This window comes from Lemur catta, chromosome 1, assembly GCF_020740605.2.
Source record: "Lemur catta isolate mLemCat1 chromosome 1, mLemCat1.pri, whole genome shotgun sequence".
NCBI classification, from domain to species: Eukaryota; Metazoa; Chordata; class Mammalia; order Primates; family Lemuridae; genus Lemur; species Lemur catta.
In genome coordinates this window covers 170,469,932-170,539,262 of record NC_059128.1, presented here as the reverse complement: position 1 = coordinate 170,539,262, position 69,331 = coordinate 170,469,932, and the positions used below count along the sequence as shown (strand labels likewise).

At 45.6% G+C, this 69,331-nt stretch overlaps 2 protein-coding genes across 4 annotated transcripts in view; both read left to right on the top strand.

The window, feature by feature from the left end:
• Positions 1–2,128, top strand: part of A4GNT (alpha-1,4-N-acetylglucosaminyltransferase) — a 6,464-nt gene extending 4,336 nt beyond the window's left edge. The window contains exon 2 of the mRNA XM_045539138.1: positions 1,479–2,128. Coding sequence (XP_045395094.1) covers positions 1,479–2,093 — 615 coding nt within the window. The 3' untranslated portion in view covers positions 2,094–2,128. The remainder of the gene's footprint in view (positions 1–1,478) is intronic.
• Positions 2,129–8,958: 6,830 nt separating this feature from the next.
• DZIP1L (DAZ interacting zinc finger protein 1 like) lies at positions 8,959–49,702 on the top strand. 3 transcript variants are annotated; one of them, XM_045539137.1, is made up of 16 exons: positions 8,959–9,038; positions 18,431–19,012; positions 21,768–21,852; positions 24,016–24,137; positions 27,697–27,858; positions 30,688–30,816; positions 32,157–32,219; positions 33,428–33,568; positions 35,861–35,891; positions 37,012–37,065; positions 38,415–38,548; positions 39,814–40,006; positions 43,360–43,576; positions 44,043–44,233; positions 46,948–47,087; positions 48,705–49,702. In XM_045539137.1, the coding sequence occupies exons 2-16, from the start codon at positions 18,512–18,514 to the stop codon at positions 48,864–48,866; spliced, it is 2,325 nt and encodes a 774-aa protein (XP_045395093.1). In that variant the 5' UTR covers positions 8,959–9,038; positions 18,431–18,511; the 3' UTR covers positions 48,867–49,702. The 3 variants fall into 3 exon arrangements, with proteins under 3 accessions (XP_045395093.1, XP_045395092.1, XP_045395090.1); XM_045539136.1 differs by lacking the exon at positions 8,959–9,038 and adding an exon at positions 15,032–15,116 and having other exon boundaries at positions 44,046–44,233; XM_045539134.1 differs by lacking the exon at positions 8,959–9,038 and adding an exon at positions 15,032–15,116.
• The last annotated feature ends 19,629 nt before the right edge of the window (positions 49,703–69,331 follow it).

Here is a 69,331-nt window from a genome sequence, read left to right as displayed (position 1 = left end):
AGATTTCTGCAAAGTTTTAGTTAATTTGCTTTCATTTGACTTTATTGCAGAATTTTAAAGAAAGTTTGTTTTGTCAAGAGCCAATCATTGTTTAATCTTTTAACCAACATATTTAAAATCAAAAAAATATATTTTGCTTTCTGAATTCAAAATCTTAGCATTCCATATGGGAACACTGCCAGTTATACTGATTTATTTTTATTCTTTTTAAAGTCATTTTCTGTTTTGCTCACATTTTAGCCTTTGCAATCATCTGTGGCTCCTCCCCACTCCCCATCCAGTCCACCAGCAATCCCGACTAGCTCTGTCTTCAGCATGGACCCAGGATCTGACCAGTTCTCTCACCCCCACTGTTAGCACCTTCATCTCTCTCCTGGATTATTTTACCAGCCTCCTAACTTGCCTCTTGGCTTCTGCCTCTGCCACCTTCGAACCTCCCAGACTGTTTTCCACACAGCAGCCAGAGTGACCCTTTGAAGACTAATTCAGATCACATCACTCCTTTCTTCCAAACCTTCCAGCTAATTTCAAAGTCTTGGCACCAGCCTGCATGATCTGCCCTCCCTTCTCACCCAGACCCTCCTCTCTTCTCTGTTTTGTTTCAGCCACCCTGCCTCCTTCCTGTTCCCGCACATGGTGAGTGTGCTTCTGCCTCAGGACCCTTGCACTTGCCGTTCCCTTAGATCCCTCTTCTCCCAGATTTGGGCATGGTTCACCCACCCACTTCATTCAAGTTTCTGCTGGGACTAATATAATACAGTGTTCTACCCTGCCCCTTTCACAGCTCTCTCACCTGGCTTTTTATCTTCATAGTCTTCATGAATACCCAACACAGCATACATTTATTTGTTTATTGTCTGTCTCCTCCCAGGAGGGATTTGTGTCTGTTTGTTCACTGCTGTATCCTTAGTAGCTTTAACAGAGCTTGGCACACAGGAAGTAGGCCCTCAACAAATATTATTAAAGGAATTAATAAGTTACCAAAGGTATGCATTTTAAGATTCTTTTACCAACTTTTCAAATAGCAGACATATTGATTTTTTCTAGTTTCCCAGTTTATTTTTTTCTTTATCAGAGTTTAGCATTTTTAGGACTTTATTTGATTTTTCCTTCACAGTTTCAGATTTGTGGCTAATGTACACCCACATCGAAGAATGACTCATACTCATATTGTGAAATCTCTTCTGGATTTCCTTTTTATCTTTCCACTGCTTTAATTAAAAAAAAAAGATTTCATGAAACCTTTAAAAATTGCTAAAATCTTCCTGTTGATACTGATTTACTGTACACTTTATACTTAAAGGAAAAATTTTGAGGTGGAGGTAAGTTTGGTAAATTTGCAACTCTGGGCTTGTGGCAAATATGTTTTTGGGAAGCTGGCTTGCTTCACCCCTCCCGGCTGCTCTGGGCCTGGCCTTGGCTGTGGCGCCCCTCCCTCTTCCTGGCTGCTGGGGGCTGATTTGCACCTGCTCCTGCAGATCAACGCCAGCGCAGAGAGAAACTGGCTGCACATCAGCTCGGACGCCTCCCGCCTGGCCATCATCTGGAAATACGGTGGCGTCTACATGGACACCGATGTCATCTCCATCAGGCCCATCCCCGAAGAGAACTTTTTGGCTGCCCAGGCTTCTCAGTACTCTAGTAATGGGGTCTTCGGGTTCCTCCCCCACCACCCCTTTTTGTGGGAGTGCATGGAAAACTTTATTGAACACTACAATTCAGACATTTGGGGCAACCAAGGCCCCAGTTTGATGACAAGGATGTTGAGGGTGTGGTGCAAACTCGGAGACTTCCAGGAGCTGAGTGACCTGAGGTGTCTGAACGTGTCCTTCCTACACCCGCGAAGATTTTATCCTATCTCCTATCCAGAGTGGAGGCGCTACTACGAAGTCTGGGATACAGACCCGAGCTTCAATGACTCTTATGCCCTGCATTTGTGGAACTACATGAACCGGGAAGGGAGGACTGTGGTTAGAGGAAGCAACACATTGGTGGAAAATCTCTACCGCAAACACTGTCCCAGGACTTACAAGGTCCTGATTCAAGGCCCAGAGGAGCCAGTGACTGGGCAGCTGGGTCTAGGTAGCAAGTAGAGCCAACACTGGGTTGCTGCTGCTACAGCATGGAACTAGACATTTCCTGGAGTGTTACACTCTCACCTAATCTCTACTCTCTCCAGGGGGCTGGGAGCTTACACACATATCAGTTAGGATTAGCTTTCTTTGTCTACAATAGAACAGTTCCCAAAAAACAGTGGCTATAAAACATAAATGTTTATTTCTCTCTCATGTAAAAGAAGTCTGAAGGCAGGCAATTCAGAGTGGGTATGATAATGGCAGTCATCAGGGACTCAGGCATCTTGCATCTTTCTGCTTGTCATCCTTAGTGTGCATAGTCTATGGTCCATGTGGCTGCTTGACATCCAGCCACCATGTTTGCATTTCAGGCAGCACAATGAAGAAAGGAGGGACTGTGCACCTTGTTTTATGAAGATTTCCTGCAAGTACGACATAACACTTCCCATTACATCTCAGTGGCCAGAACGTCGCTGCAAGAGAGGCTGGGAAGTTTAAGGAGGAAGAGAAAATGGGTGTTGGGATAGGCAGTTAACCATTTTGCTGCATGTTATTTTTAATACTGTTTAATTCTGGAACCTATTAGAGCATTGTTTGGAGAAAAAGAGACTTGATTTCTAGTCCTGATCTGGCCATTCACTTATGCATTCAGTCAATAAATATTAATTGAGGCGAGCACTGATTTAGGTGCTGAAGATACAGGTGGATCAAGCAGACAAGGTCCCCAACATTTACATCCTAATTCCTGGCCTTCATGACCCTGGGACAGCCTCCTCCCCTCCCCAGGGTATCTGCTATTCCCTTCTCTACCCGTTTCCAATATACGTTTACCCTACCTCAATTGGCTCATAAAAGCAAATTACAAACTCAAACTATTTAAAACTGCTGCCCATTTTAGATTCACATAATAATTTACCTCTTCCATTTCAAAATCTCATGCTGTACACCATAAATACATACAATTTTAATCTGTCAATTATGAAAATTAAAAAAAATTACCTCCTCTTTTCAGGAAGTATGAGAATTAATATTTCTTCTGCAAATACTCATCAGCAAGATTTTTTAGAACTTTCCTTTTGGTAGTTTGCTTTATGGGAAAAATAAAGTTTACATTTTACTCCAAATAAAAAATCCTTTTCAAACTACACCCAGCCATCCTCTTTCAATTAAATATTCCCCCCTTTGAAAATCACTGCTTTGCCAGTCTTATTAAACAATACTCACAAGTCATGTCTCCTGCCCCAGCTTTATTTATTCCCGGCTACTTGCTCTGGACTCTTAGATATCTGACACCACAGTCCGGCTCTGAGGCCTGCTACCACCCACCCATGGCTGTCCTCTGGGTTGTGTCCCTGGACCCCCTGTTGGTTTTCAGCTCTCCTGGCTGTCACTAAGTGAGGATTCCTAGGGCTAGCTGTCTCAGGGACAAGTAGAGTCACACACATTGGCCCTTAGTTCCACATCCGGAGAATGCCTGATAAATAGTTCTTCATCTAATTCTTGACAACTATGGTTTTGAGGGGTTTGATTATAAATACTTTCGATATTTCAAAAATGAATTGCCTTGTGATGGGACCAAATAGGTCAACCTGAATGTCATGTTCCTTTCACAGGTGAGCTGTGATTGCACAAACTCACCGTGGCAATAGTGATAACTTGATGTTTATAGGGAGCTTTACCTGACAGTACCATGTGTTTTTTTGATCAATGAAATGTGGGAAATAAGTTAATAATGTATTACTTAATAAACCTAGTTTGTTTAGTAGAAAAAAATATTTCATATCATGGTAGTGGTGGTGGTCGGGAGGATTGGGCGAAGTAATAAGAGTAGTGAGTGGTAAGAAATGTGGGATTCCTAGAATCCCAGATGACCTTGGATTCCTTCTGGCCTTGTATGAGTCTATGCCATGAATTTATGTCATGCTACATTTTGTAAATAGGCTCATGCTAGTGTTTTCCCCTATATTTATTTATTTTTTTCAAGTCCCACATTCATTCTTTGAATTTCAAACAATAGGATTGTGTGGGGCAAAAAGTGAAAGTGCCTCTTCTACCACCGTCAAGTTTGGTATGTACGTCTCTCTTTTTCTTTACATAGATATTCATGCTTATTGCTAAGAAGTCTTGGCCACAGCCTTCCTGTACTACCACCTTGTCTGTTCTAGCTCTTTCCCCAGTACCCCCACAGTTTATCAACCAAAGACAGGCCACAGAAGGCTATCTAGTTTCTTGCTTCTAGGGCTAGGGCCAAGTGTCAGTGCTGAGTGGTTTAGTGCCTGTGTCAGACTAGTTGTTAAATATTTTGAATACCACCTCTAAATTTCTTAGATGTATAGTTTTAAAAAAATAAGTGGAATCATATGACATATATTATAATGTAAGTTGTTTTTCATTTTAACTATATATGCCTTGGGCACCTTTTTCATTAGCACAACTAGGATACTTAATTCTTTACATAATAATGGCTGTATAGTATTTCATTATAGGATACCTCATAATCTGTTTAATCAATACCCAATTGGAAGACATTTAAATTGATTTTAATTTTAATAGTATATGTAATGCTGTAGCAAAAATCTTAATTTCCACATTTTTGAGGACTTTAAATTTTGATATATGCTGCCAAATTGTTTTTTAAAAAGGTTATTTGAAACTGCCCATTTTCTCATTCCTCACCAATACAAAAAAATCTATTTAATTTTGACCAGTGTGATAGTTTAAAAAATATATCTAATTTTTATGCTCATTTTTGTGGGATTGAGTAATTGGCAATATATATTTTCTTATTCTATGAATTATTTAATATCTTTTGTCCAATTTTCCATTGGGTTGTTTCTCTATTTCTTATTGATTTGTAACCATTCTGTATATTAAGGACACAGACAATTTATTATTATGTTGCAATTTTTTTTCAGTCTGTTCTTTGTTTTATAACCTCATTTATTATGTTCTTACCATATATGTTCTAAAATTTTATGTAATCCAACCTGTCATCTTTTGGTCATGTCTTTTGTGTTTCATGCCATGCTTCTATATCCTCATACCACCCTGTTTACCATCAAGAAATAAAGGTTCAGCTCTCCCATCCAGTGGAATTGTCAGGACCCTGAGGTCTCAGATGTACCTTCTAAGCTAAGCAGCAAGGTTGGTGTGCTCTCCTTGGTGATATTCGGGCAGGGGTTCTTAACTTGGGGGTCTGGGAACTTACATCTTTATTTTTACTAAGTGCTAATTAAAATTTATCATTTCCTTCAATTATGAATGTAGGCCACAAACCACAGTAGAATTAGTAGAACCTGTGACTTTGTCATTAAACATGGCAGGTACTTTCATATCATATTACGGTTGTTGCAGATATCTTGAAACTTTGTTTACACTCATTACTTTTAGATCTGATGTTAGGTCTTGCTATTTAATGCATTAATAAACACAAATGTTATTGTATCACAAATTTATTTTCTAATTCTTTCATAGTTATATTTTCAATATATTGGTGTCCTCTGTAATTCTATATTTCACATTATGCATTTAAAAACATTCTGAGAAGGGGTTATAGGCTTCATCCAATGGCCAAAGTGTAATCCCACTCACAAAAGGCAAGAACCCCAGGCAGGAAGTCGCTGGGGCAGCTACTTCCAGATCCCACTCCCATCACTGCCAGCAAATGAGTGGCCAGATCACAGCCAGCCAGCCACACCCTAGGTTTGTTTTTAAACTCATCAAGCAGGTCCTGCTTAGGCTTACTCTGACCCTGGATTTTCATTATTCCTGAGAAAGGAGGTCTCTTTTGCAAGTGTTCAGACTTCCTTCAAAATGATCTTTTCAGAGAATGGGCTAGAGTGTAGACTCTGTCTAAGGAAGAATTTCCCCTCAGCTCCAGCCGATTCTAGACATGTGAGAGTATAGGCCTTTTCTTGACAGATTCTCACATTTGTCAAGAGAAATCACCAAACCAGATTTTGATGTAAAATCTTCCTCTGATTGTCTTATACATCAACACTGAAAACACAACAACACACTTTTGACCTAAAATCACTTCAGGGATCATTAGTGGCTGGCATCCCAACATTGGGAGACCTTCCGATATACCTCAGATGCCCTGAACTTCTCTTCAGGAGAAGGGGGACCTGGGGGTGGCTTCTGAGGTGTGATGCCAGCAGTTGTGGGCTGCCTTGGCTGGGTCCTAGTTTCCTGATGCATCCTGAGGTGTTGGAAGGAGACCACCTGTGACAGGGCCTGATCTGGGTCAGAGGGTGGGTGTCTAGCACTGGGCCAAGAAGAGGGTGAGGGGCTACAGCAAGGTGAAACTACCGATATTGAAAATCTACTCTCCTGCTCTTTCACTCAACAGCTATGGCCCAGCTTCTCAGAGTGACAGGAATGTCCCTGGAGTAGCCATCTGGGGCCAGTTTCCTTTGGCCTATATACCTGTCCCCAGTGGCGCTGCCAAATCTTGTGTGTGCTATGGCACAGGTGGGCAGCAGAGGGTGACAGTTGCCCAGTGCTAAGTGATCTAGTCCTCTACAGGCTCTTGGTAGCCTTGGGACAGAGAACAGAGCTTGGCACATAATAGGTAGTCAGTAACTCTTCCCTGTATTGAGTGTTGAACTCTAAGGCCCAGTAAGGGAAGGGTGTGAGGGCTCCATGTGTGGGAGGTCTTGGTCAGCTAAAGACGCAGGCTTTGGCTCTTGGCCAAGGTAGCCCTGGGTGTGTGTGGAGTCCATTTTCTCACAACAGCCCTGCAAAAAGGGCACCCTATTTACACATTGGGAAATTGAGGTTGGTAGAAATAATGCACACAAAAACACACACGTACCCTCAGATCTACTTTCTGCAAACTTCAGGGATACAGTGGAAAGCAGCCGAGAAGTAAAGGTACCAAGCAATTTCACAGTGTGAACTCAGGAGGGCACACAACTGACTGCCAGGCCCAGGCTGAGCCTAGAGATACTTTAGCTAATTCGGTTCTCATTAACAACCCTGCTGGGTAGAATTTATTTTTCCCACTTTATAGGTGAGAAAACTGAAGGTAGGAGAGGTTAAGTGACTTTGCCAGGGTTACATAGCTTGGGAAGGTGGAATGTAGATATGTTTTTGACTCCAAAGCCTATACTCTTCTCCCCACTCCTGTGGGCAGTGAAAGCCCTGGAGTGACAAAAGTGCCCTGACTAGAAGAGGGCAGAAGTAAGATTCCCCATCAGAGTAGATGGTTCACAGACATCTCTACTGGGTCCTGGTTCCTGCTCCATACATTTTTTTTTTTTACATTTTAAAAATCATGGTAAAGTATACATAACATAAAATTTGCTACTTAATAATTTTTAAGTGTATAAATTCAGTGGCATTAAGTACAGTCACATTGTTGTACAACCATCACCACTATCCATCTCTGGGAATTTTTCATCATTCCTAAACTGAAACTCTGTACCCATTACACAATAACTTCCCATTCTCCCTCCCCCAGCCCCTGATAAACACTATTCTGCTTTCTGTCTCTATAAATTTGACTATTCCAGTTACATTATATAAATGGAATCATACAATATTTATCCTTTTGTGTCTAGGTTATTTCACTTAGGATATGTTTTTGCTTTGGTTTAAATGTTTGTGTCCCCCCCAAATGGGGTTGAAATCTTCACTGCCCCCCAAGGTGAGGGTGTAGGGAGGTGGGGCCTCTGGGAGGTGATTAGGCCATGAGGTGGGGCCCTCATGATTGGGATTAGTGCTCTTATAAAAGAGACCTCCGAGAGCTTGCTAGTCCCTTCTACTACGTGAGGACGTAGCAAGAAGATGACAGTCTATCAAAACCAGGAAACATCTCCTCACCAGGCATGGAATCTGTTGGTGCCTTGATCTTGGCACCAGTGAACAGTCTCCAGAACTGTAAGAAAAAAAAATTTTTCTGTTGTTTATAAGCTGCTTAGTCTATGGTATTTTGTTATAGCAGCCTGAATGGACTAAGGCAGTTTTCAAGATTCATTCATGTTGTAGCATTCATCAGAATTTTCTTCCTTTTTAAGGCTAATATTCCATTTTGTATATACCATACTTTGTTTATCCATTCATCTGTCAACGGAAATTTGTTTTTTTCCCACTTTTTGGCTATTGTGAATAATGCTATTATGAACATGAATGTACAAATATCTGTTTGAGTCCTTGGTTTCAATACTTTTGAGTGTATACCCAGAGGTAGAATTGCTGGATCATGGCGATTTTATGCTTAATTTTTTGAGGAACCATTTTACATTCCCACCAGCAATGCACAGGGGTTCCAGTTTCTGTGCACGTCCTTGCCAATACTTGCTCCCATACACTTTGCCGTAGTGCTCCAACATGCAGAACTTGGCAGATTGAGGCTGTGGTGGGAAAAAGCCCTTAAAAATGGGAGGTGGGAAATCCCAAAAATCTGAGTCTCAGTGAAAACAACTACTGGCTATGGAAAGGGATTAGGGACTGGTATCAGGAGAAAAAAGTTTTTTAGTCCTGTTTCCCAGGCAGAACCTCCAGGGCAAGCCAGAAGTTTAGGGGGTGGGGGGGGGGGGAGGTGGTTGCCATCTGACCTGACCCAGAGGACTCTCCTAGAGTGGAGCTGAGTCAGGAAGAAATCAGGAAGGTCCCTTTAGTTTAGGGTGGGCAGGCAGGGCTCTCTGCCTGGAAGGCTGCAGCTGCTGCAGTCTGCAGCCGGCCAGCGATGGCACCAGAGGCCGTATGGAGGGAGACGGGAGAAAGGCCAGCTCCTCAGCATCCACTGGGATCCTGGATTTTACTCACGGATTAAACGTGGCATTCCCTCCTTCCCTCATCCGTCACAGATCTAAAAATAGCTGGTCCCAGGGGAGCTGGGAAGAGGCTCCGCCTCTTGTTGGCGAGGGGTGGGGCGGCTGTCCCGGGCGCTTGAGGCACGAGGACCCCTGGCCACGCGCTGCCGGCGCACGGAGGCGCCCTGGGCCCCGGTCCCCGCAGGTTGGCAGCGCTGGCGTGGGCAGGGCGGGCGCTGGCCCCAGCCGCAGAGAACGCGGGGGTTAACGGTGGCTGGGGCAGCATCCCGGGGCGGCAGCCGGCGAGGATTCCGGGAATTGCCTCGGCGCCACCCGGCGGAGCCAGCCGGGAGGCGGGACCCGGGCCGAGGAGGGGAGCCCGCTCCTCAAGACCTCTCCCGCTGCCTCCGGCTCCGGCGACCCCGCGGTGAGCCGGGCCGCGCGGGGAAACTATGCCAGGAATTCGTCCCGGGAGCGGAGCGGGCGGGTCGCGCCGTTGCAGTCCGAGCGACCCGGGCCACCGGCCGCAGGAGGTTAAACTTTAGCCACCCGGCGCCCTGCAGGGCTCCAGCTGGACGCCCAGGGCGAGCCGCTTGCGTGGGCTGCGGCTCCAGACGCGCCGCTCCCCGCCCGGCTCGGCCCTCCGCGCCGGCCCTCCGGCCTGCTCTGGACCGCGGGACCCGGGACGGGGGACTCGCGCGGGGCGGGGCGCGGGCCCGGTGGAGGCGGGAGCAGGGGTGACTGATGCCCCAGGACGCGGCTTCACTGGGAGGACGATCTTGGGTTTTTACGGTTTGAAAAAAATAAAGTGATTCGGGAGGGCTTGAGGATCTGAGGTCTGTAGGTAAAAGGGGGTGATTTAGTAATGAGATGATTCAGGCCGGGCGCGGTGGCTCACCCTGTAATCCTAGCACTCTGGGAGGAGGCGGAGGCGGGAAGATTGCTTGAGGCCAGGAGTTCGAGACAAGCCTGAGCAAGAGTGAGACTCCATCTGTACAAAAAAATAGAAAAAATTAGCCAGGCATGGTGGCACATGTCTGTAGTCCCAGCTACTCCTGAGGCTGAGGCAGGAGGGTCGCTTGAGCCCGGTTTGAGGTTGCAGTGAGCTATGATGACCCCACTGCACTCTAGCCCTGGAGACAGAACGAGACTCTGTCTTAAAAAAAAAAGAAGATGATTTGAAAACAAACATATTGGCATCTCTCATTCCACTCCTGGGCTGCAGTTTAGCAGGAAGCAACAATGGTATTTTCATTACGAGGTGGCTGTGGATAAAAGTCCACCGAAGATTGCTTAGTACAGGACAAGGGTCTAGGAGGCCGGGTAGATGAGGAGCTCTGAAAGAGCCTGCCCCTGGGGCTTGGGCAGGGACCAGTTCACCCAGCACTGGTTAGGGGCCCAGGCCTAGGCTGCCCCTGCCTGGTCTCCTGGAATTCGATTTCCAACAGGACTTAGAAGAGAGGTCCAGTGTGGGGTGTTCTGACTGTGGCCTCCCACCTCCCTCATCTGCAGAGCTGGAGGGTGGTCTCTATTCTCAGTCACACTCCCTAATACCTCTCCCACTCCTCGCGGAGGTGAGGATTGTCCAGTGAGAAGAACCGTACTTAGAGAAAGAAAGCTGCTCCTCCAGTCAAGTGGCTGATAAGAGGTCTTGCCTGTCTCTGTCAGCACCAAGGGTCTAGAGACATATCCCTCATGTGGAAATATTTTTGTTATAACCAACTTGATAAAATGGTCCCATGAAGTTGGATGCTTCAGTTTGGAAGCAGAAACCTGAATTCATTTGTGCAACGTAAGTGTGGGTGGTTCTGCCATGGAGCTGAAATTTGGTCAAAAGATTTGTTGCTCAACTCAAACTGACAGGAACAGGGAAGCAGACAACTTGGTGTCCTGCACCTCCTTGTGGACCTCTTCCACGGAGGGTCAGTCCTGATCAGCAGGGCTAACTAGCTGCAGGGCTGCCTGTCCCTAGGCCTGGCAACTCTAGTAGGGGTGCTGGCTCAGCCCCTGAAGATGAAGAAACTCTATCAAGAAGCAGTGACTCCTTCAGGGAAAAGAAAATACTAGTATATTCTAAGCCAGTTTTCTTTTGCAAATGAAAAGCAGTTTTTTGTTTGTTTTACAATTCTGTATTTGGGAAGATAGGTTGCATCAGTACTTATTCCTCTTCTCTAAAACACTCACAAGGAACATCAGTCAAATTTTTATGCCTATTTTTATTTTAAAGAAAATCCTTTTGTAGCAAAAACTTACCATAGGCTTTTGATAAAAAGGAGACACTTAAAGATATCTCCTTATGGTTGCTAGGAATAGGAGGCTGGCTGTGAGGGAGAGCTCTGTGTCTGGTGGAGTGGATCTCTCTCTTCCTGCGAGTGGGTGCAGACCCCATGAGGGTCAGGGAGGAACAAAAAGGGCATCTCTTTCTTTAGAAAACAACACAAGTCGAGAGCAAGTCTAAGGTCTGTGAGAATAGTGCTCTGGGAGAGCCCCCAGGTGCCTCTCATCGCCACTGAGCTCCCTTGTGTACTGTGTGTGCGTAGCCTGTTTGCAAACCGCCTGAAGGTTTCCTTGGCAGCCACAACAATTACCACTAATGACATGCCTGAGGTCCCTGGGCAGGCACCGCTGAAGTTAGCTTGGGAACCAGGGCAGGTTTGTAAATGATTGCCTGGCAGCCACCTTGGAAGCTTGGCTCCCTCCAAGTTCTCCTCTTGGCTGCATTCTTGAGGGAGTGGAAGAGACAGTAAGGTGGTGGTGGTGGTGTCTAGCTGTCAATTTATATTAAAAAATTAGGTGTTTGGCTGATTTTGTGGAAGTGATTTTTGACAGATTATAGGTGGGAAGATTTCAGAAGAACCGTAAATCTCCAGGAATTTTTCACAGTGGGATGGCCACCTTGTGAGGTAGTGAACACTGGGGGTGTGCAAAGCACGGGTGGTAGATAGGTTTTCCATATTGGGTGTGGGATTGCCCTAGGTAGACACCAACTCTTCAACAATGAAACAAGTTTAAAATGCTAGCACAGATATCACTCTTTTGTGTCAATAATTCATGATATTGGTCTAGGATTGGGAAGTTTCCTAAGACCCCATCAAAACATCTAGAGGTGGTTAACACAGCTTCAGATTTCCTAATGACAGTGAGTCACTTCTACCTTGTGTTTCTATTCCCAGATGTGGGAAAAGCAATCTGCTGACAATTCGGTCTGGAGAAAGCACAATGTCCTTGCCCCCAGGGTGTGTGGTTTCCAGGTAACCCGCAACACTCTCATTTGGCTTTGTGTTCTGCCTATCCTAACCAGGGTGCAAGCTGTGGAGCTGAGTCGAGTTCAGCAAGCCCTGCTGAGATACAGGAAGAATTTAGGGTCTCCAACTCTGACCCTGTCGTGATTTGCTCTAAACCCTGTCAGCCCTTGCACTTTGGTCGAGAAATCTCAGGTATTGTAATTTCCATAATGAGAAATAATTTGTATGTCATCATCATCATTATTATTTGGAGGTTGTTTGGCATAATTCAAAAGCTTTAGAGTCAGGCAGACCTTGATTTGAATCTTGGCTTCATTACTTAGTAGCTGAGTGACTTACAGCAGGTCCCTTAGCTTCTCTGAGCTTCAGTTTTCTACCTCTGTCAGATAAGGCAAATCATAGCTACTTATAAGGCTATATGAGGACTAGAATTAATACTTTTAAAGTCCAGCACAGTGCCCGGCACATAGATGCTTGATAAATGACAGCTGCTATCATCATATCATCATTATTATCTTCATCTTCAAATTCCCACAGTTTTGTTCCACCTTTTGATGCCAGAGCTCTAGGACATCTGAGAATTGGACCCTTGAAGGGGTTCTAGAAAAATACAGGAGGGATCCTTTTGGGGTATATTAAAACCTCATGAACTCAGACCCCAATTCTGTATCACTAGAAGTGGGGCTGCCACCCTCTGTGTATATGGAGAATGCGCTGAGGTTCGAGGGTTGCTCAGGAAGCAAGCTGTAGCACTGAGGCCACATCATGATGGTCATTGTGGGCACTGGGACTTCTCCCTGGTGTGCCTGGGCCCACCCACAAGGGCTGCTGCACTCTAAGCTTATTAGTAGCCCATGGGATTAATCTGTGGACACAGATGGTCAACAAATCAAGCGTTTTACTAAGTCTGAGTGGCATTTCCCTCAGATGAATCCAAGTGAATGACTGCTAACTCCAGCTTTACTCTTTATCCTAATTCTTGGTGGTCCATAGCCTCCTGTCTTCAAGATCCCAAGAATATGGAATTTTGAGGCAGATATTCTGAGATTTTGACAGTTTTTCTCAGTTCAACAGCAATGTAGGCTCTAGGTAATGGGCTGGGGCCTGGGATGTAACAGATGTGAATAAGGCATGGTCTCAGCCCTTGTAAAGTGCACAGCTGGAGGAGGAGGGGGAAGGAAGGAGAAAGAAATGTCCTGGTATAGGCTCCTCCTTGGTGTTCCCACAGCGCCCTTTCCTGGCTCCTGTCCTGGCACTTACCACCCTGTGGGGTAATTTCTGTGTATTTGTCTATTTCTCTGGAGAGCAAACTTTGGAGCTGGACACTATCACTTACCAGTTGTGTGATTGTGGGAAAGTCTTTTCCCCTCTTTGTTCACTCTCTCAGTTTCTTCATCTGTGTAATGGGTTGTGGTGATAATTAAATGGGATAATGCATGTAAAGCCTTAGCACTGTGTGTGGAGCACAGTAGGATTTTTGAAATGATAACTATTTTTATTAACAATGGCAGAGACTATTGTGTGGGTCACCATTGATCTTGAGTGCCAGTCACAGTGCCTGGCACTTAGTAGGGGCTCAGGAATCACTTGTTGATAGGATGGAGACATGAATGTTGCACAGCCACCCTAATGCAGACTGGAGTGTAGGCTCTGTGCTCTGGGAGCCCAGGGGAGGGGCAGGGAATTTTGACTGTGAGCCTAGAAGGGATTTATGGTGGTAATCATTTACGAGCAGGGTTTTGAAGCATGCACTGACTGTTAGTAGGAGCAGAAGGAGGTGGCGAAGGGCCATCTATACCAACAGGCAGTGTGGAATAGTGGCTAAGAGCCCAGACTGGAGCCAGGCTGCCTGGGTTTGAATCCTGCCTCTGGACCCTGGGCAAGCTTCTTTACTTCTCTGTGGCTTAGATAATAATAGTACCTCCTCAAGGGGCTGTTCTGAGGATTATATGAGTGATTCTTTGTAAAGCACTTAAAAACAGTGTCTATAAATAAATAGCCCAAAGGTATGGCAGTATGGAGGGCAAGTAATACGGTAAATGGGAGATGTAGATAGCAAGGTAGTTTGAAAATAGTTGATAGAATTCTTTGAATGTCATTCTTGATGAATTTGGAGTTAGCTCATGAGGAACACATAAAATCCATTCCAGTGTGGCCAAAGCTCTGTGGTGGCTGCCCATTTTAAACAGGGCCTGCACTCTGCAGTTTGCCACAGTCCCTAACACTCCCTAGCCCAACACTTCCTGCAGCGGTGATTCTGAATCAGTACGTCCGAGGGTCTGCATTCCTAACAGATTCCCAGGTGATGCTGATGCTGCTGGTCCAGGGACCACAATTAGAGAACCGCTGCCTTACTGTGTGTTGGGCACTAAGATAGGGAATCAGTTGCCAGTTATCATCAAGCTTGTACTGTGGTTTCTTTCATACCTGGCACATTTCATGCATTTAATGCTACTTTCCTGGCCCTGGTGGAACATGGGTTTGTAATTTCTGGCATAATCATTATGGAAGGGCTGGCTCTAAAGGTCACAAGGGATAGGCCAGAGAGAAAGAGATTCGGGAGTGGCTGAGGCTCAGCCTACAGCAGGCTGATGGCAGCTGAAGCTTTGGGTATGTGTGAGCTCATTCCCTGGGCTAGCATGCAGGGAGAAAGGGGCCGTGGATGGACAGCAGAATATCAAGGGGGCACTGGCGCACCCTGCCCTAAAGGAGAGGTGAAAGAATAGTCACTCTTCAAGGAAGAGGCTAGAAGGAGCATTCAAAGAGGTAGAGGAGAGCCAAGAGAGAGTTGCTGATGGGAGTTCTTGACCTTATTATTAGAGAGAGGACTGTTGGCAACCATCTGAGGCCAAAGCTTAAATAGTTAAACAGTGAAGTTCTCAGGTGAGGTCACCATCTGTGGAATGACAAGAAGCAGGTGTCTTGTTACCCTTGCCCACAGCATGCCTGGTAACCTGCTGTTGCTTTGAGGCACAGCTTGTTGTGAGCAATTGTCTCTGAGGCTCCGGCAGCACAGTTGCAGCTTGGAGCTAAGCATGGTGAGTATCATGTCACCCAACTCCTTTTTTTTTCATAACCTGGCATGTTAGGTAGAAATGTGCTGGTCTTCACATGGCCACGGTGGGAGTTTTGTTTTTAGAGTATGTGTTGGGGAACAGTTTCTGAGAAAGGGAAGGATGTAGCTGAAATCGGAAAAGTGGGTGAGTGGCATCCTGTAGGCAGTCTCAAGACCAGGCTAAAAGGTTTGCATTTGGTACCATGGCAGTGAGGAGCCATGCTGAGTGCCAGAGTAGGGAGCAGCTGTGTGGTTAATACAGCTCTGTAGCCCCAGTGCCTGGCACTGGGCTGGGCCCACGTAGGCATACTGTAAGTTAGTGGAGAGGGAGGGAATGGATGAATTGGAGATTTGGGGGATAAGGGGTGATAATCTGATCAAAGCCAAGTTTTAGGAGTAATAGCCCCAAGAATCAGTGTTGAGTAGTTCAAAGTCCAGAAGCTTTGGAGCCAGATGAACCTTCAAATCTTGTTTCCTGTTTTAGTTCATTTTGTGTTGCTACAACAGAATACCACAGACTGGGTAATTTATAAAGAGAAGAAATTTATTTCTCACAGTCCTAGAGGCTAGGAAGTCCAATATCAAGGTGCTGGCTTCTGGCAAGGGCCCTCTTGCTGTATCATTGCGTGATGGAACGTGGAAGGGCAAGAGAGCATGAGAGCAGGAGGGAAAGGGGCTGACCTCATTCTTTCACCAGGACCCCACTCCCACGACAACCAACCCACGCCTGCGATGGTGACATTCATCCATGACTTAACCACCTCTTAAAGGTCCCACCTCTCAACACTGCTGCATTGGGGATTATGTTTCAAAAACATGAATGTTGGGGACACATTCAAACCGTAGCATCTCCCTACGAAGGGCAAGCCACTGAACCTCTGCAGACACCAGTCTCCTTGTTTGTAAAATGGAATAATAGTGCCTGTTTGTAGGTTTGTATTTAGAGTTTGTGTCTAGCACAGAGGCTGGCACTCCGGCATGATTGCCACTGTCACTACCGAGTCCCTTCCCCTTGCATCTCTCCAGTTCTCACACTACCTCGTGAGGTTGGCAGGGCTGGCCTGTCACAGCCTTTCACACATGAAGACAGAGCCTCTGAGGGTCAGGGGCCTTTCCTGGAGACTCTTTCCCTCTTTGCCAACCCAGTTTCCTCAAGGCCTTCCTCCTCCATGGGGCCCAGGACCTTTCTTCTCTGACTTTCTATTGCACTTGAAAGTCTGAATCATGATAATCCAGAAAGAACTTGATTAAATAGGGTAACATGTACCTCTTGTTGCCTCAGATTCTCAGTTCCTTAAGAGCGGAAATGGTATTGTTTTCTTTTTAAAAATAATAAAATTAATAGATGATGGGAAGAACTTTGAATAGTATAGACAGGTGGAAAGTGAAAAATGAAAGTCCTCTAATTTCCAATCCCACTTCCCAGAGGTAGCCATTGCTAAGGCCTTCTTGTCTGTCTTTCCAGAAATAGTTTATGCTTATGAAATAATATATATAAATGAATCATATATAAATCATAAATGAATATATTTTATTACTTATGAAACAAATTATAACAAATAAAAATCATTCCTATATATGTGTGTATATATATGTATATACAGTTGGCCCCAATTCATGGGTTCTGCATTGGTTAAATCAACAAACCACAGACTGAAAATATTTGAAAAAAAAAAAGGATGGTTGTGCCTGTACAGAACATGTATAGAACTTTTTTCTTATTATTCCCTAAACAATGTAGTATAACAACTATTTACGTAGCATTTACATTGTGTTAGATATTAAAAGTAATCTAGAGATGATTTAAAGTATATGGGAGGCTGTGCACAGGTTATGTGCAAATACTACACCATTTTATAAAGGCACCTGAGCATCTGTGAATTTTGGTATCCATGATGAGGAGGTGTATATCCTGGAACCAACCCCCCATGGATACTGAGGGATGACTGTGTGTGTGTGTGTGTGTGTGTGTGTGTGTGTGTGTAATTATCATCATTGGTCTGTATAAAGCCTGTCTATCTATCTGACCATCTCCCACGCACACACCGTCCATCTATTCATTTGTTTGTCCTCATTTAACACTCCCATTTCCCTCCCTCTTCTCATAAATAACCATTCTAATGTGGTATATATATCTTTTATTTTTGTGAGTTATTATTAAATGTGATTATATTAATATCTCATTAAAACAGAAGTACAAGTATATATGTGTATTTTTGTTTGTGTATACATATATCTTGGAGATTATTATTTCATATTAGTACATGTAAAGCTGCCTTAAACTTGTCAATAGCTGCATAGTATTTCATTGTATAGAGATATCCTTTGTGTTCCTTATTGTATTTTGTACTTTGCTTTCTTATACTTTTTCTTTTGCTTTGCTTTTACAAATGATACTACAACAACAATTTTTTCACAAGCAGCTTTGCACCTATGAGTTTATCTATAAGGGTAAATTATAGTTCTTAGTAGTAGAATGTTCATTTTAAATTCCCATTGATACCATCAAATTACTCTTCAAAGAGAACAATTTCTATGCCTATGAAGAGTGTGGAGAGTAGAATCTGAGTCTTTAGGCAACAGACTGGAGCTCTTTTTACTAAACTGTAAGGTTTTTTAAAAAAGCTGATCATAGGTTGAGCAATGTATGCAGAGACACGGTGGCTCTCTTAAGCCCTCTGAGCAGACATGCACATCATTTCACTCCCATTCCTGGGGAGAGAACTTAGTCACATGAACACACCTTACTGCTGGGGAAGTTGGGAAACGTAGTCCATCCATGTTTCACTGGAATCCTTTAATTACAGAAGGAGAGGATGGGGTGGACATCCCATCCTCTCCTTAGGGCTTTATCCTGAGGTAAATTCAGTGTTGCAGAAGGACCCACTCCTAAACATGACAGCTCCCCACTGACAGAGACCTCTGCCAGACACTCCTGCAGTGGAGGTGGCATGGGGAGGGGTGTTCATTGAGGACCTGCTGTGTGCCAGGCACTAGGCAGGATGCTTCACCTGCCTCATTCCTAACTGCCTGCAAAGTGGGCCCCAGGACCCTCCATATATACAGGAAGCTGAACGGTATGAAGCGACTTGCCCTAGGCAGAGGGTTAGAACCCACATCTGCAGGATTGCAAAGCGCACTTCCTTTGCACAGCTCTGGCCATGTCAGCACATACCATGCATACTGCAGCACCTGTGCAGGCACCTGCCCTTGCCCCACCTAGGCTCTTGCTGGCAAGGTGTACAGTACATGTAGCCACACACCTTACCTAACGTGGACTCTCTTCTCATTTTCCAGGCCTTCTCTCAGCTCCTTGCCCTGCTGCCGTGGCCGTGGTGCCACCCTTCTCTGGTGGTCAGCTCAGGGCTCCCTCTGCCCATGCAGTCCTCGGCTGCCACTGCTGAGGGCCTCAGCAGCCCCCTCTTTGAGGCCTACACATTCCCCATCTTCAAGTTCCAGCCTCGCCGTGAAAGTGTGGACTGGAGGCGCATTAGTGCCCTGGACGTGGACCGTGTGGCTCGGGAGCTGGACGTGGCCACTCTGCAGGAGAATATCACTGGTGTCACCTTCTGCAACTTAGACCGTGAGGTGTGCAGCCACTGTGGGCAGCCTGTGGACCCAGCACTGCTCAAGGTGCTGCGCCTGGCACAGCTCACCATCGAGTACCTGCTGCACTGCCAGGATTGCCTGAGTGCCAGCGTCGCCCAGCTGGAGGCACGGCTGCAGGCCAGCCTGGGCCAGCAGCAGCGCGGTCAGCAGGAGCTGGGCCGCCAGGCTGACGAGCTCAAGGGCGTACGGGAGGAGAACCGCCGGCGTCGCAAGATGATCAGCACCCTGCAGCAGCTGCTGATGCAGACAGGCACCCACAGCTACCACGTGGTGAGGATTCTCCACCGGGCAGGCAGGGAGATTGGGAAGGCGCTGCCCTGGGCCGTGCTGCCGGGGGCCATTCTCACTGGTTAGGCGCAAATGGGCCAGAGAGCCTGAGGCTGTCTCATTAGTTTCTGCAGTGTGTGTGTGTGTGTGTGTGTGTGTGTGTGTGTGTGTGTGTGAGTGTGTGTATGGGGACTGTACATGTGTGGGAGGTGTGTGTAGGGAGTTTGTATGTGTTTATGGACAGGCTGTGTGTCTAGTGTGTGTATACTTGAATGTGTAGAGGGCGTGTATGTTTGTGGATGGTGTGACTATGTGTGTGTATATGAATGCTTGCAGGGTACCTCTGTGTATAGTATCTGTGTGTATGTAGAGTGTGTGGTATGTAATGTGTGCCTGTGTGTAATGTGTGCTTCTACTGATTTATTATAAAGTATACAACTCTGGAGTGTGTGTATAAAGATGTATTTATGGTGCATGTGTGTGCATGAATGAAGGGTATATCTGTGTGTGCAAGAGTGTGTGTACTTATGGAGGGTGTGAGTATGTATGTGTGTATGGATGGAGGGTTTGTGTATGTAGAGAGTGTGTTGTGTAAAGGTGTGTGGGGTGTGTGTGTGTGTGTGTGTATGTATTTCTATATTCAATGTGTGACAAGGGGTTGGTAGAATCAGGCCCATTCTGACTCCATTTTTGAACCAAGTGATGGTCCATTATCCAGAGCAGCATTTGGGCATTTGAATCTATCTCCGTGGAAAGTGTAGATTGGGGATATTTGCCCTTTAATAAATTTTCCTGGTGTCCAGGCCCTGTGCCAGGCTCTGAGGATATAGGCACAAGTTCTGGTTTTCAAGAAATTCATAGTTTGTGGGTGGACAGGTGGGTGACTTATTTCTACTCACAACACTTCTGACACCAGCCTATTCTCCAACACCAGCTGGGTGTCCTTCAGTTCAATTCAATTCTGACACTTACCTACCTGGAGTTAGCATCAGATCCCACAAGATAAGGGATCGGTCCCACAACACTGGACCTATTTCAGATGCCAATTGCAAGTCCTAGGCCTCTGATACTTCTGACTGACTGGCTATAAATTGGGAGGTTCCCTCCACCCTCTCCTCAGTTTCAAGGATTTGCTAGAATGGCCCACAGAACTCAGGAAGGTACTTTATTACTGGCTTATTATAAAGGATAAAACTCAGAATAGTCCAAAAGAAGAGATGCATACAGCAAGGTATGGGAGAAGGGGCTGGGAGCTCCCATGCCCTTTCTAGGTATGGCACCCTCTCCACACCTCAATGTGTTTATCGATCTGGAAGCTCTCTAAACCCCATCATTTAGGGTTTTTATGGAGGCCCTACCATGCAGACATGCATGATTAAATCCTTGGCCATGTGTTATTAAATCAATATCCAGCCTCTCCCCTCCTTGGAGATTGGAGGGTAGGGCTGAAAATTGCAACCCTCTAATCACGCCTTGGTCTTTCTGGTGACTAGGTCCCATCCTGAAGTCATCCAGGGCCCCCAGCCACCGGTCATCCCATTAGCACACAGAAGACATCACTCTGGAGATTCCAAGGATCTCAGAAGGTCTTTTGTCATGAAGTGGGGGGGCTAAGGCCAAATATTGTTACAAAAGATGCTTCTATCACCCCTATCACTCAGGAAATTATAAGTGTTTTAAGAGCTCTATGCCAGGATGAAGATCAAATATATATTCTTATTATATCACAATATCACAGTAGGGCAGGAATCATTATGATATGATTAATTGATAAAATGGTAATTGATACAATTGAGTTGATGTTTAGGATTAAAGGGTCAGAACCCTTTCCTTAGTAAGTCACATGGTCACAGTTGGTTGCAAGGAAGGCTAGACATACAGTGTTTATTCTCATTGGCCTCAGGACCAGCTAAAACTCAGAGTTTCTATTACCAAGGAAGAAAGGGAAAAAGGGGTATTGGAGACACCTGGCAATTTCTGTCACATTTGCCTATGTGCAAAGTTAGCAAATAATCTGCCCTATAACTCTGATTAACTAGCAGTGGCAGCCTCCAAAGCTACGTTGAGAAGAATTCTGAAGTTTTACAGTGAAAATATGTTCTGATAGATTGTCAGTGTCTGAAATGCCTTAGGAGAGGGATGTGGAATTACAGATGCTACTTATTTGCTAACCTCTGCCTCTGGTGGCTGTCAACCCTAGGATGGGACCTAGACACTGGTATATGTTTTTAAAGCTTTTTATTATGGAAAATTTAAAACATATCCAAAAGTAGAGAGACTATTATAATGATCCTTTATCTACATACAACCCAGCCCGACGGTAATCAGTGCATGGCCAGTGTTGGCGTGTCTGTTCCCCTGGCCACCTCCCCACAGTCCTGGATTGTTTTGAAGCATGTTACTCATGATTTTATTTGTAATATTTCAGTATGTATCTCTAAAAGGCAAGGACTCCCACTTCTAGACATAAACGCAACACCATCATCACACTCTGAAAAATCAATAGAAATTCCTTAGTCTCATCAAATATCCAGTCAGTGTTCACCATTCCCCAGGGTACTGGTAGTATTTTAAAGCCCCCTGGCTGGTTCTAATGGGCAGCTTGGGTTGATGTCACTGCTTTACTCAGTAAATCAAATTCTTCATTTCTGATGCAGACCCAGGGGTCCAAAGGGAATGGGAGTTTTGATATAGGGAGAATCCCAGGCTAACTTAAGTGATCTAATCCTGCACTCCCCATTGCTTCCCCTCTGTGTAGTGCCACCTGTGTGACAAGACGTTCATGAATGCCACCTTTCTCCGGGGCCACATCCAGCGTAGGCATGCAGGCATGGCAGAAGGTGGTGAGTCCAGACAGCAGCCCGGGGTCCTTCTGGGACTGTGGAAGGGCCTGGGGCTGGTGTTCAGTGGGTGAGGGGCACATATACCACCCAAACCTGCTGTCACACCCTCATCATCTAGTTGAGGATGGGGTGATCCCACCATCCACCCTCGGGGGATCCCACATGGGTTGGAAGGGTTTCTGACCATGTTTATGGGAGTCAGACAGGTAGATTGCAGTCTTAGCCTTGTCCCTATCCATTACGTGACCTTTGTCAATGCTTCCTCCTCTGTGTCTCAGTGGCCTTCACTGTGAATGGGGCAGTGAGATGGAGTGACTTTGAAGGGTTCTTACTTTCTAGCCTTCTGTGAATCTGCAGTTCTCTGATGCTAGCTAGGAATGGGCTTAAATGGGGCAAATGGGCAGTCAGACCAGTTCTTTGACTTTTCTTTGTACCCGAGCTTATCATGACTTAATCAAAATGAGTAGCAAGGCTGTATGTTTTCCTCATAAAGAGATTTGTGTACTTTATATCCATTTTTTGAGGTTTAACAAGAAACAGCTATTAACATTAAAACATAAAATAACTATAAACTTAAAAATCCTGTTAAATAAAACTTTCCCACTATTTTCCATCATTTTAATTCCCTTTACAAAGAACAGATTTAGAGTTTTAAAACAGCACCTTATACCTAGTTACTATGCATTTATGGCCTTTCTAATTCTTCTTGGTTCTGCATTGGAGGCTGTTAAGGAAAAAACAGATTTTCCATGCCTTAAATATATTTTTCTGATAAAAATATGTCTTTGATATGGAAAATTTAAATACAAGAAAGCAGAAAAAAGAAAATAAAAACCATGGACAATATCACCAGCAGTTAATATGTTGGTGTATTCTCTGTCATTTTTTTCTGTAGACATATATAATCATATAGTATACACTTTGACTATTGGTTATTTTCAGTTAAGATTATATCGTATTTGCCAATGTCATTACATTATCTTTGAAAACATGTTTTTTAATGGGTGAATAATACTCCACCAAGTGGCTATCATAATTTATTCCAAAATTTCCTCCTATTGAATATATGGGTGACAGTTTTTCCTGTTATAAACCACATGATGATTGATATTCTTGTGTGTAAATCTTTGTGCATGTCTTTTATTATTTTCTTAATGTAAAGTGCATAAGAAGAGAGAAAATGTCTTTTTAAGGTTGCTGTTGCTGCATTAATATTCATTACCTTTTTATTCTCTGGCAGCTGGCTTCCCAGATGCCCAGCTCTCCTATTTCACACTCACTCAAATAACTTTATTAAACCAAATTAATTCTACTGCATCTAAAAATTGCTTGTTTCCAAAATATCCAACCTGAGAAAAACCAGATCTCTTTTCAAAGAAAAGGCTTAGAGTTTTAATAACAGTAACCATCTATCTAATAATCACTAGATATACTTTAAAAAGTAACAAATGTTCAAGTACTATTGGTGTCTTTTTTCATTAATCCTTAACTCTTGTTCTATCAGTATGTGGTTTGGTTAGAATGTTCTTTTATAATTCATTCAGAATTTTTTTTAACTTAAAAATTTAAAGTATACACTTAAATTAACCTTGGTTAAAATATTCCTTCATAACGCATGCTACCCCGTTTTCCATTTGAAATTTAAAACCATATTTAAATAATATTATTGAAAAAAGTGAACTTAAAACTACAATTATTTTCATTATTTTAAACTCTTCTCTGATTACTGTCAGTATGCATAGATATGTTTTTTGTATTAATAATTGGTGTGTACACAGTATTTACTATCCTGCTTTTGTTACTTACTATAGTAGTTTTGCATTTTTATTTCCATGTGTCAGTACTGTCAAAATATTTATTTCAAGTGACAATACAATAATAATTCACATTTGCTGAGCTGCTGTGCCAGGCACTATGCTAAGCACTTTGCATTATCACATTTTATCCTCACAATAACCCTCTGAGTTAGGTGTTATTATTATATCCATTTTGCCATTTGGGGAAATAGAGGGTCAGGGAGCTTATGTCCTTTGGCCAAGGTCAATGTACCAAGTGGCAATGTAGGTCTCAGACCAAGGTGTGACTGATTGCAAAGGCAAGAAACTACACCCCCTTGATTTTTTGACTTAAACTGGTTACCTGTCTTTGCATGGACCCCCACAGGAAAACAGAAGAAGCAGGATCAGCCAGTGGAAGAAGTGTTAGAAGAGCTACGGGCCAAGCTAAAGTGGACCCAAGGGCAGCTGGAAGCCCAGAGGGAGGCCGAGAGGCAGCGGCAGCTCCAGGTGGGCATGGAGAGGAAACGTTAGGGAGACTCAGGTCACAAACTGCCCAGGAGACCCATGATGAACATCAATCCCATGGGGCCAGAATTCTAGCTGGTTTTCCAGAGCTAGGAGCCAGAGCTAAGGTAGTGCCTTCCTGGACATGGCAAATGATTTCAGGTAGTCTGGAAAGGAAAATCAAATTATTTTTGCTAGACCTATGTGCACAAAGGTAGAGCAGAGACATGCAGTTTCCTGCATTAGTCAGCACCCTCTGAGGACATTTGAACTTGAATTTTAACTGTTTCTGCTACGCTGTTAGTTAGCTTTTCGAGGACAAAGACTGGATCTGATTCTGAAGTTCCAGAACCCAGACCAGAGGAAGTGCTCAGTAAATATTTGTAGAATGAAAATTATAAACTTGCCCCGCTCATTCCTTCATTTATTCATTCCTCACTTATCCCCTCAGCGTGCATTTACTGAGCACCAGCTATGGCAGGCATTGCGAGGAATACAGGCATACCTTGTTTTATTGAGTTTTGCTTTATTGTGCTTTGCAAACACTGTGTTTATGAATGAAGATTTGTGGCGACCCCACATCTAGCAAGTTTAGTGGCACCATTTTTCCAACAGCATGTGCTCACTTTATGTCTCTGTGTCACATTTTGGTAATTCTCTCAATATTTCAAACTTTTCCATTATCATTATATCTGTTGTGGTGATCTGTGGTCAGTTATTTTAGATGTTACTACTGTAATTGTTTTGGGGCACCACAAGTCATGCCCATATAAGATGGCGAACTTAAAAGATAAATATTTTGTGTGTTCTGCCTGTTCTGCCATTTCTCTATCTCTCTCCCTCTCCTTGGGCCTCCCTCTTCCCTAAGACACAACACTATTGAAAAGCGGCCTAATATCTCCATATAATAGTCTCCAAGCGTTTAAGCGAAAGAAAGATTCATGCATCTCTTACTGTAAATCAAAAGGTAGAAGTGATTAAGTTTAATGAGGAAGGCATGCTGAAAGCTGAGATAGGCCGAAAGCTAGGCCTCTTGTGTCAAACAGTTAGGCAACTTGTGAACGCAAAGGAAAATTTCTTCTATTTTTTAGAGATGGGGTCTCGCTGTGTTCCCCAGGCTGGTCTCAAATTCCTGGGCTCAAGCAATCCTCCCACCGTGGCCTCCGAAAGTGCTGGCATTACAGGCATGAGCCACTGCACTTAGCCAGGAAAAGTTCTTGAAGGAAGGAATTTAAAAGTGCTACTCCAGTGAACACATGAATGATAAGAAAGTGAAACAGTCTTATTGCTGATATGGAGAAAGTTTAAGTGGTCTAGGTAGATCAGACTAGCTACAATATTCCCTTAAGCCAAAGCCCAATCCAGAGCAAGGCCATAACTCTCTTCACTACTATGAAGGCTGAGAGAGGTGAGGAAGCTGCAGAAGAAAAGTTGGAAGCTGGCAGATGTTGGTTCATGAGGTTTAAGGAAAGATGCCATCTCTGTAACATAAAAGTACAAGCTGAAGCAGCAAGTGCTGATGTAGAAGCTGAAGCAAGTTATCCAAAAGATATAGCTAGGATTATTGTTGAAGGTGGCTACACTAAATAGATTTTCAGTATAGATAAAACAGCTTTCTGTTGGAAGAAGATGCCATCTAGGACTTTCATAGAGATGAGAAGTTAATTCTTGGCTTCAAGGCTTCAAAGGACAGGCTGACTGTCTTGTTAAGGGCTGATGCAGCTGCTAAGTTGAAGCCAATGCTCACTTACCATTCTGACAATCTTATGGCCCTTAAGAATTATGCTAACTCCACTCTGCTTGTGCTCTATAAAGGGAACATCAAAGAGTGGATGACAGCACATCTGTTTACAGCATGATTTACTGAATATTTTAAGCCCACTGTTGAGACCTACTGCTCAAAAAAAATGATTCCTTTCAAATATTATTGCTCATTGGCAATATAACTAGTCACCCAAGAACTCTGATATACAAGGAGATCATATTGTTTTCATGCCTGCCAACATGATATCCATTCTATAGCCCATGAATCAAAGAGTAATTTTAACTTTCAAGTCTTATTATTTAAGAAGTACATTTTTAAGGCTATAGCTGCCATATATAGTGATTCCTCTGATGGATCTGGATAAAGTAAATTGAAAACCTTCTGAAAAAGATTCACTGTATAGGATGCCATTAAGAACGTTGGTGATTCATGGGAAGAGGTCCAAATATCAACATTAACAGGAGTTTGGAAGAAATTGATTCCAACCCTCATGGATGACTTCAAGACTTCAGTAGAGGAAGTAACTGCAGATATGGTGGAAATATTAATACCAAGAGACCTAGAATTAGAAATGGAGCCTGAAGATGTGACTGAATTGCTGCAATCTAATGGTCAGGCTGTAATAGTTGTGGAGCAACCAGTAAGTTTCTTTCGATGAGCAAAAAAAATGGTTACTTAGGATGGAATCTACTCCTAGTGTAGGCGCTGTGAACATTGCTGAAATGACAACAAAGGATTTAGAATATTCCATAAACTTAGTTGATAAAGCAGCAGCAGGGTTTGGGAGGATTGACTCCAATTTTTTTTTTTTTGTTTTTTTTTTGAGACAGGATCTCACTCTGTTGCCAGGCCGATAGAGTGCACTAGTGTCATCATAACTCCCTGCGACCTCAAACTTCTGGGCTCAAGGGCTCCTTCTGCCTCAGCCTCCTGAGTAGCTGGGACTATAGGTGTGTGCCACCCAGCTAATTTTTTGTAGAGATGAGGTCTTGCTATGTTGCCCAGACTGGCTTGAACTGCTAGCCTCAAGTGATCCTCCCGCCTTGGCCTCCCATAGTGCTTGGATTACAGGTGTGAGCCACCTTGCTCAGCCTGACACCACTTTTGAAAGACATTTTACTGTGGGTAAAATGCTATTAAACGGCATCACATGCTTCAGAGATATCTTTCACAAAAGGAAGAGTCAATTGATGTGGCAAACTTCATTGTTGTCTGATTTGAAGAAATTGCCACAGCCACCCAGCCTTCAGCAACCACCACCCCAATCAATCATCAGCACCCATCAGCATCAAGGCAAGATCTCCACCAGCAAAAAGATTATGACTTGTTGAGGTTCATATGATTGTTAACATTTTTTAGCAGTGAAGTATTTTAGACATGCAACTGCATGTTTTTTTAGACACGCTATTGCACATTTAATAGACTACAGTATAGTATAAACATAACTTTTATATGTACTGGGAAACAAAAAAAAATTCATGTGACTTGCTTAATTGTGATAACTGCTTTATTGTAATATTTGCTTTATTGGGGTGGTCTGGAACAGAGCTCACAATATCCCCGAGTTATGTCTGTATAAAGAAAGAGATGACAAGTTCCTATTCTCAAGGAACTTTACAATTCAGAGAAGACTGGCTTATACTGGTCCACTCCAAGTCCAAACAATGGGGACTGTGGGACAGATATTCTTTGGGTCTCCATAGTGACTTGCATGGAAAAGGAGCCCTAGCAGGTTCTTAGCAAATACTTGCTATGATATGGAATTAATGATTATATTGTTCTTGCTTTTCTTTGTAGGAAGCGGAGATCACTCATCAGAGGGAAATAGAAGCTAAGAAAGAATTTGATGAATGGAAAGAAAAAGAGCACATCAAGCTTTATGGGGAAATAGACAAACTAAAAAAGTTATTTTGGGATGAATTTAAAAGTGTTGCCAACCAGAACTCTACGCTAGAAGAGGTACCCAACATGAAAGGTTTTTCAAAGTTGTTTTGCTGAAAATCTGCTTATTTGTTTTCAGAATTAATTTGTTACTTTTTAGTAGTTTTATTTCATCTGCTGTGGGGCTAACGAGCTGTGAAGCCAGATATCAGAAGCAAGTGCCTCAGTTTGAGTCACTGCTCTGTCACATACTGGCTGTGTGACCTCAGGTGAGTTACTTAACCTCCCTGTGCCTCAGTTTCTTTTCTGTAAGATAGGTTGCTGAAAGGGTTAAATTGATACATATACAGTACTTAACATTATCTGGTATATAGTAAAATATCCATAATATTACTCTAGATATTATCCTTATTTTTGCAAAGGACTTTCATCACTGGACAAGAAATGAGGCAAAGTTTAAATGAATGCATTTTCTTCCCTACAGATATTCTCTGAGTGATGGCTACATGCCAGACACTCCGTTGGGGTCTGTGGAGGTTACGCACAATAGCTAACATTTACTGACCTGTATTTACTATTTTGTAGCCCTTGTATAATGCACTTAATATACATTAACTTTCAATCCTCATAACAATCAAACATCCGTAACATTCTCAAAGTAGATGCATCATTAATTTATTAATTTCTTTTTAAAAGTTCTTGTGAATAAAAAATGCTACTAGCATTTCTTCTTTGCAGGTGAAGAAATTGAGGTCATGTAACTTGCCCAAGATCACTCAGCTAGGAAGAGATGGAGCTGGGATTTGAACCTAGCTCTTCAAACTCCAAAGCCCCAGTTCTACTACTGGATATACAATCAAATGTATGCAGGAAAACCCTATTACAGTTATCCCTGGATCGTATCTTCCTATATAAACCTGTATGACTAAAACTTTCAAGGAAAAAGTTTTGAGGAAAAATATTTTTAAAATGTATTTATCTCTCATTGGTTCTTCTTAATCTTGTTTTTTTTTTTTGAGACAGAGTGTCGCTTTGTTGCCCTGGCTAGAGTGAGTGCCGTGGCGTCAGCCTAGCTCACAGCAACCTCAAACTCTTGGGCTTAAGCGATCCTACTGCCTCAGCCTCCTGAGTAGCTGGGACTACAGGCATGTGCCACCATGCCCGGCTAATTTTTTCTATATATATTTTAGTTGGCCAGATAATTTCTTTCTATTTTTAGTAGAGACGGGGGTCTCGCTGTTGCTCAGGCTGGTCTCGAACTCCTGACTTTGAGCAATCCTCCGCCTCGGCCTCCCAGAGTGCTAGGATTACAGGCGTGAGCCACCGCGCACGGCCTTTCCTTAATCGTGTTTTTGAAAATGAATTGACTCTCATGATCCCCCTGACATGGTGCTTAGTGGACTAGGTATTTCATACATAGTTATTAATTTGAAGTTGTTGTTCAGAAACAACCTCATCAAGGGTCAAAGGTTTCCTTTTGTTTAGGAAATTCTGAGTTTTGGTATCTGAGGACATAATCGTTACCATCCATGGTTTCCTTTTTAACTCAGATCATATTTTCCAAAACTGGAACAGCCTATTCTTTTATTTTATTTTTGCCTTTCCCCTATAGGATTACTTACGTTATGTTTTTGTGTTTATGTATCTCATCCCTGTTTCCTCTCAATATTTGTTTATTTTACTTTTATTAAAGTATAGGAACCAAACTGCATACAAAATTCTCAGTGTAGTTGGATAATTATTTTGGTAATTTATTTTTTAAAATTCTAGGGGGGAAAACAAGTAGGATTCCATTTAGAACGCTTGTGAAAAACACTGTAAGGCAGTCCATTTTTAAAACACAAGAAAAGATTCTCCTTGATGTTAGGAGGGCCAATGAGAGGTGAAAAAATTTTGAAAATATTTCTCCTCAAAACTTTCCCTCTGATACAGAAGCCTGAGAGCTTACTTTGGCTAAATGACCTAATTGAAGAGAGAACTTTAGATTAGTTATTGGCTCAATTGAGATGCCAAAGGAGTCTCTAATGGAAAGGAACATACCATGAAGGTTTGTAACGCCAAGAAAGCTAGCTCTGTGGTGTGTCATAGACGGCAGTGTGGAGGTCAGAAGTGAAACATCAGAAACCCAGAGTTGTGCAAGCATCTGATAAAGCATTCAACTGTACAAAAATATTCAACGAGTAGAAATGGTTAACATTTGGACCCAGTATTGCTTAAACAGTAATTGAGAAGAGTTAGCAAGAACCCATGTTAAACTTGTAGTACCTTAAAGCTTTTATAGGACTTATGAGTTTTATACAACAATACAAATGGAAATGTTACTTTTGACACCGTAATCATGATATATTTTACGAAATAACCATAGATGGGTGGAAGGCATCTCTCTTTGATTCAATTTTCCATGCCTTTTGCTTCAGGTTGCACACTTGCTAGCTGAGGAATCACCAGGTATTGGTGACCAGCTCTAAGCTGTGCAAAGCTAGCCCTTTCTGGTGACCGCCAGGAGTTTTTGTGGGGTGAGGGGCAGGAGTCCTCAGAAAGTGGCTTGGGGTGCCTGAGAGCCTCCTACAGGCTCTCAGAGTCTGGTTCTCTTCAGCTTATTCCAGACCGAGGAAGAGATGCAGCAGAAGTCTGGTGAGCTCTGGGTTTTGAGTACAGTAGAATTTAAGTGAAATTGAAATCGCACCGTTCTTCCATGGAACTTGCTTTTCTCCTGAGCCCTTGAAAGAGCCCTAGTCAAGGGGAATGCTGATTTGTGTGACTGTTTGCAGGTGTAGGTGTCTAGTGAAGATAACTGGGAGGTTAATGGTTGGGGTAAGGTGTGCCCTTCTGGTACTCTTCAAAGTATAAAAGACAACATCATGATTAGATCTTTATCTAACTAAAACTATGACCTTGCCTTTTCAGAAACTGCAGGCACTGCAGTCCCACAGTGTGATGGAGTCCAACCTGGGATCACTGCGGGATGATGAGTCCGAGGAGCGACTCCGGCAGACACAGGAGCTGCAGGTCCTGAGAGAGAAGATGGAAATTCAGGTGAGCTGAAGCCCTGTGCCTTTTTTCCCAGAGCAAGATAAGAACCATGTTATCTTCCAATGAGTCCTCTCACTTTTGCTATATGAATTTAGGGAGTTGAAAGACATGAAATTTCTGTATTTTCAGACCTTCTGCCGATACATGAAAACATAGCATAGGGTTCTCAGGTGAGGCTGGTAACATGTGTGCAATAGCAGGTTTGCCTGGGATCTTTTTCAAAAATATGTACAGCTGTGTCTCTTTTTGACATCTTGGCTCCATTTTGATTCTAACTCAGTTGAAAACAACTCTTAGAAAGAGTTACAGTCTCCTGGATTTGAAGATATTTAGGATGGATCCAGTGGTGTGACGGTAAATGTTTACCAGCCGGCTCTCTGGCCTAAAAATGGTTTGATTTGTAGCATCTGCCAATTTCTGTGGTATAAATACTCCCATCGTGGCTGATTTAATGCTATCAGTGTGAGGTCACCAGACGGAGTTGGGAAGACTTTGCACAGTCTGCGCTCAGAGGCTGGTAGGAGGTGGTTCTGGCCACCACTGGGCGAATCCAGTTGTAAGATGGTCTGGATCACTGACAATTCCATGGCAAGGAAGGGCAATGGGCACAGTCATTACATCGTGTTGTGCTTCTGTTTCTGCTCTCCAAGATTGTGGAGAAAGAGCTTAACAGGTATTGTCAGGAGTAAAGTATTTCCAATGATTGATGTTTCTCATTATAAAAAAGCCAATCTTTTTTCTATGAACTCTGTTTACATTCTTTTCCTATTTTTCTATTATTGATGTTTTCCTTACCAATTTGTGAGTTTGTGTAATGTATGGAAATTAACTCAGCTCTTTGTTGTCTAGTTGTGGCTGTTCTCCCCAGTTTTCTATTGGTCCTTCAACTTTGTTTATCATGGCTTGGCCATGCAAAAATAAATTATGTTTATGTGGTCAAAATTATCAAATCATCAATCTTTTCTTTATGGCTTTCCCTACTCTGAGATTTAAAAACAAAATTTTCCTGCATTTTCTTTTAGCATTTTTATGGCCTTATTTTTTTATGTTTAATTCTTTGACCCACCTAGAATTTATTTTGGTTTAAGATATTAAATATGGATCTAAGTTCCTATGTTTTTCCAGGTAGCTAGTTATTTGTTCTAACACTTTAGTCAATAATCCATCTCCCCCTCCTCCCACTGATTAAATTTCCATTTTTTCCCATCATTGTCAGGGCTTTCTATTCTGTTCCATTATTCTGTCTGCCTAATCATAAGCCAGTACTTTTTAATTCCTATACCTTTATAATATGTTTTTAATGCCTACAGGGGTCCTTTTGATAAGCTTTTAATCTTTTCCAGAAAACTGAGTGGAAGAGAAAAATAAAGGAACTGCACGAAGAGCATGTGGCTGAGAAGAGAGAGGTAGCTCTTGTTGGGTCATCTGGAGGGGCTTAGTTTCCTGTGACCTCCTTTCCTAATTCAGCATCCCCCCTTCTCTCTCCCCATCCCACCTGGAGCTGGTTGGCGGATATTTTGTGGCCGATATGAGTCTTGGCTGCGGACTCCCATCAGTACACAGAAGGGATCAGCTGCCTGGTCAGTGTCTTCTCTTGCCAGGACCAGGGGCCTCCAGCCTCCTCTTCTGAACCTAACACATCCTTTGTTCTGTGGTCCTCTTTGCAGTGGCCCCTTTAGGCCCCCCAGGAAGGGTTGTGCTGTAAGCCTCAGATGCATCACCTGGTCACTTCGTGTTTGGGGTCTTCTTTGAAATCCCCCCACCCTAGGCTGTGGACCACCATGATAGTTCAGGGGAGTCCAGACGGAGGGACTCAGATACTGAGAACGGTGAACAGGGAGCAGCGGCCTCAGGGCAGTGAAAATGGCTTTTGTAAAAATGCCCTGTGGAGGAGGCAAGCTGAGGAGAAGCTGGTTAACAAGCGCCCCAGGGCCTGCCTTCAGGAAGCTCAGAAGATGAAAAGGCTGAGATTAGAGTCAGGCCCAGGGTAAATGCTCCCGCTCCAGTATAGGAATGCACCAACATTCACATGGGATGCTTTTACTTTATTTGAAACATTTTAAAATGAGACATTTGCTCCAAGAACAGGGAAAATATACTAAGCTACAGTGAATAAAGTCTCCCTCCCACTCATCCACATCTACCTGTCCCTAACACCCACCCTACAGGTGATAACTTTTATTGCTTTCCTGTGTATGCTTCTAGAGTTGGTGCAAGTGTTAATAGATTGTCTCATTTTATCTCTGCTCTTACATCAGAGGTAGCATGTTAACACGTTTTCTTCACCTCTTATTTTCACCTAAAAACATCCACTTGATGGTTTTTGAATGGTCTCAATTTCTTTGACTGTCCCTTAATGGGTGGCCACATCTGACCGAGAGCTCTTTCTTTCCTGCATTCCAGTCTCACTTCTTCCCAGGTACAGCTCAAAAATGTCCCCAAACTGGAAGGTAGTTAGTCTTGTTAGAAAGCCACCTGCCCAGGTCTAGAAATCCTCTACTTGCTTCAAATGAAACCCTCGACCAGCCTTTGCCTACAGGTGCTGGCCCTGGGGCCACTGGCACTTAGAGGTCCCTGCAGACTTTTAACTGACTGACCATCCTGTGCCCACCAGCTGCAGGAGGAGAACGAGCGGCTCCAGGCCTCCCTGTCTCAGGGTCAGAGGAAGGCAGCTGCACAGTCCCAGCGGCAGATCAGTGCCCTCCGCACCCGGCTGCAGGAACAAGCCAGGCTCATCGCCTCCCAGGAGGAGACGGTAGGTCTGTCCCTCCGTTCAGCCAGGCCTTGGTGTCCCTGGACCTCTTCCCTGAAAGAATCTCCTTGTATTCTTCTGCGCTTATTGGTGCCAGTCTTATTACTCAGGCTCCATAAAGAGGGACAAGAGTCCTCCGGCATGGGAGGCACAAAGTGGTCAGGATGTTGCTGCCTCTTTCCAGGCTACAGATGTGCCATCTTCCTCAGGGATGGCTGGCAGATGGGGTCACACTGACAGCAGAAACCATGTAAAATGCCCGGGACCTCGTTCATACTTTGCTTATTACCTCATTTAAGCCTCACTACTGCTCTTTGAGGTAGGCATCCCCTTCCCATTTGACAGAAGATGAAACAGGCTAGAGAAGTCAAGCGCCTTGCTCTAGTCTACCTGGGGCACTCTGTAAGCGACAGGGGTGAGATTCAACCGTAGCCGGGAAGGTCGATGCAGAGCTTGTGCTCTTTGTGCAGTGTTCTTAGGCATCATTTCTTCACTGGTACCCTTTCCATAAATGAACAGCCCCTGATGAGGTTGTCAGATAGACCAGTGTGATAAAAAGGCACTTGCTTGGCACCTTTCTCCTAAATCTGGCCCCTGTGACTCCTTGTCTTTTGCTGATAATTCTCTGCCCTGCCCAGGCTCAGCTGTCCCTCCTGAGCCCCAGGTCTGTGGGAAGCTGTATTGTTTCCTCCAGGGCCCCTCCTGTGGCCTCAGGGCGTTGCCGTGTTTCTGTCCCCACCGATCTCATGGACCCCCACCTTCACTCTCCAGTCCTCGCTTCCTGTCCTGCACCCCTCGCTATTTGTGCTTTTCTAGCTCCCAGCCACACCTCAGCCAGCCAGCATCTGCCCCACCCCCCTGCTTTTCTTTTCACTGTCCCCCCTCCCCCAGAACTCTTAGCTCTTCACTGCTGTGGCCACCTCAGGTCCAGTGTGGAGGTTTTCTCCTTGTGTTACCCAGAACTCTTGTTTGCCAAGGATTCAGTTAGGAACCTGTTGGCTAAAGATAATAGAATAGGTTAACAGAGGTGAGAATTGCTGGCCTTGGTTAAGCAGCAAAGTTACGCCATTGGGAACCAGACTCTGTTTCTCTTTTTGCCGTCTTCAGTCATCAGACTTTTGTTTCCTGCTTGACTCCCACAGCTGTGAGCTGTCTGCCACGGCCCCAACCAGGCAACCATATTTGGCAGGCCGTTGATGAAGACTTCTGCTTATTATATTATTGGTCAAAACTGTGTCATATGGGCAACGACAGCTGCAAGGAAGGCTGGGAAGTGAATAGCTAGTTTTACAGCCTCTGTAGTAGAGTTGGGCAAAGGAGGAAACAACCGGGAGTGGGTACTGGGTGAGACATTGGGTATGTCAGCGTGTACCACTGCAGGGAGTACAGAGCAACTCAAAGCAGAAGAGGGAATTTGTCATGAAAGTAGACAGAGCATCCCACAGAGCTCAGGACAGGGAAGCAGCCGAGTCGGAACAAGCTGGAACCAGAGATGTGAATGTGATCAAGAGTTTTCCTCTTTTGTGTGTCTCTGTTCCTTTCTCTGTATTTGGTTCCATTTTTTTTCTTTTACTCTGAAGATCAGCTTCTGCTTCTTATCTATTCCATGTGGCACAACAAACAAATAAACAAACTAAGAAAAGCAAAAACAGTTGGCTGCCAGCAGCTCTTGACTTCACTTATTACTAGTCCAGAACTCTCTGCCCAACCTGCATGGTGAATTGTGGCTGTGGCGTGAGGTCACATTGCTCACGTGTGGCTGCCCCGCCCGCAGCCATGTGGAGGGAGGGAGAGAGGCACTTCCTGGAGAGAGGGGGTGAGCAGGCAGTCCCCATCATGCCTCCTGGCAGGGATCGTGTCTGGCCTCCTTCCTCCCAGGTGGGCTCAGCTCAGATGCCCACGTGGTGGGAGAGAGCCTCTTTCTTGCCCTGGATGCTTCCCATGAATTATGCCGTGGACTTATTCCATGAATTACATCAATGGCGCTGACTGTGCCTGTCCCACTCTGCTTCTCTGGGGCTCCTGCCCTTCATCCACAATCCCTTTGTCAAAAGGGGACATTCTTGCCTCCCCACCTTGGGAAATGGAGTGTGCTGCCATCCCTCTCGCATGTGGAGCCAGGAGAGGTGTTGAGGGGCTGGGATGGTGAATCTGAGCTCCTTCCCATTCCCAGTGGGTGGTGTGGAAGCAGTGGCTGTCCCTTCTTCACTGTGCTAGGCAGGCACACTGCTCAGAGCAGAGTTTTCCCACAGTGTTCCTTGCTGGTTGTAACCCGCTCTGTTCACCTCTCTGCAGATCCAGACCTTGTCCCTCAGGAAGGAGGAGGGTAAGTTTGGATGGGGTGGTTTGTAACAGTCTTGGCTATTGTCTTAGGCTTTTCTCCCCATAATCAATTTATAGGTGGAGGGTTGGTGACAGCAGCCCATGGGACCCGTGGGGTCAGGCTGTCCAGCTGGGTGAGGGAGGGAGCTTTCAGGACAGACAGGGCTGCCACCTGGCATTTTTGCCTAACAGCTGGCAGGGCTGCTTGCCTGGCCTGTTCTTCCCTGTAGAGGGACTGGGGTGCTACAGAGGGGCGATGACCCTGGGGGTGGTGATTGATGGGGCAGTGTTCATGAGTGGGCTTTTCTAGGAAACTGTGCCTGTGGCAAGGCCTCAGGGTTGGCAGCGACCTTCCCCTTGTTCCCAGCATGTAGCAAGTTGACCCCAAACCCATGTGAATGGGGCCCATTTGGCACATACGCTGTCCTCCTCTTGAGGACTCTGCCGTGGGGGTACGTATGCCTGTGAGTGTGCGTGCGCCCGTGTGTAATGGAGTGTGGGCCCGCAGGGGCTGCTTCTGCTGGGAGGGCCTTGGCCAGCCCCTTATGAAGCCTGGTCCTTCACACTCCACCTCCAGCTCCCCTGTCCTATGCCTTTAGCTCCCTTTCTGCCTTTTCTTGCAAACGCACATCTCCTCCCATTCCCTGCCTTGGGACAACACGTATCTTTCCCAGTCTTGCAGCCAGTTAAGAGGGGCACTACTCCTGTGGTCCTGAACTTCCTGAGGGCTGGAGCTGGCATGGTTACATCAGTAACAGCTGTGGGCCACACACTTCACCAAGCACTTCCTATTCATTGTCTCTTTATATTGGTGTCACGATTGAATGTGGGGTGGGTATTATTATCCTCATTTTCTAGATGAGGAAACTGAGGCTTAGAGAGGTTCAAGGACCTGTCATCTGGTGCACAGCTAGCGAGGGGCAGAGCGGGCATGTGAGCTCTGATCTTTCTGTCTCCCGTGTCTATGGGTGTGACCGCTGCTCCATCCTGCCTCTGCAGTGAAGAGGAACTGACTGGAGGGCTTGCTCTTTCTGGCTGGTACTCACCTGCGGTCTTGCGCTTTTCCCTAAGTTGGGGATGGGGTCCAGGGCACTGGAGCCACTAACTGTTCCTCCTCCCTTCAGGGATCCGCAAGGCGCCTAAGGCTGCAGACACAGAGGAGTCGTCTCCCGAGGAAGGTGGGCCTTGTTTTCTTTCCTGGGCATCCACACAGAACACAGATTTGCTGCCCTCTTCATTGTTTAGTTTGTCTCTACTTAACGGTATCTGGACACCTGAAGCTGGGGTCCAGGGGATTAAGGACATGAAATAACATTTCTTAAGCACCTTGCGTGTGCCAGGTGCTAATACGCGATCTGCTGGTTCAGTGATGAGGAAACCCAGGCTCCGAGAGGGTCAGTAGCTAGCAGGTCAAAGCTAGCAGGTGGCTGAGCCAGGATTTGTAACGACGTCTGATTCACAGCCTGGCCCACTGCTTCTCACCTGGTATTGTCCGGAGCAGTGGAAGAGAGCTCACTGAGTTGGCTCAAAGATGGCCTTTGCAGTTTTATTCTGCATCCTGAATGTGCTGCAGGCAGATCACGCAGGGCCCCTGTGCAGGAACCTACCTCGGCTTGGTTTTCAGAGCACTGGGTGCCGGCTGTTTTATTCGCCCTCCTCAGTGACTGATTCTGATTTGCAGAGCTCTCAACCTTGTAACCAAGGGATACAAAAGAAAAGTGAAAAAAATAGACACGCTCCCTGACTGCAAGGAGCTCCTGAGATAGCTGGGGAGAGGCAGCTCCCAGGAAAGATGAGAGCTCACTGGGCAGCCTGCTGACCAGGGCCCACCCGCCCGAGCGAGGCTGTGATGGGACAATGCTAAAGTTACCCAACAGACACACAGGAAAGGGTCTGACCTGTGTCATCAAAGAGTTCATCATGGGGGTATTTTATTTTTTAATATAATACTTTTCTTTATTTTTGAGGTGGTAATCTAATCTGTGCACTTGGGGGAAAAAAAGAAAAGCAAATAGTGTAAAAGGGTGTGCGGTGAGAAGTAGGTCTCCCTGCTGCCAGCTCTCCGGTTTCCTCTCCAGAGGTTCCCTGTTACTGGTTCCTCACACATCCTTCCAGAGACACCGTGCAAACACAAGCACATACATGAATCCATTCTTTTCCTTTTTCCCTGAATGGGAACACACTCTGCACAGTGTTTTGTAATTAGTGAGATTGTTAACAACTTACTTGGGAAATCATTTCCTATCATTTCATATCCCTTTATATAGAACCGCTTCATTATCTTGGAGGTCTTGACTGAGAGGGGTTGAGAATGCTGAAGGTGTGTGGAGGGTCCAAGGCAGTGGTACCCAGGAGCTGAACCACCCCAGCTTCTGACCCAGGGGTGGACACGCAGGAGGGGTCAGTGGCCCTGGGCTCCCAGGCTAGAGACCGGGATCAGTGGCAGCGTGAGAGCTCGGCAGGTGCAGTGGGCCCTGGGAATGGTCTCAGGTGCCCAGGCTGACCTGGGTGGTGTCTCGTGCCACAGAGCTGGAGGACTTCCGAGACGAACAGCAGAAGGTGCTGGCAGCCCTGAGGAGTAACCCCACCTTGCTGAAGCAATTCAAGCCAATCCTGGAGGACACCCTGGAAGAGAAGCTGGAAAGCCTGGGGATAAAGAAGGTAAGTTTCAGGGCCACCGGTTTAAGGGCCGATACCTACGATTTGGACACAAGTTGTCAAACTGACAAATGATCAGTTGTTTGCATTGTAAACTCATTCATTTCCTTTGTTCCTACCTGGGCTCCTTTGGTGTCCGAGAAGGAAAACCCACACACCTTTCCCCCTCAACTCACAGCAGCAGTGTGGTCTCTCTGTTTCTTCCGGAGGCTTCTTGGGATTGGGCCTACGTGGCTGGTGATGCCACCCCAAGTCCTGACCTCTCAGTGTGCTCCACTCATTGGTTACTTCCCTCTGTGTCTCTAATTAAATTTTCTGCCAGAGGGAATTTAACTGGCTCAATTTGGCCTACGGACAGGTCCCCTTGGGCAAGTGCCCAACTTCAAGTCCATCGTCTGTGGCACACGTGGCCATGCCCGCTCAGCAGCTGGCCGTGGCTGGGCAGGCACGGGAAGCTATGTCTGGCACCAGCTAATATTTGAATGCTGTGTGTTTAACCAGAGCACACACATTACCATTAGAGGCACCAATGAAATCTGTTATTAAATAAACACATACCTTGTTATTAAAGTAGCCTAGCATCCTGTCATTGAAAATACTATTTGTACAGAGTAAGTTAGGGAAAAAAAATAGACACCTAGGTTTAATTTAGTAGGGATGCTGACTAATCTTTGTTTTCAACTACTGCTTAATCTTCCTTTGGCCCCATGTTCACATTTGATTAACACATTTCTTTCTAACCTTGCATGAATCCTCATTTTGGATTCACATGCTTCCCAAGACCCTCCCGTACGCTCTGGGTGGATGTCAAAAGCCCAAGCAACTTCCAGTACATCTTGGAAGGGTACCGTCTTTTGTTTATTGCAGTTTAGTTTTTCAAACATTGTTAGCTAAGGACAGTGTGTCTGGCATCATGTTAGTGCTTGCAGGTACAAAAATGAGCAAGCCACAATCTGTTATCCTAGGATTCAGTCAGGTGGGACATCTTAGGCATGTTTTGTCTAAATCCCTTATGCTGTGATGTGGACAGAATTGTGATGTAGTCCTTTGCATTATCCTCTATGCAAAACCCTGAACCATTGCACTTTTAGCAACTTGCGAAGCTGCTGCTCACCTGCTCCGATCCTCATTTCATGCCCCCACTCTGGCAAGAAAAGCACCAGGTGCTGACCACAGACTCCCAGGCCAGCAGCAGCAGGTGTGAGAGGCTTAGGGGAAGGAGAAGAAGGGTAGCCTCTGTCTGTAAAGGTGAACTCTGTCTCCTCTAGGGCACAAAGGGAATCTCTGTTCAGACTCTCAGACACCTGGAGTCCCTGCTGAGAACCCAGCGGGAGCAGAAGGCCCGAAGTTTTTCTGAATTTCTGAGTCTGAGGGAAAAGCTCATCAAGGAAACCACCAGCAGAGTGAAGGAGAGAGAGGAGCATACGGCTGTGGTGTCCCAGCCAGACGGCCAGCCTTCAGGTACACTGGGGAGAGGCTTGCTCAGGGGCTGCGACCTGGAAGGGTCCCATTCTTGCCAAGGCTTATTTGCACACGAGGAAGGTATGAGCCCTGCCTACCATCAGGGGTATTGCTCTGAAGGGCTGAGCTGGTGGGTTCCTCACAAATGACTGAATCCAGACCTCCTCTTTTGGGGAAACACGGTCCAGGGTGGAGGTGGGGGTACTTGTCTAGGGTCATCAGGGAAGCTGGAGGAGAGCCAGAGCCAGAGCTTGTGGTGCACCTGCACTGTCTCTGCTCAGACATGCTGCCTCCCCCAGCAGCTTCGGCCGCTCTGCTTGACTGACTTTGACCACAGTCGAGCTTCGCTCCAGCCGAGGGCAGCCCGCTGCGTTAGGGCTCTGCACACCAGGCCCTCAGCGCCGGGCGACAGACCGAAGGCCTGGGAGCTTTGAGGCTGCAGGCGGAGGCAAATACCAGTCAAATGAAAACTTTCTCAGAGCTCAGATGTCCCCTGCCCTGAGCAGTGGGAGGCCACGAGGGGCTGGGCCAGTTCTGCACGTGGATGACTCTGCAGAGCTAAGACTTGGCTCCCTGGGCCAGGTTACAGCCACTGCTTTGCCACCTGTCCCTGCCTCTGGAGTCACGACGAGGGAAGGCCCCGTGGTTCTGGTGGAGCACTAGGACGAGGACCCTCGAGTCTCTGTCCTCAAAGACCTGATGGAGCAAGGGGATTTGTATTCCTAGGTTGGAGAGCCTTCCGTTTCTAGAATTTTCCCGGATCCACTGGGCTGCTGTGACTGGAGGCCCTGGGGAGAGCTCCACGGGTCTGGGTCTGCCATGCAGGGTGCAGCCCTGCTCCCTCCGCATCGTCTCCTCTGTCAGGGACACTTGTGGCCAGCAGGAGGCCAAATCGGTGTCTCCCGTCCAGCAGACCCAATCTGAGCTCTTCATGCAAAGAAATTTTGCAGAGTGTGGCCCACAAATCTTTGGGATATGAGAGATGATTTTAGTTGCTACATGGACCAATCATTTTAAAATTTAATCTATATTTTTCTTCATGTGAATTAGAAGAAAATATTACTAACATAGCAATCCTGTGAGCTCATGGGAATTATTACTTGGACAAGTACAAAGCAGGTATTTTATGTTTAAAAGTGCTGTCATTTTACATAAAAATGTTAAATAGATAGCAGGACACCTGGTTGAGAATATGGCAAAAATTGTGTTGGTGACCTGGGAAACTGTCCTGTTATTTTAAACTTCTGGTTGTAAAATCTCTAAGGAAAGGACTGTTCCTTAGTCTTGCACAGAAATCGAAGACAGAAGAGTATTTGTCTTGGTTGCTAACCTGCCTTTCACACTTCAGTTTAAGCTTCTATCCCTTTGTTCATTTGCTCAAATGCTCATTCATTCATTCATCCATCCACTCATTCATTTAGTACGGTATTTGCTGAGGCTGACCCAGTTCCGTGACCTGCCACCGCACCTGGGAACCAGCCAGGACTAGGTGCTGTGACGGAGTAAGCCCAGGGGTGGGCTAGACTCAGAGGAGGGAGGGGGACAGGGACTCAGGGAGGATGAATGGAAATACCCTCGGAGTGCCTGCCGGCTTCCCAGAGAAAAGAAAGGTATCTTGCTCCTAGCTGCCAGCCCCCTCCAGCCCTGTTCCTGTAGTCGGCAAACTGGGAGGGAGAGCCTCCCCTTGCCTTCTCTCCCCTTCCCTGGCCTTGGGCTTCTGCCTTCTCCGGGCACAACACTGAGGCATGAGATGAACACGCTGTTTTCAGGGTACTCTGTAGACCTTTCCTTCCAGCCCCACGTCCACATTCTCTTCCTGAGTCCCACAGGTGCGGCGCTAATGCTCCCTCCTGTCTCTGCCGGGACTGTGCTTCTCCTGCTCCGGGGCAAGGCTGTGGGATATAGTGAAGGTAGTGTCAAGAGCCCATGGCTGGGGCAGGCCGATGAGCTGAGTTTGCACCCACCATTTTCTTCCATGGAATTATGGGCAAGTCTCTTAATCTCTCAAAGCCCCTGCGGGGAAAATGGTAATCCCTGAAGATGCTCTGGGGACCAAATGGTTGCATGTGAAACGCTTTACTTGGTAGCTGGTACACAGTGATTGTAAGCTATCGTTTTTTTCTCTCTCCAAGTTTGTTTCTGCCCTTTCTCTTCAGCTCACTCTTTCCTAGAAGGTCCGCTCCTGAGTAGATGCATGCTCTGAAAGCAGGGTACGGTTGATCCTTGAACAATGCAGGGGTTGGGGTGCCAGCCACCCTCACAGTTGAAAATCTGTGTATAACTTTTGACTACTCAACAACTTAACTACTAATAGCCCACTGTTGACTGGAAGCCTTACTGATAACATAGTAGGTTAACACTTATTTTGCATATGTATTATATACTGTATTCTTACAATCAAGTAATCTAGAGAAAAGAAATTGATATTAAGAAAATAATAAGGAAGAGAAAATATATTTACCATTCACTAAGTGGAAGTGGACCATCATTTGGTCTTCATCCCTGCCTTGTTCATGTTGAGTAGGTGGAGGAAGAGAAGGGGGTGGCTTTGCTGTCTTAGGGGTGGCAAAGGCAGAAGAAAATCTGCATATAAGGGGACCTATGAAGTTCAAACCCATATTGTTCAAGGGTCAACTGTATTTCAAACATTTTTGACTTTGAACTATGGTAAGAAATGCATTTTACATTGTGACTCAAGCCACACATGTAAGAGTTTCGTGAACAGTACTTTGACTCCCTGTGATGTACTTTCTCTCTTCTCTTTCCATAAAAAATTGCTGATCCTGGGCCCCTTGCCCCCCAAATAGGTCTTGATGCAATTTGGAAAACAGGGGCTGTGCCTGCCTGCCTTGGGCGCTGCCTTGCCACCGGCTGGGTTGGGAGGAGAGGGCAATCTTGATGGCTCATGCAGTCCCGCAGCGACCTCTGGTGGCAGCAGGGCCTTCCTGCAGGGCTGTCTGCACTGGCGGCTGCAGTGTGGGTGCATAGAGAGGGTAGCTGGCCTTGGCGAAGTCCACCTGTAGGACTGTGCCGGAGGTGAGCGGCAAACATGCCGAGCCCTTCTTCAGACCTGCTGACTCCTGCTGGTCTCCTGAAATGACAACATGACCCTGGAACACCTGGCTGCTCTTCTGGTCTCTGATGAAACCGTGGAACCGTGGTTCCAGCTCCGAGTCTGGCCAGCAGTGCAGGCCCTGGGGTGGGGCCACTATTCAGTCTGCCGTGGTTATATGGCACACTGAGATGCAGTGACTTGTCTGTTTCCAGTGTGTTGGAGCCTCTTTCTGCCTCCTCTCAGGCTTGAGGGCCCAGCACAGGCATACTCTGAAAGTCATTCCTTTCTGCGTTTCTAGTCAAAAGCCAGCGGAGCACACCGGCCGCCAGAGAGGTCCAGCCAAAGATCAGGACCCTGCAGGTGGCATTGCCATCCAAGCCGCCAGAGCCACCCACACCAACTCCTCAGAGCCGTGGCAGCCGTGGCCCTGGTCCGACCCAGGTGTCCACCTCCACTCCACGCCCCAGAGTGCGTGGACCCTCCAGCACTCCTGCTTCCCCGGGGCCCAGGCCGAGGTGAGCCCCGGACTCTGCCCTCTCCCCGGGCTGGTGGTGGTGCCTGCTGGCCTCAGAAGCCCTGTTCTGGGCTCCCTGCAGACTTCTGCAGACAGGGAGGGGCAGAGACAGACGTGCACAGGAGGTACCCCGAGTGGGGTCCAACCTGAGCTCCAAAGAAGAGCCTGGGGATCCTTTGCTCTGAGCAGGACAAACCTTCCCCTTACCTGGCTCTGCCCCCCAGCCCAGTTGCCACCCTGGCAGGCTGGGTCCTCAGGCGGGCAGGGCGACCTCTCTGTGAGCCCCGTCTTCCAAGGGAGAGACTGCTGTGGCTGCCACACTCCCGGATGACTCCTGGCTGTCTGGGCTGGAGGGAGGGAGCGGGGCTGGCTCTGGGCCGACTGAACAAGCTTGCAATGCGGTAAAGTTTGGCCTTTGAGGTTTTCTGCCTGGCCTGCACATCCCTCGTTTCTTCTCCTCCACGCAGCAGCACGTCCCCGTTCAGTTCTGAGGAGGACTCGGAGGGAGGCTCCGTGCAGCGTGCGCCTCCTCAGCCCCTTCCAGCTCCTTCCAGGGTGGTGGCCCTGCGGCCGGAGGATGACTGGGGCTGGTCTGACACGGAGACTTCAGAGAACGCCCTGCCCCCTGGCAAGGGCTCAGGCGGGCTGGCTTCCTCGGGTGAGTGGGCCAGGACCGCCGCGGTACCCTTCTCCCCCAGATTTCTCTAGGCCCTGGAAACACACTTCACCTTTTTGGGGGGCCTTTCTGATTTGGCATCTCTTTCTCTGTTTGACTTGGAGAGGATGGTCCTGCTTCCCCTCAGATGTTTTTTTCTGGGATAACAGAGATATCAAGAGAAATCTAGAGTTTGAGTGAGGTTTATTTTGCCCCTGGTTTTGCATGGAATTGTTTAACTGTTAGAGGTTGGGGGAGCCCACTTATCCCCTTTCTCCTCCAGGCTCTTTCCAGTGGAGATCAAAGCCTCACTCTAATTAGTGCCGGGCCCAGGAATGCCTAGGGCAGTGGGCTTCCTGTGAGGGCTGGTCTGGAGGAGCAGCCAGCACTTGAGGCCAAAATGGGGGCCCCTCCAGCCTCCCCGAATCCAGATCCTGACTTTGCTTGTGCAAAGGGCTGGGTGGGCAAAGCAGACCCTGAGTGGGCAGGATCTGAAACAGGCGGCCATGGGGAGCATTCGGGCTGGGCTCCAGACCCAGTCACGGGTGCAGAGAGGGAGTTGGAAAGAAAGAGCCAGCATCGTGCCTTTTAGTGCAGCGACCCTCCTTCAGGTGGGCCTGGCCCAGGCCATGTTGCAGCTCCACCCCTCTGCTGGGCTGCTTCTGTGCGGAGGAGAGAGTAGGACGGTGGGGGAAAAAACCAAGAGGGTGTTTCTCCTGTTGTCCATCCTGGTGGGTGGAGCAGATGTCCCTCTTCTGTGGAACCTCAAGGCGAGAGAGAGAAGGGTTTCCCTCTACATTGTCATTTCTGGGTGCCCACAACGTGCTCCGCTCTGAGCAGAGCTTTGCGGGAATCCCCCCGTGGACCGCGCGCAGCACTGATGGGGGAAGGCTGTATCCACAGGGTGACACGCGTGGAAACTGAGCCTTGGACACGTTGTGACTTGTTCAAGACCACAGAACCAGCATCATGGCAAACTGAGATTCTGCATTATTTTTTTGAAGTCAATGTGTTGGAGTCATTTATTTATTTGGTTGTAAAATAATTTTTTTTTTTCCCCAGGGAGAACTGCCTTTAACTGTGTTCCTAATTTTACGAATATCCTCACAGTCTTTTATGCTGTTTGAGTTCATTAGCACCAGATCGTGGGCTTGTGGTCACAGAGTTAACTATCACCGCGGTCAAAGCAGCCTCCTGGGTAAACCTAGGTTACAACTTTAAGGGAAAACAGTTTCCTACAGTGAACATTTTGACAAATATAGTTTCCTGTAACGCATGTAGTTTAACAAACATAACTTTTTGTAACGAAACAATAGTGAAGAGTGGGTTTCCTAGCGACCTTTAAGATGGAGAAGGCTGCTGCAGAAGGGAGTAGTCGACCTTTGCAACGGGCTGGCTTTGGCCACAGCCCTTTTCATCACGGAGGAGAGTTCCTTGCCCTTTTGGCTAAGAGACTTAGACAGAAATCCAACTTGGTCACGCAAGGGGCATCATAGAGACTTCAGCTAAGTGTTATGGTAACTGGAATGAAAATATTCATTAAACTCATCATTCTCTAACAGGTTACAATGACTAGCTGAGCATTTTTCTTCTCAGAACAACAGTGTCTACTCCCGTTCTTCCAAGGTTTTCTTATACAGCTGCTGACTGAGGCCTGTAGCTTCTGGCTTCCGTTGTATTTTCTAGCCAAGGCTGAGCTAAAGACTATAGAACTTAGAATTTTATCTTTCCAAAGTCAGTCAGGAGAAGCTGTGGGATGTGAGCCTGGGTTTGCAGTCTGCATAGTCCTCACTCTTAACAGACCCTGCAGTGCTTCTTCGTGTGCACAGCGCAATCCACGCCTGCCAGCCCCTCAAAGTCCACCAGAACCGGGTCCCCGGAGCAGTACTGACACCTTGCTGGACAAGGGCGGTTGGGTGGCAAGGTTTTGGGGCTGGGAGTCAGGAGTCTTCAGAGACAGTTCTGGCTCTGTCACTTGCTACCTGCTTGTCCTTATACAAGGGGTTTGGTTGTTTTATTGTAAAATGAGGTATCTGGACAAGATGATTAATGAGAAGGTGAGGAACACAGTGCTGGGACATAGTAGGCCCTTAACAAACATTTATTAAATGAATCAGTGTAGGGCTGCTGTAAGTCCAAAAGTTGGCTCAGGCCTCAGAGGTTGGAATCCCAGGAGGCTGTAGTTAGTTCCCTGCTTCTTGGTCATTGCTGAGGTCCAGACCTCACCGTGGCTGACCAGGCAGCAGGGTCTGCTGCTGATCTGCGCTGCAGCCTCGCTCCTGCTTCCTGCACGAGTTCGCCTGCAGCCCTCCTGTGCTCATTTGTATTTATGATATTTCTTCTTGTCTCTGCGTGAAGATGTTGAAGGAGGGCATAGCTGCATGTTAGTGATGCAGTTCATGCCCCAAACTGAGCAGAGGTTCTGCCTCAGCCTCTCCTTAGAGGGAAGAGCAACCCCTAAGCCTGCGTCACCAGCGGTGCCGTTAAGTGTGCACAGTGACATCTGCAGGCTGTTCCAGGCCTCTGTTTGCAGGACACCCGTTGCCCTGGGCCTTCTCTCTCTCCTGGCCCCTCTTTTTTGTGGCTGCCGACCTCCTCCCTCCTGACCCTTGTACACATTCCCTCTGTCCACACTGGAGCCTGGACACGACCCCCCAGGATGACACTTTCGTTCTCCAGGCTTCTCCCACAGACACAGCCACTTGTTCCCCTTCCAGGTACGCTGGTGCAGTCGATGGTCAAAAACCTGGAGAAGCAGCTCGAAGCTCCGGCAAAGAAACCTGCTGGAGGGGTCAGTCTGTTTTCAATGCCCAATGCCGGGCCACAGAGGGCTGCCGTGCTAGGAAAGAAGCCTCAGGTAGGATGTAAGGCACTTGGAGGCTGCCCTGCAATTCCTTACAGAGCCAGCTGTGAGTTTGGGGGGCCTGGGGTGAGGGTTGTGGAGACGGTCCAGCGAGTGTCATCCTTGGCCCTGGTGGGACATTGCAGGTGGCCTCATTGTCTCCCTCTGCCCCTGTGTACGTGGAGAGATGGCCATTTGGAATACTTGTTGTGTCCATGTTAACATTAAAAAGACTTTTGGTTCATCCTACAAGCAACTGCTCTGTAAGTTTAGTTCTTCCCAGACTCTGGCTCCCTGCGGCAGCTGCTCTCCTCCGGCTCTGCCTCACCACGTGGTGGGGTCCCCCCACCCTAACACAAGTCTGTGTGTGGAGCAGACTCCCGAGGTGGGTATTGGAGCAGCCCCACACGGCACATGAGTTGGTAACAGTGTAAAATGGGAATATTTAGACACCTTCGTTCTAAATATTCAAGGCCATGTCTCATCACTAAGAATGTCTTCATGGCTTTGCCTTGGGCCGTGGCAGCCATCGTCTGATCAGGCTTAGAGCTCAGGTGTCGGGCTTGCCCCACCATCACCAGGCCCTCCTCGCCGCCCTTCTCCCTGCTGCCCAGCTTTAGGGAACAACTTCCACACTCTTAGGCAGAAAACTTTAGAGCTCTGTTTACTACACATTCCTTTCTCACCTTTCTCAATCAAGAAGATGCATCTTGGGATGGTCAATGCTATTGCCCTAAGACTTAGAAGTAGTGGGCAACCATTCTTTGGTTTTGGGTAGCAGTTTCCTCCCTTTTACTATGGAGTGTGTTTGGTTTATCATGCGGTCATGTATGTTTGTGAGTAATGGTCCAAATGATTAAAAAACACACCTGGTCGCTTTCCCCAGAGCGTGGAAGAGCACCAGCAGCCCCGCACTGACAGCCGCCGCTCAGAGTGAGCTCGCGCCCCCGGTATGGTTTCTGACTGGCTTCCGTTCCAGGAGAAAGTGCACAAAGTGGCTTAGGTCACAGCCCAGGTGGCCAGCAGGGGCACTGAGAGCTCTGGAGGGGGAGGCCTGAGCTGTTACACCAGGGACTGTGGTCTGGGGGTGGCCCGGTCCCTTGGCCGGCCCTGAGCTGTCCCGTTGGCTGCAGCCCAGACCCCTTCCAGGCTGACGGGTTCCTGAGGCTCCTGAGCTCCCCTCAGGCTCCTTCTGTCAGAGCATTTATCCGGCCTGAGAGAGCCCGTCTGAGAGGACATGGGCACTTTGGCTCATGGTGCATTCAGCTGGAGAACTTGGAAGGGTCAAGGCTCTGAGCCTTTGGCTCTATCAGTGTGCAGAGTTAAAAATCAGCACAAAGTTTAAATGAAAATGAAAGCAACTGGATCTGCACATAGGCCTTTCCAAGGCACTTGCCTCGATTTGGTTAGTAGGATTTCAGGGATATTTGAAATCGCTCCGATCCCAGGTCTCTGAAGCAGGTTCTCAGAGGCACGGAGACTTGGCAGGAGGGAAGGCAGGAGGAACAGCGTCTCCCTATTGCTTTCTTCCAAATCTGCATCTGTCCCCATTCCCACCCTGCACTGTGCTCAGCTCTCTGCCACCCTCCTCCCTTATCAAAATGTATTGTCTTCTCTTCTTCATCCCTGCAGCTTTCTGAAGATGAGAGTGACCTGGAGATCTCTTCCTTGGAAGATCTTTCCCAGGACCTGGACCAGAGAGAGAAACCCAAGCCCTTGTCTCGCTCGAAGCCCCCAGAGAAGTTTGGCACTGGTCCTTGGAGCTCTGGCCGACCCAGGGTCCCTGGCTGGTAATCTCAGCCCAGAGCCTGGCTGGCCAGAGGATCAGCCTTGTCACCTGGCTGGGGTCAGCTCAGGTCCCACCCCAACAGAAGAGGCTGCCGGGTCTCTTGTCTTCACCAGCAACCAAGAGGTTTTCTCCTTGGAGAGAAGCAGAGCAGGGAGTGGATATGATCTCTTCCCTCCCTACCTGTGAGGGGCCCTGCCACAGAGGCCCCTCAGTGCCTGGCTGGGTGCCCCTGGGTCCCAAGGCTTGAGAGAGGTTATAACAGGACCTCCGGGTAGTTTCCTTCCTTCACCTCCGTGGCCACTCCAGACTGAAAAGAGTTACTCAGTCTGTCTTCCCAAGCCTTTTATAAACCTGCAAGAACACTGGAGATAGGTCGTATATGGGGCTTTTTTGGGTAGATATGCCTCGGTCAGTCATTCAGTGACTGACCCAAAGTCAGTTATTGAATGCCTACTCTGTGCTGGCTCCTCCAGCCTCTCGCTACTGAGTTGGGGTGCAGCCAGAGGTGGGTGGGGCAGAATGTCTACAGCCAGTGCCAGTCCTGGGTAGTGATCTAGTGACAGAGATGAGGGTGTTACAGGAGCATACACGAGGCCACCCAACCCAGCCTCGGGTGATCTTGGAGAGTTTCCCAGAGTCGCGATGTCTGGCAGGCCCGTTCATGGGTGGGGGGGAAGGGGGGCCACTTGGCTGGGACCTCATATCCCCAGAGGACCACACATTTAATTTTCAACATTATTTCCAAAATCAGGTTATATACCTAGCCATTGTATTTTTTTAGTATGAAAAACACTAATTTATTATATGCAAATGTTTAAATATAGCATGATGTTTTTCACTCTCTGGTATGTATGTCATTATTTTTGGAGCTTTGAGGGGGGTGGGGAGGGAAGTAAGCAACCTGCGGCTTTGTGGTGTCAGGTTAGATCCTTTGGGATGCACTTGCCAAGATGGAGTTGTTGAGGAGCCACACCTGGGCAAGGTGAAGGTGGAGGAGGGAGGATCGGGCAGGGAAGGCTGCAGACTGTGGTGCAAATCTGACCCTGTGGATGGAAGGGGAGGAGGAAGCTAAAGGAGCCGGAAGAATGAGCCCCAGACTGCAATGCTGGGCTGACACGGTCTCCACCAACCCAGCGGGGAGCTCCAGTGCAAGAGCTGCCCACTAGGGAGTCCCCACTGGGCAGAAACGCCCAGGCCCTAGTATGCCCCCCATGCTTGTCTATTGGCAGGGGCGTCCCGACGAGTGAGACCTCGACTTGAAGGGTGAGGTGAACCCTGTAAGCCAATTTCATTCCTCGTAGTTGAATGGCATTTTTTTCCTAAAGGGAAACCTAGCCGTGAACCTTCGTTTCTGCCACAGCAAGATCTATTTTGAACTTTTTGTTATGGAAAATTTCAAACACATATACAAGTAGTGGAACTAGCATGATAAGCGCATGTTCTTATCACTGGGCTTCAAACATTATTAGCTCAAGTCACTGCCAGTCATGTGTCCTCTATTATCGGCCCCACCCCATCTGGGCTTCTTTTGACCTCTGGGTGGTGCTTTCACCTGAGCTGGGCCCTGGAGTTCTGGTAGGAAGGCGATGGAAGAAGGGCACTGCAGAGAGCTGAGGGGACCTGGTGGGGCTGGGGTGGGAGGGCTGGGCATCATGGTGTGAAGAATCTGCTTGGTAGAGTTAGAGCAGATGTTACCAAGAGCCTTATGTGGGGATTGGGGCCAGCACAGCCCTGGCTGGCTGCAGGTAATTGCCTTTGTGTATCTCAGACCTTTGAACAGCTGAGAACGTGTAGGATGGGTGATCCCAGTGGCTCTGTGAGGAGGGGAAAGGGGTAATGGGTAGGGAGTGGTGCTGGGGGTTCATCTCTCTCTTAGAGTTCTGCCAACAAAGTCATGTTTTCCCATGCACGGGGTTTGGGCAAAGGAGGTATAGAAGACGCTTGTGGTACCACATCCTAGTATCTCCCATTGCATCCTGATTTTGCCAGCTTGAGCACACTCCCGCTGCCAGCCTCTCGCATTTCCCGTGTGCCCTGGCTCTCTGCTTTTCAGCCTCAGGGGTATCCCTGACCCCGTGGAAGGCTGCCCAGTCTACCTGCAAGTGCAACCTGGAAGTGCAGGAGAGCTGATGCTACCAGGGCAGCCCACGACCGCGGGGGAGGGGGGTGGGACTTGGTGAGCACTTGCTCCAGGCTTCCCGCGCTTCCATGGGACAACTCTGAGGTTTGCTCTGCACAGTTTCTCACAGAGTCCCCAGTGGGATTGAGTGCTGGTTCCCACCGCAGTGACTACTTATTAGTGTATACTTTATTGGCCTTCCTCTCTTCTATTTCATTTTTCTCACTCCTTCACTTCTTCCTCTTGTGAACATGTCTGAGATAAATTAACCTGCACCCAAGTCATTGTCTCTGGCTCTGCTTTCAGGGGTAACCCAAACGAAAACAGTAAATGTGTGTGTGTGTGTGTGTGTGTGTGTGTGTGTGTGTGTGTGTGTGCGCGCGCGCGTGCTGGTGATAATTACCTTTGAGAATGACTCTGTTCTTGAATATTCATTATTACATTGTATGTTTCCCAATCTGTTTTTCTATCTACTTTGGAGACTTTACAACATATTACTTTGTTATTTCTATGCTGTTCCCCCCTCCCCATTTTCAAATACATTCTAAGATTCTTTGGCAAGTGCATCAGTCAGGGTTCTCCTGAGAAACAGAATCAGTAGGATATACATAGACATAGGTATTTATAGATATTAGACAATTCTCCTAATAACTTCCCTCTCATATGCAAGGAGAGTTACTGGCTCATGAAATTTTGGAGGCTGGGAAGTCCCATGATAGGCCGTCTGCAAACTGGAGAATCAGGGAAGCTGGTACAGCGGCTCAGTCCCAGTCCGAAGGTCTGGGAACCTGGGGGACACTGGTTTGAGTCCCGAAGTCCAAAGGCCTAAAGAACCTGGAATTCTGACATCCAAGGGCTGAAGATCCGTGTCCTTGCTCCAGCGAGAGAGTATGAATTCTCCTTTCTGTGCTTTTTTGCTCTAAGGAGGCCCTCAGCAGATTGGATGGTACCACCCACAATGGGTGAGGAGGATCTTCCCCACTCAGTTTACTGATTCAAAAGCTAATCTCTCCTGGAAACAACTTTACAGCCATACCCAGAAATACTGCTTTACCAGCTATCTGGGATTCGTTAACCCCATCAAATTGACATCTAAAATTAACCATCACAGCAAGATTTATAAGAACTGTGAAACATATGTCACAGGTTATTTAAAAATTACACAAATCATAAGATTGATACAGAAAAATTAGAAAATACTACATCTGATTGTAGTTTTGATTTGCATTTCCCTAATATTAGTGATGTTGAACATCTTTTTATATGCTTTTTGGCCATTTGTACATCCTCTTTGGAGAAATGTTTATTCAAGCCCTTTGCCAATTTTCAAGTTGGCTTATTTGGGTTTTTTTTTTTGTTGTTGTTGTTGAGTTGTGGGAATTCTGTATATATATATGTGGATGTTAACTCCTTATCAGATATATGATTTGCAAATATTTTCTCCCATTCTCTATGTTGTCTTTTTACTGTTTATTGTGGCCTTTGATGTACACAAGTTTTCAATTTTGATGTAGGCCATTTTATTCATTTTTACTTTTGTTGCCTGTGCTTTTGGTGTCATTTCCAAGAAATCTTTGCTAAATGCAATGTCTTGAAGATTTATCCCTATGTTTTCTTCTAAGGGTTTTATAGTTTCAGGTCTTATGTTTAGGTCTTTGGTCCTTTTGAGTTAATTATTGTATGTGGTGTAAGATGCTGGGTGGGGGGAGATCCAACTCATTCTTCTGCATGTGGGTATTGAGTTTTCTTAATACCATTTGTTGAGGAAACTGTTCTTTTCCCATTGAATGGTTTTGGCCCCCTTATTGAAAAATGGTTTGACCATATATGCAAGGGTTATTCCTAGGCTCTGTATTCTATTCCACTGGTAAATATGTCTGTCTTTATGCCAGTACTACACTATTTTGATTACTGTAGCTTTGTAAAAAGTTTTGAAATTAGGAAGTGTGAGACCTCCAACTTTATTCTTCTTTTTTAAAATTGTTTTGGCTCTTCAGGGTCTCTTGTGATTCCGTATGAATTTTAGGATGGATTCTTCTGTTGCTGCAAAAAATGCTGTTGGGATTTTAGTAGAGATTGCATTACATCTGTAGATTATTTTGGGTAGTATTTACATCTTAACAGTATTAAGTCTTCCAATCCATGAACACAGGATGTCTTTCCATTTATTGCTGTCTTCTTTAATTTCTTTCAGCACATGTTTTGAAGTTTTCAGTATACAAATCTTTTGTCTCCTTGGTTTAGTGTATTCCTAAGTATTTTATTATTTTTGATGCTATTATAAATAAAATTGTTTTCTTAATTTTCTTTTCATATTTTTTATTGCCAATGTATAGAAATGCAATTCATTTTTGTGTGTTGATTTTATATCCTGTAACTTTGCTTAATTCATTTATTATCCTAATAGTGTACTGTTTTTAATCACTGAAATTTTATCACATATTTTACCATCTTGCAAGACAAAAATACCCCAATTGTTTTTCCCTTTCAGAATTTTATATTGGATATTTTTCAAATTTGGTATTGTATCAGTTTTGTGAGACCATCCCAATCTCCAGGTATGGATGAACACGTGGAATGCTCCCATGTACCTTCATGAATTCTAACTAGAAATCTTTTAAAAAATTTTAATACATTTGGGGGGTACATGTGGTTTTCTGTTACATGAATGAATTGTATTTTAATGATGGATGCACACTGGAAATCTTTTTTGAAGTTGGGTCTTGGCAAAGTTCTGTCTAGAACCTTAGTTGTAGGTGTCTTCTGGATACTTCTGAGCATCCCATTTCTCACATTTCTTCCTGGATTCTGGTCTGGATTCTCATCAGGCTAGTTCTTTGTAAATCAAGAGTTCAAATCCCTAGCAGTGTGGGGTGGTAGTGTACTATAGGCTCAGTTAATAAAAAGTTTTGCAGGTGACCCAAGGTTACTAACTTTTATTTTGTCAGGTAAGAACATAAAAGAAAGAGAGTATGCAAAGTCACCTTCACCTTCCTTTTATAACACACATTTTATTTATTTATTTTGAGACAGGCTCTCACTCTGTCATCCAAACTAAAGTGCAGTGGCATGATCGTAGCTCACTGCAGCCTTGAACTCCTGTGCTCAAGCGATCTTCCCACCTCAGCCTCCCAAGTAGTTAGGACTACAGGCATATGCCATGCCACCATGCCTGGAAAATTTTTAAATTTTTTTATCAGGACAGAGTCTTGGTGTGTTGTCCAGGTTGGTCTCAAACTCCTGGCTTCAAGTGATCCTCTTGCCTTGGCCTCCCAAAGTCCTGGGATAATAGATGTGAGCCTCCGTGTCCAGCCAAAGGACATGTTAATACCAGAAGAGTAAGATGGGGTTAATGTTAAAATAAAAGACAGAACTCCCTAAGAATGGACAATCAGCTCCTCACAGTGACACACATCTCTCATTTCCCTCATTTTGTGTTAGACAAATGAAAGCCTGGTTATGGAGCAGCCCTGGTCCGCAGCCTAGCACTTGGAACCACTGCACTAGTCTGTGTCTGTGAAACATATCAGCTCTTGCATTCCAGGATCGCATGATTCAATAGAAAAGAGAAAATTTAATTAGCTATATCTTCCAAGGTAACTTCAATAATGTCCTTAATTTATACGGAGGGATGACATTGATTGGACATTTTATAATAGGTTTATAGTTATAAGCTGAAAAAGGTTTTTACCACCTAAAAGCTTGAACCCATAATATAGGAAGTAGAAGATACTTTGGTCTCAAGGCTGGAACCTGGTAGTGGTGTGTAGCTGAGATAAAGATTAAGATCATTTTCAGCTTTGGAAAACCCAAAGTGAAATTATATATTATAATTAGTTGATTCATATACTATAATAAAATTCTAAGTTTATAGGGAACCTGAGTAAAGCAACCTCTAAGGTTAACACAATACCCAGGGTGATTCTGTACTTTTTCCTCTCCTCCATGTCCCTCACTGCCAATTTCTGAGAGGAGTTGCAAAGACCCACTGAGTTCTCTGTGGACTCAGGTGCAAAGGATGTGGAAAGAGTTGTCCTGCACCTGTATGGCCTGCTTAACATCTGTTCTCATGCCCGTGGCTGCTACAAAAGGTTACAAGCCTGTCTCCCTGCTGGAGTTAAAGGTGCGTGCTCAACATTTAGAATAATACACGTAACACAGGGCTGCCAGCTGAGGCACTCACATCTGTTGAGTTCTTTAGGCAGGAGGGTGTGTCTCTGACACTTGTATCACCCGTGTCTGTGCAGAGCTGACACTCGCCATCTGATAAGCCGAACCAGGCTAATCCCGAGGCAGTTACTGTGCCAGGAGTTTCTTCATGCATTATTCCGTGGAATGACAAGACAAGATAGAAGAACCAACCCAAGCATGGAGCCAGAAAGAACAATATTTCAAAGGGATAGAGAGGACTTGAAATAAAGGTCAGAGGGTGGTGAATGAGACCTGATCCAGAAAAGACGTAATGAGCTGACTTGTTCTGCCATTGGAAATAGCTGCCATTGGAATTAGGCTTTTGTGAAAGATAAAGCTGCATTTCACACTCAGGAGAGTCCATCAGTGGAGTGGATTGAATGGTCTGAGGAGAGCTGCCCATTGGTTCTGCGATTCTGACCACGGAGATCTCACAGAGGAGATCAGTGAGAACTTGGGCCTGACAGCTGATCGCGAAGGGTCCGTCGGACCCTAAGATTCAACAGCCTTTTCTTGGCATCAGTAGAGCACAATAGTCCCATGTGGTTGTGCTTTGGGTTCCCTGATGAACGTGGTAGGTTTGCTTAACAGTTGCCACTGCTTCAGTTTTATTTTGTGCAGGTCCAGCCAACAGGTGCCTTCCACATGGTGGCAGTGTGTGCCGCAAAGTGGATGGCAACACGAGCACTTTTCTTTCTTTCTTTCTTTTTTTTTTCCAGTCATGCAGACTTCGCTGCAAGAGATAAGCTGGGTTCGTCTAGCCTGCACCACCACATGCAGTTTGGCAGGACTTGGCTAATTGTTTTATTCAGCCTGGCAACTTTCCTAAGATTAAAAAACAAAACAAAACAAAGCAAAACACTCCAAACCTTTAAAGATAGGGAACAGAGCAGGACAAGGCATGGTCTGTCATGTTTTCCCGGTAGCTGAGTCCATGCACAGAAAAGGCAATCAACGAACTTTGACAGGTTTCACAACCTGTACCTATACTCAAGTGCCGGCAGTCAAGCCTCACTGTTAGGAGCTTTTCCCTTGCCTGGAAATATCCAACTTGCATGGCAATCCCACACTGAAAGATCCTTATGATGCTGTTGCTTCCTCAGTTGCCATATGATTTCTCTCATTCTGTTTATAGATACATCTAATTGATTTATGTATACCTGCTGCATCCCTTTTCTCATTCCACCACTTTCTTAGATATATCCAGTCTTAGCTGAATCTCAGCTTTGGCTGATATGACCTTGAACGGCCCTTGAACTGCCGCTTACTCCTCAGTTTCCCAGCACATATATCTCACTACTATTTCCATTATCTCCACCATCTACACCACCACCTCCAACCTCCACCACCTCCATTACCGGCACCACCTTTACCACAGCCACCACCGCCCTCATTGCTGCCACTTCCATGTCCACGTCCCCCACCCCTGCCACCTCTACTACTGTCATGACAACCACCCCCTTCACCTCTCTCACCACCATCACCACCTCCAACCTTCGTCACCTTCATCACCAGCACACCTCTGCCACAGCCACCACCACCATACCCCTTCCATGTCCACGTCCGCCATCACTATCGCCTCCTCCACTGCCACTGTCACCACCATTACCACGACCTCCACAAACACTCCCACCATAAATTTAACCAAGTAGTCTGAGAACTGCTGCCCTCTTGTGAAAGCAGCTTCTATTGTAGGACAAGTGGAAAGAACTCGAGGAAGAGAGTCAGGAGCCCTGATTGGAATCCTGGCAGCCACACACTTGTTTTATGACCTTGGGAAAGTCATGGAAGCTTTTGTTTTCTCATCTGTGAAGTGAGGAGGTTGGCAGAACTGATCCCCTAGACGTACGGTATTACACAATTCCATGAATGCCGTAGGCTTTAGAAATTCACTTTTACCTTTAAAAAGGTTAGTCAATTTGCTAATTATAACCTGAAAGTCTTTTTGGTATTTTAAAAATCCTCTTGCTTTTTCTTTGTTCTTTGAAAATTTAGAGCTGCCACATTTCATAATGCCTGAAGCCTATATTTATAATCAGCATCTATTTCATGGTTCTGAGCCATTTTTCACATAATTGTCTTTCTTTTTTTCTCCTTAGAGTTAGTTCTTTTGTGGTTAATGTATAGCAGAAACAAAATGACTTTTGAAAAAGCCCTTTAGGAATTCTGGGGTTCACATCGGTATCATGAGGGGCCCACGCGGCTCTGTGGCAGAGCTAGGTCTCAGGAGGGACAGGCAGCAGCATGCGGGAAGACGGAGGAAGGAGCAACTGAGGTCAGTGCGGTGGTGTGCAGCAGATCCACAGCGGTGTAGACGGTGTTCCGAGGGTGGCCTGGAAAAGCCAGAGTGCAGGGGGATGAGGTGTGTGCAGTGAGGCCAGCAGGGTGCCGCGGCCACAGAGCACACGGAGGCTCAGGGCAGAGAGTGTAGGTGGCAGCTCTGTTTATATGTGCGGGAGGGACATGGCCTCACCTAGGACCCCCAAACGTGTAGATCTGGGTACATTTGCGTTTCACATGTAATGCTGGTCACAGCATCATTTCCTCATGTTGCTAAATCATGTGCCAGGCCAGCTGTGAACACGGGCTTCCACTGACTCTCTTAAATGTTGCTGTGCTTTGTTGTCGTTGAGCACAAATATAAATCTTACCCAGATTATACAGGAATATGTGACTGGTAATTTTCTGGCTTGTTAAATTTACCATTTGGAATTTTATAATGTAAATGTAGAATGACAGATCTACCAACCACATCTTCTCTTGAACTTTTTAGGCTGTAATTACTGCATGCCTAGAATGTGATCTCTTTCAGTGTTGATGCACCCCTGCTGTCCACACACAGCCACCTGTAGGGAGGACAGGCGAGGAGCCCATGCGTGGAGTGAGAAGAGCAAGTCCATTGTGCAAGACGGTCCACACATCCTCCACAATGGCTGAAAATTGAAGTGGGAGAGCATGAAGTCACCACATTGACTGGAGGCAAGAGAGGACGTGGGTTGGAAGGGTCCATTGGTGTTGCAGAGAGGCAGTCTTCAAAGCCCTTGGAGGATGCAGGTGAGAGCACCCTTTGAGGACTGCTGCATGTGGAGGCACAGAGCCTATTAGGGGTTTGGAGACTGCTCTGGGGGCAGCAGTGGGGACACACAGGGCGAACAATGCTTGCTGCCTTTGGAGGTTGTGGACCTGAGGCAGTACCGTGAGCAGAACATGGAAGGGTGAGAGTTGACATATGAGCCCACACACGTGGTGATGGACCTTTGGTAGCCCAGAACCCTGAACTTATTCTGTGAAAACTGTGAGTGACAGTTGCCCTAAATCAGAACATTAGCACCATTTTGGGGGGCCCTGGGGGTCACATCCTCAGATTCCACCCTGAGATCCACACCCTGGGATCCCACCTTGGTAAGCCTGTCTCCCTTTCATGTTTCCCAAGCCCACAAGTTGAGTGGTAGTGCCACAGCATTCTCTAAACCCCAAGAAACTAAGGTATATCTTTTTGGGATGTCAATTTTATTTGAGTATCTGATGAGATAAAAGTTAAGTATTTTAACTGGTAAATAACTTTAACCTTAAAAAATTGCAACGAATATAGATATATTATGGAGCAGAATGCCACACGCATGAGGGTTCACACTTAGAGCTGTCCGCTTGAGTCTGAGCCCTGCAGGCCTCCCAAGGACACAGGCTGAGTTTCCCCTGTGTGTGTGTTTTAAGGTTTATTATTATTATTATTAAGATATAATTCATATAACCTAGCTTCACCACTCTGAAGTGTATAAATCAGTGGTTTTCAGTATGTTCACAATGTTGTGCAATCCTCGTTCTTCCCTTTTTTTTTCTTTTGAGACCGAGTAGAGTGCCGTGGTATCAGCCTAGCTCACAGCAACCTCAAACTCCTGGGCTCAAGTGATCCTCCGGCCTCAGCCTCCCAGGTTGCTGGGACTACAGGCGTGCACTACCAACCCTGGCTAATTTTTCTATTTTTAGTACAGACGGGGTCTCGCTCTTGCTCAGTCTGGTCTCGAACTCCTGAGCTCAAGCGATCCTCCCCCCTCGGCCTCCCAGAGTGCTAGGAGCGCAGGCGTGAGCCATGGTGACTGGCCTTCTTCCCCTGTTTTTAAGGGGTCTGTCATGGAAAAGTTTGGGAAAGGCTGCCTGCCTAAGCCACTCTGCCTCCAGAGTGGAATTTGCAGCATCAGTGACAGGAGATGGGAAAACCTTTTATTGGGGGGTGAGGTTGGGGGCTATAGGGCTGTGTTTTCCGGGCTTATCAAGCTCTGCCACTTTGCCAACTCTCCTTCCTCTATTTGGGAGGCAGACCATTGCTCTGTGTGAGAGCTTGAGTATTCATGCTATACTGTGTGGATTATCACCAGAAGAAACAAGGATGGCGTTTTTCTGCCATAAAAACTACTAAATCACAAAGGACTAAACAGCTTAGAAACTGTGAAGACTCCTGAGAGAATAGAAAGGGCTGGACTTACTTTTAATCAGTTTTCAGTGCAGAGACAGGTGTCCTGTCAATTCCCTTATTCAGAGACATGTTTGTTGTGGCATTAACAAAGTCAGCATTCTCTGGAGACCAACAAAAGCCTGATCCAATGTGAGTTTGTGCTTTTCTGTAAAGATTTGTAGTGGGTTTCCAGGCTGTTTAGATAATGGCCTTCCACTTGCTGCGGTACCTTGGCTATTCCAGGAGGCCGGATCTTTGGTTACATTTTTTATCACTTTTCATGCAAATTCACGAACAGGCTCAAACAATGGTGAGTCTTCTTGTCATTCCTGGGCAGTAGCTCAGTTGAATGAAGATTTGGGAGTAGGAAAGCCAGTCTCTGAACTTGCCTCTGCTTTAAGATTTTCTTTTCTTGCAGTTTCTTCTGAGATTTTGAGAAAACCGTATACCTTCTCAAAGCCATATAGCAAAATCTTGTTAGCTTAGATCCTAAATTTCATAATTCACACCCATCGTAAGTTCTGAGAATTCAGTGTATAGGAAAATAGCTACTGCCTCTTTGAGAAATTGTAATTTATGTAGCTCTGAAGAACAATAGCTGTTTTTCATAGACCACATACTGTGTGCTAGGTGCTTTACACATATTATCTTTAATCTTCACAATAACCTTGCAAGGTAGGTGTTGGCCCATGTGGACTGGGCTGCTGAGACTAAGAGAGGTTAGTAACTGGCCCACTTTCATACAGCTTGCTAGGAAGTGCTCTGACTCCAAATTTCCCAAGATACCCCCGACCCCTTTCCTGTGAACCATATTTCTCATTTGGTGTCATGTCATGGTGAGTGAAAACATCATGGGCTTTCAGTCAGACAGACATGTCAGATCCCAGCTCCACTAATCACTAGATGAATGACTGGGAAAGTCAGGTAACCTCCTTGAGCCTCAGTTTCCTCAACTGTAATTGTGATAACGATGCTTTGGGATGTTGATATGGGAATGGAGTGAGCTGGACACTTCAAAATCTCCGGCATGGTATTGGCACATTGCATAGCATACCAGCATCTCAACAAAAGATACTTCTCCTTTCTTCTTTATTCATTTTTGTACCTGCTCTTGCACCTGGCACAAAGTGGGGGTATTCAAGAAATATTTGTGGAGGTAAATTCAAAGGATTCACCATGGCCTTGTTTGATAGGGACATCATGAAGTTGGACTCTCTCCAAAAGCTCCCTGGAAGAACAAAAGAAGTTTTGAAGCATGTCAAAGCTACCCGTGGCTACGATCTTTAGGATGCAGCAGGAAGACAAGAATAGTGCTAAAAATAATGATAGTACTAAAATTCTGAAGTAAAATTTACTAGGTGGCGTGCTGTTGCTCTTCAAGAAACAGCAGTAGTTGGGGATTGTCAAGTACTCTGAAGCACAAAGGACAATAAATGTGACAAGAACAGCTCCTGGGCTTGGTGGATTGTTTAATAATAATTAGATTGGTTAGAGACAGTGCACTTTTATAAGTGTATCTTTGTTTAAGAGTAGAGGAAAAAATGTAAGATTTTTGAACATAACATGGGTGCTAGAGGGAGCACATCCTCACTGTAATGAGGGAGCTGTTGGCTGAGGTCCATTTCAGAAGGGATTCAGGAGGGCTCACGTGTGGCATATGTCCTGCTGGGCCCTGGCCAGTTCCATGACAGACCTTGCTAATTGACCATGACATTCTCTCATGCCTGAGTCCTTCTCAGCACAGTCAGTTGGAATCAGTCTGAGTTGACATTCCAACTGTTGGTTGTCCCTGGTTCCAAAAAGGGACACTTCTGTGCCCATTTAGTACCCAGGATTTAAAGACACCATTTCTCCCCAGGAAGCTTGGTTAGTCTCCTGATGTGACCAGGTGATGGCACCAGAGCTGCTAGCACCTTTCAGTATGTCATGGAGATTTTAGGGAAGCAGCCATGAATATGCAATGTGCTTGCTCTAGAACTCAGACGTGAGTCTGTATACTAGATTAGAGGACAATAGAATCCTCTCTACTCACCCCTGAAGTAAGTTTTTTCTTTTTCACTTTTCTTCCCATGAGCTGGGACTTCTCAGGGCATTCTTCATTGCTCATGCTCTCCAAGTCCACCGAGCCCACTTGAGGCAGTGGGTATTTCTGTGAGAGCTATACCCACCCACAGTCTTTGATGAAGGCCTGGCTTAGGGAGTGTCCATGTTTTGATTGGGATGCATTGGCTTTAAGAAATAGCAAATCTCAACTGAAATAGACTTAAACAACAAAGGAATTCATCATCACACATTATAAAAAGTTGAGAGCTGGGGTGTCAGCAGGTGAGAAACATAAATTAGAGCCTGGCTCCACTTCCCTAGGCTTCTTTTGTTCTTCCCATATCTATGTGTTGGCTTCGTCTTCAGGCTGGTAGCAACCTGGGTGTAGTACTTCCAGTCATCACATCTAATCATAATAATGCTTAGATGGAAGAAGAAGAGGTGTGTGTGTGTGTGTGTGTGTGTTTCCAAGGAGGGGGCTATCTCTTTTGCTCTCCTCTCATTAGATGTGAAGAAGTCTCCACTTCAGTGAAGACGTTTTGGAATCCTCCAGCACTGTAGTCCCCAACCCCTATGCCTGGTACTGGTCTGTGGCCTGTTAGGAAACGGGCCGCACATCGGTGCCTGAGCTCTGCACCACCCTCCTCCCGCACATGACACCCCACTTCCCCTACCCCCAGTCTGTGGACAAATTGTCTTCCATGAAACCAGTCCCAGGTGCCAAAAAATTTGGGTATTGCTGCTGAGCAGACTTTTCTTTACGAACCACTAGTCAAAACTGGGTCATGTGCTCTTACAAAACTCACCATACTCTTACTATATGATCTAGCCATTGTGCTTTTGGTATTTACCCAAAGGAATTGAAAAAAGTTACATCCACACAAAAACCTGCGCATGGATGTTTATAGCATATTTATTCTTTTTTTTTTTTTGAGAGAGAGTGTCACTTTGTTGCGCTGGCTAGAGTGAGTGCCGTGGCATCAGCCTAGCTCACAGCAACCTCAAAGTCCTGGGCTTAAGCAATCCTACTGCCTCAGCCTCCCCAGTAGCTGGGACTACAGGCATGCGCCACCATGCCCGGCTAATTTTTTTTTTCTATATGTATTTTTAGTTGTCCAGATAATTTGTTTCTATTTTTCAGTAGAGATGGGGTCTTGCTCTTGCTCAGGCTGGTCTCAAACTCCTGACCTCGAGCGATCCACCCGCCTCGGCCTCCCAGAGTGCTAGGATTACAGGCGTGAGCCACCACGCCCGGCCAGCATATTTATTCTTAATTGCCAACATCTAGAGGCAACCGAGATGTCTTTCAGTAGGTGAATGAATAAATAAACCATGGCACATCCAGACATTCTGGAAAAGGCAAAACTATGGAGATAGCAAAAAGATCAGTGGTTGCCAGGGGTTGGGGGGGAGGAGGGATGAATGGGCAGAGCATAGAGGATTTTTAGGGCAGTGGAAATAGTCAGTATGACACTATAATGGTGGGTACATGGCATCATACATTTGTCCAAACCCATAGAATGTACAACACCAAGGGTGAACCCTAGTGTAAACTATGGATTTAGAGTGATAATGACGTGTCAATGCAGGTTCATCAATTATAACAAACGTACTACTCTGTGATGGATGTTCATAGTGGGAGAGGCTATGCATGTGTGGGTGTATGGGAAGTCTCCCTACTTTCCTTTTGATTTTGCTGGGAACTTAAAACTGCTTTGAAAATAAAGCTTTAAAAAAAACAAAATGAAAAGATGCTGAGTATGTGCTCCATCCCCTAAACAAATCACTGGTAAGGGGAATGGGCCACCATGACTTAGGCCGGTCAGAATATGCTTCTTGGGCTGGAGATAGGGCCATAGGAGGGACAGTTGATTTATTTTTTAAGCCAAACAAACAAACAAACAAACAAAAAAACAAAAAGGTGATAGTGCTGGTGGAATGGATATTGAGTAGGCAAGCCCACAGTTCCTGCTATACAAGGACTGAATTGATGGAATCGGAGGTGGACCCTTCACAGAGGGGTGACAAACATTTCATTGGCTAGTGGTCAATCAGATTTTCTCTTTTGAGAAGAATTTAATGTAAGGGAAACAGATTCTGCTTAGGTAGTAATAGATACTTTAACTAAAGTTTGTGCAGAATTGGATCTGGGCGGGGCAGCAATTTTAGGCTGATGAGTAAGCAGCTGAGGGGAGAACCAGAATCATTGAGTGGGATTTTGGTTCCTTGCATATAAAAAGCTTGACCAGGGTATTCATATATGTTTGCATCTCAAGGTGAGCACAGCTTAGGTTTAAGCTGGGTCCTCTGCTCACCTAATGTGTGTATATTTGCAGTTTTCAAACTTATGAAGTAACTTCAGATGAGCAAAGAATGCTAAAACTAAGATGATACTTCAAGACCCACCTGTTCTTGAGTGTCTGGATAAAATCTTCAGTGGCATTTGCCTGGGAGTCCCCACTTAATGGAGTCAACAGGATCTCTAGCTCCTCAGACCTGACCCCTTTTCATTAGAAGAATCTGGGTGACTTACAGTCTCTTGAGCACAATGACAGCTGGAACTGCCAGTACCTTCTATGCAGGTCCCATGAAAGCCTTGATCATAGTTGCTGTTGCTACTATTTATCTTGCCCTTACTTTAGGATGAGAGTTTAGCTGGGTGTAAAATTCTAGCTTGGCAGTTGTATTCCTTCTGAATCTTAAAGATATGATTACAAAGTCTTTTGCCATTTTTTGGTACTGATGTCAGTCTCATTGCCATTGATTTGTAATAAATATTTTTTTTTCTTATTTTAAAATGTTCTTTTTATTGCTGACATTCTGCATTTTCACTACAATGTAGCTAAATATCTCTTAATCCTGCTCAGCAGACAGAATGTTTTTCATACTAGAACATATGTCTTCAATTCTAGAGACATTTTCTTTCCTTATTTCGACTGTTCTTTCTTGTTCCGAATTAAATGCATGTTGAAGCTCCCCACCTTGTGTGTCACATCTTTTCAGGCATTTACATCTCTTTCTCTCTTTGTGTTGGGTCATTTCCTTTACTTGCTCTTTAAGTCACCATTGCTGTGTTATACTTCCAATACTTTTTTTCAAGGTCTTAACAAGCATCAGCTACTGGCATTGGTTCAGAGTGACAGCGTTCAGGTCAGCATCTCTGTGATTCTCTTGCCCTTTCCAGCTTGGTCCCCAGTTGCTTGCTGCAGCCCAGTCACTACGTCCACCTCCTAGGCAGCAAGAGGGAGGGGAAAGGGCAGGGGTCCGACTTCCACATGCACCTTATCGACTGGGATCATGTGCCTTCTGTTAGCTGCAAAAGTGGCTGGAAAAGTGACTATTTGAGCTTTTTCAGCCTCTACAGTAGAAGCAGGCAAGAGAAAAGAAGATTGGGAATGGGTATGAGGTGAGACAACACATATCGGGTCTTTCAAAAAGTTTATTTTTATTGCAAACATAAAAATTCCATGTCCATTATAGAAAATTTAGAAAAACAGAATAGAAGAAAATAAATTCACGCCAGTCTCAGGACTTAAAGACAAGAACTATTAACAGTTTGATGTATTTCCTTCCAGTTTCTTTTCTGTTTTCCCCACAATTCAGATCATGTGGTATTTACAATGATGAATTTTAGATTTTCATGTAAAAAGAATGATAATTTCTCCACCTGTTGTGAAGATTTCTTAAGCATCAATTTTATTGTCTGCATATTTCATGATGTTATAGCACCATGGTTTAACTCTTCCCTGCTGTTAGAATTAAGTTTATAGAACTTTTTCTAGTTCTACAGAATGAAAAACAACCTGGCATTGAACTTCTTTGTGCCCACAAGCCTTTTTTTTTTTTTTTTTTTGGAGTGCAGGTGACTTCCTTTGGGCAGGTTCCTAAGAAAGGGACTACTGGGTCACAGAGAATGAACAGGTGGAGTCTTGGAGTATGTTATCAAAGAGGTTGTGCGGTCATTTGATGCCAACTCTCCAGTGAACCCCTTGCTGGATTCTCTCTGCTCCATCAGTAGTGCCCCTCTGCAGATGGATGGGGGCTGGTCTGTCTGCACAAAAGCTCCTGATGGGACGGTTCTGTAGAATTCATAAGAAGACACAGTCACATCCATTCACTATTGACCTTCAAAATTTCTCCACCTACACTCTAACCCCACCCCCAACATGTATTTTTGCAGTTGGACATTTTTGTTTCTCTTATTCTCTCTCTTAATTATGACTTAACTCCTAAGACTTGGGCAAACACTCCAGTATCATAAGGGGCTTGCTGGCTGGCGGGGCAGCCTGTGCCTCACTGTGGTATTTTATTCACCCTTCAGCTGGAGGACTCCATCCTCCTTACCAGAGGCATTGCCATGGCAACCTCTCTCCTTTGGGCAATAAGTATGGGCGGGAAAGTCCTACATGCTTAATATGTTTGATATTTTGCCTTTCAAAAAAATTCTTTGGGGAAATTCAAGTTGGCCTGTTGAATAAAATAAATAAGCTTTTTATTGTCAACAAGGGCTAAGGGCGGCAGCTTTTGATAATAGGGGAAGCCTGGACTGGTCAAAAACCCAAAACCTGAAACCAGAGTGAGCAGGTCCACTTGAGACAAGAAAGGAATGGAAACCTCTCAGTGCTGATGGAGACTCACTCAGATGCCAGATGCAGCTGGGGCAGGTCTAGCTTAAGGCGATCTCTGGGATGAAATGAGCACTGGCCCAACCCAATCTCAGTAATATTTGGGTAGCTTTTGGCTGCCACCACTGGAGGGAACAGGTATTTCTCCTATAGACAGTCCACTTTGGGGGTCTTGGGGCTTTCTCTGACCTTCTGGGTGGCATCATACCACAGTCTTCTTTAGCCTGGAAGCCCTTAAGAGTGCACGGTTATCAAAGAGCACCCTGAGAGCTTTGCAGAGGCTGAATGTGTCAGCTCAGGGGGTACCAGGGAGCCCAATGTCTGCCCCATCCCCACCATCTGTCTGTCTGTCTGCAACAGACATGCTCTTATTCAGCAGTTTTTAAAATTTGAGAATTAAAAACTGAAATTTCATAGTAAATTATTTTCAGTGTTATGTTTCTTGGCTTCATTGGCAAATATTTTTTTTCTTTAGGGTGGGCATGGTGGCTCATGCCTGTAATCCTAGCACTCTGAGAGGCCAAGCAAGAGTGAGGATCGCTTGAGCTCAGGAGTTGGATACCAGCCTGAGCAAGAGCAAGACCTGGTCTCTACTAAAAATAGAAAAGTTATCCAGGGTTGGTGGTATATGCTTGTAGTTCCAGCTACTCAGGAGGCTGAGGCAGGAGGATTGCTTGAGCCTAGGAGTTTGAGGTTTCAGTGAGCTATGATGACACCACTGTACTCTAGCCAGGGTGACAGAGTGAGACTCTGTCTCAAATATATATATATATATAATTTTTTTCTTTAGAGTAGATTTACATGAGTTCCCTTCTTCATTTCTTTTTTTTTCTTCCTTCTATGCCTTTCTCCCTCCTTCCTTTCCTCTTTCCATTCTTTTTATGACTTTATTTTGCCCGTTTAATGGGATTCCCTCTGGCATAGTGGAAAGAGAGTTAGGTGTGAAGCCAGAAAAATACTGGTTGGAATCCATGCTTTCCTGTTTATTAGCTATGTAGCCTTGGCATAGCTGTCCTGGCTTGTTCAGGACCAAGAGGTTTTCTGCAGCACAAAACTTTCAGTGCTAAACCCAGGACAGTCCTGGACGAACTGGGGTGACTGGTCACCTTACTTGGACAAGATACTTAACCTCTTTGATGCTTGGTTTCTTCAGCTGTGAAGCAGGGATAATAATACCTGCGTCAGGAAAGTCATCTTGAGGTTTGGAGACAGTGCATAAAAAGGGCCTGAAACTACGTCTGGGACCTTGTAGATTCTCAATAGATGACAATGATATTAATAGTAACATTAACATTAATAATTATCTGTATTTTTTAAAGGCTCAGAGTGATTTTTTATCATCATACATTTCTGCCATCAATGCTTTTCTCTTAGTTTCTAATGTCTGTTCAAGGAAGGGAGGTTTATTTTGTTTTCTTCATTTTTTTGCCAGCCTGGGCACTATGGCTTGAATGTTTGTCCCCTCCAAAACTTTTGTTGAAAATTAATCCCCAATGTGGTAGTAATGAAAAGTGGGGCCTTTAAGAGGTGATTGAGTCATGAGAGCTCCACGACCACGAATGGCTTAATCCGTTCATGGGTTAATGGATTAGTGGGTTAATGGATTAACAGGTTATCACAAGAGTGGGACTGGGGGCTTTGTGGGAAGAGGAAGAGAGACCTGAGCTGGCACACTCTTTCCTCACCATGTGATGCCCTGCGCTGCCTTGGGACTCTGCAGAGTCCCCTCCAGCAGGAAGGTCCCCACCAGATGAGCCCCTTGACCTTGGACTTTCCAGCCTCCAGAACTGTAAAGAATAAATTTTGTCTCTTTATAAATTAAGCAGTCTCAGGTATTCTGTTATAAGCAACAGAAAACAGACTAAATAGTGAGTTTCTGAAGCTTTGCTATGTCCAATTTAAAAAAAAGCTGCTGAATTTTTTCTGATGCCTAACATCTCTGACTAGAGTTTAATGATAACACACCGATTGAGATTAAGATGATCTTTTAGAAATCTTGAGGAAGTCACGGATGTCCCCAAAGTCTTCTTCTTTAGATATACGATATTCTGTGCATAGCTCATACTGAGCCCTTTTTTTATCAGATGTGGGTCTCATGAGTTCCAGGTGTTGAATGTCTGGGGACTGAGGCTCTGCTCTGGATCGTTCCCCGCACAGGTGGGTCTGCTTGGCCCACATCACGTGCCAACATTAGGCTACCTATCCTGAAGCAGATCTATCCTTGCTCTTTCTAACTGGCCCTTCCGGCCAGAAAAGGGAGTTGGGAACCCGGACGGCCAGTGCAAGTGAAGGTCTGTGTGGCCTTGTGGAGCAAGCAAGAGGCTAATCTGGGTATAGTTAGTCCTGGCTCCCCTGAACACGACCTTTCTTCTTTCTGGTTTTTGTCCACAATGGGGGGAAGGGGCTCTGCTTTCCCATCTTTAAAGGTGAGTAGAGGTGATCAAATGGAGAATGATTGCCAAAGGATCTCTAAAGGGGAGGGAAATCTAAAACAACATAGTGTGAGATCAGTTTCTGGGCTTATGGTCATTTTATTTTATTGGTTCAGCATAAACAGAGAGCTCAGCTCAGCCATGACTTAATGGCTTCCTGCTTCCAAGCTGCCCGAGATGGTCAGGTCTCCAGGTAACAGGCTACATCCGCCCTTGTGGACTTCATGTCTGGGTGTTATTTTCTATTTTATGATTTTCCCCTCAGTTTTTAGTTTTATTTTTTCACTAGATATTCTCTTTGAAGAAAAATTGGAAATTACTGTAAAATGTAAACAAAGAGGAAAGCTTTCATTATATCTCCAACCAGAAACAACCACTTAAAAAAAATTTTGGAATATATTCCTTCCCAGGGAATTTTTCAATGTGTTGTTTAATGGAGTTAATATTAGAAAAAAATCTTAATAATTTTAAGGGCTATATAATAGTTTATGTGTAAAAACCATTATAAGTCTTCCTCTGGCTGGGTGTTTAGGTTGATCCAGTTATGTTATTTTAAATAATTGATATATACCTTTGGGTATATGTATTTATGATTATTACCTCAGAA

Excerpts from the sequence above, each read along its gene's own strand:
- DZIP1L (XM_045539134.1), top strand. Across the intron at positions 24,138-27,696 it reads AGAGGCAGCGGCAGCTCCAG|GAAGCGGAGATCACTCATCA; the intron begins GTGGGCATGGAG and ends TTTTCTTTGTAG. Across the intron at positions 38,549-39,813 it reads AAAGCCTGGGGATAAAGAAG|GGCACAAAGGGAATCTCTGT; the intron begins GTAAGTTTCAGG and ends TGTCTCCTCTAG.